This window comes from Oratosquilla oratoria, chromosome 12 (genome assembly GCF_046742065.1).
Source record: "Oratosquilla oratoria isolate Oo_2021 chromosome 12, ASM4674206v1, whole genome shotgun sequence".
Lineage (NCBI taxonomy): Eukaryota > Metazoa > Arthropoda > Malacostraca > Stomatopoda > Squillidae > Oratosquilla > Oratosquilla oratoria.
The window spans coordinates 71,111,445-71,183,533 of NC_134788.1; the positions used below are offsets into that span (position 1 = coordinate 71,111,445).

General features: G+C 41.3%; 2 protein-coding genes across 2 annotated transcripts in view; one reads left to right on the plus strand and one right to left on the minus strand.

Moving 5' to 3' along the window:
* The first annotated feature begins 682 nt into the window (after positions 1-682).
* LOC143032001 (nose resistant to fluoxetine protein 6-like) lies at positions 683-34,331 on the plus strand. The gene is made up of 17 exons (XM_076196444.1): positions 683-965; positions 6,788-7,009; positions 8,674-8,818; positions 10,072-10,273; positions 10,977-11,080; positions 12,003-12,094; positions 12,379-12,487; positions 17,601-17,685; positions 19,259-19,419; positions 22,907-23,087; positions 26,011-26,104; positions 28,053-28,152; positions 28,518-28,650; positions 30,692-30,887; positions 31,310-31,452; positions 32,115-32,226; positions 33,216-34,331. The coding sequence occupies exons 1-17, from the start codon at positions 731-733 to the stop codon at positions 33,227-33,229; spliced, it is 2,328 nt and encodes a 775-aa protein (XP_076052559.1). The 5' UTR covers positions 683-730; the 3' UTR covers positions 33,230-34,331.
* A 14,792-nt stretch (positions 34,332-49,123) lies between these two features.
* The window catches only part of LOC143032002 (uncharacterized), a 40,555-nt gene continuing 17,589 nt past the window's right edge, over positions 49,124-72,089 (minus strand). The window contains exons 3-6 of the mRNA XM_076196445.1: positions 65,612-65,756; positions 54,097-54,301; positions 51,437-51,494; positions 49,124-51,123 (exon numbers count right to left, since the gene is read on the minus strand). Of these exons, the coding sequence (XP_076052560.1) occupies positions 51,477-51,494; positions 54,097-54,301; positions 65,612-65,756 (368 nt within the window). The 3' untranslated portion in view covers positions 49,124-51,123; positions 51,437-51,476. The remainder of the gene's footprint in view (positions 51,124-51,436; positions 51,495-54,096; positions 54,302-65,611; positions 65,757-72,089) is intronic.

Genomic DNA, 72,089 nt, shown 5'->3' on the forward strand with positions numbered 1-72,089 from the left:
GTTATCTAACCTTTTAAAACAACTAATAGTATTAATGCTCACGGTATTATTACTAAGTCTATTCCATTCGTTAACCACTGTATCGGTAAACCAATTCTTGCCTATTTCCTTCTTAATCTATTTACATTTGTCCAATTCATATCTATTACTACGAGTCCTGCTCTATTGTCTTAATATGATGACCTTATCAAGGTTGGGAACTGGCGCCAGCCACGTTCATTGAATAGTCTACTTGCAGGGATAGAAAATAATTTTTATATATTTAACAAAAAATGAGGAAAAGATAAAAAAGGCCACACGTCTAGTTACCATAGGAAAACCTTATTTAGTCCTTTATATAATAATAATTTCAGCCGTTACCCGCCTTGCGAGGTGGTTAGGCACAATAGCCTTTGTCAAAGCTCAGAGACTAAAGACTATGTGCGCTACCTATGTTTTTCGCCACCAGAAGCCGACGCCTTGGTCCACTCGACCACTACACTTGGATCACGCAGTTTCGAGGACTACATGGACGCGTGATCTGAGGAACCGTGAGTATTGGCATCGGCGTGTGGGTGAAGGGTCGGTCCCACGGTGTAAACGCTCCCAATGGGTGATGCTGAGTGTTCTCTCCTTTGAGAGATGCGATAAGGCGATTAATTATCAGCAGATGTACCGTAGCCTTTTCAAGCCGCTATTCCCCCTCCACCTCAGTCTCAGTCTCGTGTCCGTCTTCAGTAGTCTCAGGACTATGATAGGCCCAGGACTCAGCCCACCTCATTGCAGCCCCCGTCGCCTCTCGACGCGGGTCTGGGGCTGGGGACTTTTGGTCCTGGTGGTAGTCTGCAGCCACCCTGTGAGGTCGTCGTCGTCCACTTCAGCTGACAACTGGTCGTCGGGATTTAAAAACGTTACCGTCGAGGACGACGACGGCGGTGGAGGAGAACTCGACCGTCAATTCCAATACGTCGTGTCGTCAGCTTTAGGTAAGAAGTCGCCCTAGAATCTGACCTAAGGATGTCCAAGAGTATCCGTGCCCCGGGAAAACACAGGATTACTGATTTATGGCTCAAAGGAAGAGGTAAGGCAAGGGACTAATTTTCCTGCAGCCACTTGACGCGGTCCGACTCGTTGCAACTGCCCACCGTTATGGATTCTTTATATTTGCAGCCACTCATAACTGTTTGGTCATGGATCTTCAGCTTATGTGATTCTGTTTCCTAATTTCTTTGAGATCACTTCAGCACTTAATATGATAATTTATGAAATTCTGTTTCCTAATTTCTTTAAAATCACCTCCACGATTTATGTAATTCCGTGCGTGGTTCTGCTTCCTAGTTTCTTTGATATCCCTTTAGCATTTGACATCATCACTTGGCATCCGTCATCTACTGCAGGTTCCTACAGTGCTTACGTGCAGAGCTGGGCGCGTTCCTCGGTGCGTTCCGCTTTAGTTTGGCCGCGGTCAGCGCTCCCATACTATTAACCCATTAAACTCCGATGACAAGATGTCTTGTCATTTGGTCAAATAAAACAAAAAATCATAAAACACCAAAATGTTTGATCAAACACCAGAAAAATATGACGTCAGTCCTCCTCGCTTCGCTCGCAAGCGAGCAAAGCGAGGAGGACTGACGTCATATTTTTCTGGTGTTTGATCAAACATTTTGGTGTTTTATGATTTTTTGTTTTATTTGACCAAATGACAAGACATCTTGTCATCGGAGTTTAATCTACGTTTCCACGGATCCCCATCAGATAAGCTTATACCTTATCACCTTATCACTCTTCAAATGTGCCCTATACTTAGACAGTTTGCAGTCGATAACTCAATCATGAGGATTTCATTTACTCATCCAAAATCTGACCTTGTGCGGTGTAATGCAAATGTACCACATATTTACCCATCGGGTTCTATTTCTTCACTCCCCCCCCCCGACTGCTGCAGATCCCTCCACACCCCCTAACTGTATGATTTTCCATCGACATTCTGACGTTGTGGTCGTCCGTGCTCCCCTTGTAAGTTGACCAATTCTATGGTATGTCACAGAAGGTTAGGTTATTCCAGGTCAGATCAGGTTGGGTAAGGTTAGGATAGTTTAGGTTGTGGTTCCGAAGTCGGGGGCAGGACCCATTGGGAAATAATTCAGTTCTTATCTTATCGGACTCAATCCATTTTCTTTCCATAGACGAGCACAACATTTACCCTGGGCTTGGACCACGTTCTGGACCCATGATCGACAGCTATATTCCTCTCTTTCACAGACCGCATAGTCCGATCTATGAGCAATGCTGCGAGGTTGCACATATTACGCGCGCGCGCGCGCACACACACACACACACACACACACACACACACACACGGCGGTACGGGTTCGAATCCTGCCCAGGGCTGAAATAATTTCAGTATCGCTGCGCTTCGAGTCGTTATTCCAACTCTCGTGGGCGGGGAGTTGGAGGGAGGGTGCGTGTAAGGTCACAGCATTACCCATAGATCGATCATACGAGCTTTGAGCTCGCTTCCGGGAGGGAAATAGCTGTCGATCGCGGGTTCAGCACGTGAACCAAAGACACACACACACACACACACACACACACACACACACACACACACACACACACACACACACACACACACACACAACAACAACAACAACAACAACAACAACAACGAACCTCGCTGAACACAGGCGGTCTTGGGTCTGAAAGAGTATCTCGTCTGGTCGAGACCCCTTCGAGACCGGAGACGACCCTTCACCTGAGGAGAATCGACCGTCTTTTGCCAGAAGAACTAAAGGTGGCGGCACACTTTGGCATATCTCGCTAGCGTGCTGCTATTTGCTTTTGCTACTTGGTTTGAGCAGAAACGACTTCGGTTACGATCTTTCGTTTTTTTCGAATTTCCAAATGTCAAATTACTCTTGCTGACGTCATAGAGTGAGAAGCCGAATGTTCTTACGGGAGTCTAGAATATTCCAGCGAAGTGGCGGAAGCAAGTGGCACGCTAGCCTAGTGTGCCATCATTTTAACACAAACACACACGCGACTCGATGGCGCGGTGGTAGCGTTCGTGGCCGCCAACATGGCGGTCCGGGTTCGAATCCCGCCCAGGACTGGAAGAATTTCAATATCTCTGCGCTGCGAGTCGTTACTCCAACTCTCGTGGGCTGGGAAATGTGTGTGTGTGTGTGTGTGTGTGTGTGTGTGTGTGTGTGTGTGTGTGTGTGCGTGCGCGCGCGCATGTAAGGTCACAGCATTACCCATAGATCGGTCATATATGAACTCTTGAGCTCTCTTTCGGGAGGGAAATATCTGTCGATCGCGAGTCCAACGCGTGATCCAAAACTATGATGAATGGTGAATCACACACTCCCTTTGCTCATGAAGGAACAGTGACGGCTTGCAGTATTAGCTGACCTTGAGCTAAGTGTGGTTTTTGGTCCGTAGAGATAAACAATACTAATTCACTTTATCTTGTCTCTGCTTCCGCAACAAACGAGATTGTCTGAGTTTTTATCCTTTACCCACTGTCAACTCATCCTGTCTCTCATAATCTTTCTACCACTGTCCTCCCTGCCGTTTCGTAGAATTTAGTACCAAAACGTTGAAAAATAGCGGCATGTGGCAACTGCGCGAGGAAAATTTTCCTACATATTAGCGGGCTGTTCAAAACATTTAAAAACTCAAGCGGTTTTTTAAAAACCATATAACTAGTTATCAAATAATAAATGGTGCATCAAAATATATTACTTTTATTGGTGATTATGTTACTTGTACAATATTGTACCCCAAAAGATACGATTTTACGGTGTAGAAAAAATTCTACGCTAAAGTTTCAGCTTTCTTTTTGCGATAATAATATAAAAAAGAATCTTTATATTTTACTGAACATGTTAGGGCATGAGGGCCTTATATACATTCAAGAATGTATAATAAAAAACTAGAACCAACATTTTGTCAAAGTTTGACAAGTATGTCTTGCTATGAAAGTCGGCACACACCCGAGAAAAACGTATGCCCCAGTATGGCAACACTCTCCCATTCTACACGGCAGTGTAGAAAACGCGGCAGCCGACTCCAGTTGCCTATCAGTGACAAAAGAGTCAACAGTCATTCTAATGAGCTAATGACCCCTGGAACACGCTAATTACCCTTGGCTGGAACTATTTGAAAAGAAGTGTATGTGACAAGCAGAGGTGTACGGAACAAGGTTGGTGGATTCAGCATTACTCAGCGCCTGCGCTGAGTAATGCTGAACCCACTAACCTTGTTCCGTACACCTCTGCTTGTCACATACACTTCTTTTCAAATAGTTCCAGCCAAGGGTAATTAGCGTGTTCCAGGGGTCATTAGCTCATTAGAATGACTGTTGACTCTTTTATCACTGATCTACTGGAGTCAGCTGCCGCGTTTTCTACACTGCCGTGTAGAATGTCATAATTGTGTATATGTTTTTTTTTCGGTAACGTATGATTATCTTTGGATGTAATGCTATGGTTTCTTTTCTGATAGAAAAATGAGTACTTTGTGGAATTTTAGGACCTATTCAAAATTACAGTATTGAACACAAGGAAAATATTGAGATATGTTTATAGTATAACTAATGCAAAAATAATATTTCAGTCATGAAAAATATAGCTATTTAGTATATTACAGAGCATTTAAGATACATAGAAAGGGATGCATTATTAGTATATTTTATTTCAATAATCAAGCCTATCCATCACGTCAAGGTGTCAACTCTCGTATAGGATATCTTTTTATATTCCATAACCTCATTCAATTCTTCCCTCAGTTTTTGTCATGATATATCAATAACCACAATTACTGTCGAGGGTGCGTCGGGTGTCTGTCAAAGCCGGCAGAAAGAGATTCGCAGTCAAACCCCGGTGATAGTTCCTTGCGGTGGGCCCTTAGTGGGCATGAAGTGGCGGTCCAGGACAGTTCACACATAAAACAGGAGGTGGTGTCTATGTTATGAAACTCTGTCAGGAGTGGCGGTGCCCAGAGGAGATCAGCTCACACATAAAACAGGAGGTGGTGTCTATGTTATGAAACTCTGTTAGGCGTGGCGGTGCCCAGAGGAGATCAGGAAGGGAAGGCGGCACCTTTTAACCCATTAAACACTGATGACAAGATTCTTGTCATTTGGTCAAATAAAACAAAAAATCATAAAACACCAAAATGTTTGATCAAACACCAGAAAAATATGACGTCAGTCCTCCTCGCTTCGCTCGCGAGCGAAGCGAGGAGGACTGACGTCATATTTTTCTGGTGTTTGATCAAACATTTTGGTGTTTTATGATTTTTTGTTTTATTTGACCAAATGACAAGAATCTTGTCATCAGAGTTTAATGGGTTAACCTCACGCGGCGCTAGTGAGGGACCCTTTGGTAGAGATGAGGAAGTAAGGAAGGGGGTTGATGGGTTGGGGCTTCAGTTGAGATGTCGGTGGTTGAAGTGCCTGTATTTAACTAACTGCGTCTGCTTAACTGTAATATACAGGAAATGAGCTAAACTCGTGGGGTCCTCTCTCTCTTTTCCTCCAATTATACCTAGTTTATAACTTCCATAAGGATTTTTGCCTTGGCTATTTCAAGCTCCAAGTTATTCCGGTTGTGTCTAAATACAAGGAAACGAGGTGCCTGGGTGGACATGTGCATTTGCGTCTGGTGTGTCTGTGATTCACCATGGTCTTGGATCACGTGTTGGACTCGTGACAGGCAGGTATTATCCTCCCGAATGAGAGCTCTGAGGAGCTCATATATGCCCCATCTATGGGTAATACTGTGACCTTGCACACACACACACACACACACACACACACACACACACACACACACACACACACACACACACACACACACACACACACACACACACACCCGCACACACACACACACACACACAACTCCTTTCCCACGAGAGGTGGAGTACAGTGCAGCGATGCTGAAATTATTTCAGCCCTGGGCGGGAATCGAACTCGGAACGCTAGATTAGCTGTTGCGAACGGTACCACAGCGCCGTCAAGTCGTATATATATATATAGAGAGATAAATATATATATATATATATATATATATATATATATATATATATATATATATATATATATATATAAATATATATATGTATATATATATGTATATATATATATATGTGTGTGTGTGTGTGTGTGTGTGTGTGTGTGTGTGTGTGTGTGTGTGTGTGTGTGTGTGTATGTGTGTGTGTGTGTGTGTGTTGTAATTGTGAAAAAGGAACTAACCTAACATCAATGTTACTTACCTTGGACTACTTCCAGGCAAGAGTTTTTGTTGAGAAAAGTCACTTTTATATTCATCAACAAACTACGATTTTTGGCCAATCTTTCTGATATGTTTGTTGGGGACAAGATGCCTGTGGCTAATACTTATAGATTCTCCCGTTATGTTAAAAAATAATTAACTTTATTAAAAGACAGGAAAGAGCTGACATAATTGTATTCAGACCAATGAAAATTGTGGACAAAATTGGGGGAGAAATGGTTTAGTCTGGGACAAGAGTGACATGATGTCACGGAAAATAATGAAAATTATCAATATACAAATATCGGCAGAAATGCACTAATTCGTGAAAAATGTTTATATAGAAACAGCGCCTTCCCCGAAGCACAAACAAACAAGCAAATAAAACAAATATAAGTTTGATAAAAAAAGAAAAAAAGAGGCCTCGCACATTCAGCTCCTTGGGGGCGTTCAGGCGAGAGCGTTTGTGATACGACAGAGCTGGCGTCATGACGTCATAACCGTCTTCTTGTAACTTCCTGCAGAACATGTCGGGAGTCCAGTTTTCTGGCGTTGGCTCCAGCCCGCCTCCACCTCCTCCTCCTCCTCCTCAAGAGACCCGAGGAAGAGTGGAACTAGTAGCAGCAATCTTCTCCACATGTACCTGCCATCACTCGAGAGCAACAAGACAAACCCCAAATGCAAAGAAGATCTATCGCGAATGATGAAGGCTTTGCAGTCACCCAAACCCTGGTGGTCGATTAAAAGTAGGTTGTTCCGCTGGCGCAGCTAACGTATGTTAATCTTATCTATTATTAATTGTTGTTTTTTAATATCATTTTCGTTAAGCTTTGATTGTGTCACGTAGCTGCGTTAGAGTTCCTTCGGACACAATCACTCCCTCGTACATTTGCTTTTGTTTCCAGGGGTGCAATGCGGAACAATTTTGTTTTTTCAATTTATCTTTTTTTTTATGGAATTATATATATATATATATATATATATATATATATATATATATATATATATATATATATATATATATATATATATATATGTATAATATTATTTTTTTATTTTGCCCGCTGTATATAGAAATATGACAGGGAAGACAGGCTCTGTCAGGCCTTGCAGAACTCTGGCACCTACAGAATTGGCCCTGCACCCTTGATTGTCTCTAAGTACCTGTTACTCATCACATTTTCCATTCATACGTTTACTTACCTCCTTTCACCTGTAAATTACCTCCGGATCACCGCCTCCATTCACTGCTGCATGTGACCCCGGGTACTCAGATATCACCACTCACATCAACATTCCTTGCACGTTTTATCACTTTGAATTTACCCACATTCACTCGTAGCTCGCTTCTCTTACACATCCTGCCAAATCCATTCACCAACTGTCTAAGCCTTTCCTCAGAATCAGTCACAAGTATAGTGTCATCTGCAAATAATTATACTAATATTCCAGATCCTTTCATTCTCCTCCTCTACTTCCATACTTATGCCTGATCCTACCAGAGAGAGAGAGAGAGAGAGAGAGAGAGAGAGAGAGAGAGAGAGAGAGAGAGAGAGAGAGAGAGAGAGAGAGAGAGAGAGAGAGAGAGAGAGAGAGAGAGAGAGAGAGAAGGATATCAAGGACAAATGAGAAGAATCAACCCAGGTGGACAGCATAATCAAAGTGAAAGCAATTTTTGAGACAATGGAGACACAGGGTTAAGGATGCTATGAGCAAGGCTCCAATCTTATATATCGCACTGACTTTTGTTGCATTCGGCCTTGTTGCAGAATAAAACATCTTCTCTTGGGAGACTGCCATTGTAACCCATTGCAACTGGGTTTTGACCAAGATTCTCGACCTCTTCTTCCCCACGCCTGTTCTCTCTCTCTCTCTCTCTCTCTCTCTCTCTCTCTCTCTCTCTCTCTCTCTCTCTCTCTCCCTCTCTTTTAACCCATTCAACTCCGATGACAAGATGTCTTGTCATTTGGTCAAATAAAACAAAAAATCATAAAACACCAAAATGTTTGATCAAACACCAGAAAAATATGACGTCAATCCTCGCTTCGCTCGCGAGCGAAGCGAGGAGGACTGACGTCATATTTTTCTGGTGTTTGATCAAACATTTTGGTGTTTTATGATTTTTTGTTTTATTTGACCAAATGACAAGACATCTTGTCATCGGAGTTGAATGGGTTTACCGGAGGATTCCTCTTATTTTCCGGAGATTTGCGTGTTTTTTTTCTAGGCTGTATTTTCCCTCTTTTTCTGAACATTGTCTTTATTCTTTTGCGAGTACTATTCTCTCGCTTATTTTCTGGAAAACAGGTTTCCCCCCCTCTTTCTCTGGACTAAAAATCTTCCTCTTTCTTCCAGGCAGTAATCATTTTTCTTTTTCTGGACTAAATTCTTATTCTTTTTTCCCGAGTAGTGGTAGACGCATGGGGGAAGGTTACAGACGGGATTTTTGGGGGGCCCATGTACGTCTTGGGCTCCTACCCTGAGTGCCTGGACGTCAAGAGCTCAGACGAAGGAGACGACATCATCCTGGGGAAGTACTGCCTCGTCTCCTACAGGTAGGTCTTCATGGTTGACAAATAAGGGACCCGAGTTCGAATTCCCCGGACAGAATTTATATATATATACATATATATATATATATATGTTTGTATATATATATATATATATGTATGTATACACACACACACACACACATATATATATATATATATATACACAAACACACACACAGACATATATATATATATATATATATATATATATATATATATATATATGAGTGGTAGGGTGGTGAGATAAACACCGAGAATCGTTGAAATTTTTAATTACTGACGTTTCGCCCTTAACAGAGCTTCTTCAGAGTGTACATACATGGTCAGAAAATCAACAGTTTATACCTCGCATCATTCCGCGTTCCCTCCTTAACCCACCCCATCCCTCCCTCTCGTACCCTTCAACTCCTGTAGGACCATCCAGCCGGACGTTTTGGACAGCTTAAAACCATCCCGATGGTTACAGCAGGGCAGGGCTGGGAGGTATATATTGCTGATTTTCTAACCATGTATGTACACTCTGAAGAAGCTCTGTTAAGAGCGAAACGTCAATAATTAAAACTTCAACGATTCTTGGTGTTTATCTCACCACCCTACCATTCATTTTGTCGTCCATTCTTATATATATAAAATCAGGTTTCTTACAGTGTGAAAGCTTCCAGTGAACTAGCAGTGTTGTTTCTCAGCCTCTCGCTCTGTAACCAACGGCCTTATACATATTTTTTTCCTATAGTTGTCGTAGACATCGACCGTAGATGATACAGGAAAATAGGGAGGATGACAGTGACGTAGGCAAAAGATGTGGATTTCAAGTGTTTAGATCAATCTATTGTCAGATTCGAACCGGGCTAGTGAAATCACCGTCACTGGTGATTCTATTCAGCTATAGTCATGGGCTTTGTATTTTCTAGCTCTAAACATTTCGTACGTCACACGAAAATAACTGTCGGAATGAAAAGCTGTGTCTTCATGTGATTTACAAATACGCTGCTACATTTGGTTCCAATGGTATACACACACACACACACACACACACACACACACACACACACACACACACACACACACACACACACACACACACACACACACACACACACACACACACATACACATACATATAATATACATATTGTTCCTTTGTATTCAATTTTCATTGTTGGGTAGTGTTCCGTGCCATGCAACTCAGCAGTGGAAGTGACGGAACCAATCAGCGGCCATCCTGACCAAAGTTCTATTTTCCTCCCCGGGCACAGAGTTCCGCGAAAGAGCTCATCAGTCGGAGAGGACCCGACCCTAAAGAAGATGTCTTCGTCCGTGGACCAACGCGGACACACGCAAGAACTGTGGTCTCGGACACAACGCGTTCCGGACATCTCGGGTTCCGAGGTGATCCTGCCCATTCCAAGAAACTACGGCACCTGTATGCCGGACAGATGCACCCAGGGTGACCTCCAGGTAGGTGAGGTACATTTGTCGTCTGGGAAGAGAAATCCATAACCAAGGGGAGCTCTCCATATGAAACAAACGGACCTCTACTTGTCAGACAGACTAGGGCCATCCTTATCACTATAATCAGCCCTACTAAGGGGCAGTACGACTTCGAGTGGCGTCACTAGCTTGGTTTTACTTTCCTCTGTCGGATGATGGTATGACTAATTCATAATCTAAGATCGAACTCCATACTCGTATAGATTTGGATTCCTTTATCTTAGATTTTAAGAACTCTTATCCTAGACGTCTATAGTATATGGATTCGTTACAGATAATTCTATTCAACCAAAGGTTGGATTTTAGACTCCAGAGTCGTATGATAATTTAGACTAGCCTAAGTCTGTCCCCTCCCCTCCACCCCAAAAAAAAAAAGAAAAGAAAAAAATTAATAAACAAATCAATGCAATATTCAAAAATAATCGTCAACTTAATTGCAACCTAGTTTTGTTTCACTTAGGCTTTCGTTCTGGTTAACGCTAGGAATTTCTATTAAGCTTAAAGGGTCCTATGGATTGGGTTGCTCGACGCAGCAAACATGCCTGGTGCCATCACCGATCCTTGAGTTCCACCGCTCTGTTCAGCTTCACCTCGAGTTCGGAGCTGCCTAGTGTAGGCCTTATGGTCTCTTGCAGTCTCCTTCGTCCTTATGTTCTTATGTTCATTTCAGGTGGCTGTACTGGATCACCTTAACAGTCCGGGGGCGACGGTGGCCGTTCACTGCACCACGGCTAAATCGGAATTGACGTTTGATGCGAGTGACATCGTCGTGATGTAAGTAAAGAGGTTTTTCTAAGAGTCTGTAGGTTAATTGTAATAAGCAAAATGTTGCAGTAAATGTCATTCCGTTACTTCCCTTACATATACACATACACAAGGGTGATTAGACAACTTTATGGATGGGGGGAATGACAGGTGGTGATGAATACGGAGCTGCCTAGTGTAGGCCTTATGGTCTCTTGCAGTCTCATTCATACTTATGTTCTTATGTACAGCCACGAGTAATAGTCTTGATCCATGCTAGTGATCATAATGTCAATATGATTTTTGTCGAGTACGTGATATATTTTCCTAGATAGTATTTAACTTACAGTTAGGTAATTTTCTTGAATAGATTAAAAAAAAAATGTCAGGCAAAGAATTTGAATTTTTTATCATGAAAAAGTCTGGGTGGGTAAATATTTTGTTCGTGACTGCATATATACAGTGATGTAATTCTTTTAGCTGCTACGACTATCTATATATGTATATAAGAAGGAGTCGCAATATACTTTGTGCCCTAACTGTACGTGGGATGGCCATAAGAGACAAACGAGTCTTATTTTTCTGACCTGCTTAAGTTAAGCATAATCAATAATGCAACAGTGGCACTTACAATAGTAACAACAGTGATATAATTCGCTTACTGGAAGCCCACAGCTCCACAGCATTTGATGATTCTCCCATAACAAACAGGGATACTGCGACGGGTAGCACTGATGATGAACCAGTGCATGGTGAAGTCCCACGGTTAACTCCTAATCGGGACTTTTCTCTCAACATCTCCAATAGGGATGCAACCTCGATGCTGGCACTCAGTCCTTGGGTCTGTTAAGTAGTTTTTGGGGTTTGGCCGGTGGCTTTCCGTCTTGCTTGATTCCTGGAGCTACAAACGATACTCTCCTGGTTCACCTTTTCTTTCTTTTTTCTGTTTCAGCTGTCTGTTGAGTCTCTTGCTTTTTCTTCTTTTGGCCGGGGCCGCAGTCGACCTGTACATTCAGCACACCAAGAAGACAGAACTCGCGAAAGGTGAGGCAAAATTCGGGACGTGACTATGTATAATAGACCTCTAGGCTTGCTGATAGTGTAAAACACTGTAAACATTAGGACTAGAGACAGTGTGTCTTTATAAAGGTCACCTATTCAGGAAAAACCCTCAGAGCGTTTGATCTATCTACTTATGTTTATAGATGTTGGTTATGCACGGGTGTGCTCGACATATATACCGGTATGATTCGACCTATACGCGAGTATAACGAAAGGAAGTGTACGACTCTTCGAAATTGAGACGATCTTCCTCCTTCTATTCTCAGGACCACTCCGCTTCCTTCTGCCCTTTTCCCTTTGGACCAACTGGCTGAAGCTCTTCCACATTTCAGAGGACCATCGACCCGGCACTATCACCTGTCTCCACGGCTTCAGGTAGCGTTCTTCAGGAATGTCATGACCCAGAATCCGCTTGGACAAAAGATTAGGCCGATAGCACATGTGACTGGTCAGAGGGTGACTAAGCCCCGCCCCTTCGTTTTCCTGGTCAATTGATTGGTGGGTCGGGGAAACAGCGCATGGGACTGGTCAGCGAGTGGAGGACTCACACCCCTCAATTTCTCCCCCCCCCCATCCCCTATTTACCAATCAAACAGCACAAGCACTACGCGAGGAAGCTGACATTCAACCACTGAACATTTACTTACACGAGCGTGCCTCCCGTATATGGGAGAAGCTCGTACAAATCAACACTGAAACTTCACGTTCACTCACAGACAACACAATCCCACTACATGCGGAGCACGCTAGATTACCACTGAGCGGTAGGAATAGAATCATGACCGAGGGACGTGTCCCCCCACCAACCTTTTATCTCAGACGTAATCACACCCCTCCCCTCTTTTCAGACGTAATTATACCCCCCCCCCTTCATGAATAATAAAAGCGAGCATAGGCACACATCAAATTAAAAATTATCAATGGATTCGAAACTTAGAGTTAAGTTAAAAAGAAATAGGTTTAAGTTATTAGGTTTAAGTTCTGCCTCAACCAAGACACACCCATACATACACATACTTTCCCTTTCCGTTGTTCGTCTGGGCGACATGGCCTCTACCCCCCCCCCCCCAACCGTCAGTAACTGACGCAGGAAATACCTGCATGCCGGAAGCCCGGCAGCACTCACGTCAAAATTGAGGCAAACCCTTTTGCGTTTCTCGCTGTGTACGTGTTACTGCCAGTCAACAGTTGCCAGATGTCGCTAGCCATTTATAGAATCGTCCTGTTTTCAAAAAAGGATGTGTTTGTTGGATAATCATTTCACTTTGTGTTAAATTAATAATTAACAATTAGACTCTATAGGTAACGTTTATTCTAGTTCTAGTTAGGTATATAATTTCAAATATGATAATGATGCCATAAGATAGCGCTGTGCAGGAATTTGCAAATAGAAGTACGTGTATCTGCAAACATATAGTCACGTGCTGGGAGGTTGGTACGATGCATTGCATGTAGCTAGATAATGTAGGCCCTTGTGGACACTTAGTTGTAAGCCGAGGTATTTAATATATACTATAATAAGGAACAATGTGCCTCTGTGTATACTTCTTTCTGTGTGTGGTTGTGTACGTGATGTCTGACAAATAAGATACGCCGGAAAAACGATCTTCTAGAAAAAGTGAAGATGAAAATAGTGTGATTCAAAACTTAAACATTAAAAAAGACTAGGTAATAAAATCCTTATATGTCATTTGCAGCAACTCCACTTCACTACGGGACTTAAATCTCGTGGGCAGCATTAGCTGCCAGCCGTACGACGTGTCGTAATAATACTCGCATCATAAAATATAGTCACCGCTTATATCTATCGTTCTCTCTTTCACCCGTGAATTTTGAAAACCACAGAGAATGTGATTAAAAGCAGATTAGGGAGAATGTAAAAACACAGGGGCGACTATAATAAATATAATCAAGACTCCGATATGGTAGCGTCGCGAATCCACTTGCTCCTCATGACGCCTACGTGTGCGGCACCGTATGGTAGGGGTTAAATACTTGATTTTAGATGTTTGATGTATGCAACCCACTTACTTTAGCCTTAGATTGGAGCGTAATTTTAATGTAAATTTTTAATAATAGGAATTCTTGTAATTAACAAATTCATAATTGTAATGATTATTTCCTAATTGTGTACAGGAACAAGGCACACAACGGTGCACAGCTGCTGTTGGTAATGGCTGACGTTTACAACAATTACCTTCGTCTACGGTTGTCAGATGTCCTCCTCAAAAAGGACAGTTCTTGCGAACCTTCCACCAGCACCATTCCAATGTGCGCTGTCACTCATGCTGGAGGAACAGTTTATACGGTTAAGTCAGCTTCACAAGAGGGCATTTGTTACAATGTGGACCTCTCAATCGGCATGTGCAGCTGCCTCTGTGGAAACACAGGAAGCGTTTGCAAACATCAATTAGCAGCGTCGCAGTACAGCGCAGTTCGCCTTCCACAACTATACGCCTGCACTGTTGCTGAAAAAGAAGTCTTGTATAAGGTGATATACGGCGACAAACCGATGCCGACATCGAATTTTTTAGATGGCTTATTTGCTGATACACCTGTTAATGCAGTATCTCATGGTAATAAAGAACCAGCTGCATGTGACGATGAGCAAGGAGATGTAGCTGTCGTTATCGAGACCTCCGCAGAGACAACAAATGAAAATCAATCAATTGACACCAGCATTGATGAGTTCACAAGCATGATCAATAGAGAATTAAAGAGAACTAAAACCACCTGCATGCTCAGCTCCTTTGCGGTATTTGAACAGAGGCTGAAAGCCTGCAGAAATCCTGCGCAGGTTACTACTTTCCTTCTGACTGCACGTTGCACTATTTTTAAGGCATCGGAGGCGGCAAAGAGAAAAATTCCTCGTCAGCCAACGACCATTGCTAGGCGTCAGTTTGGCCAACCAAGAGGCAAAGCTGCCTTACTGAAAGGCAAGATAACATAAAGGAAAAGGAATTTAGCCTTAAACATATTAAAAATGTACCAAATGCTAAAATACATTGATGTTTCCATATTACTGTTTCATTTCCTATACCTAACTTATTTCAAATCAATCACAAATAAATACTAACTAATAATTAATGAAAACAATTTAGCATGAGGCATTCAAATAAATGTTCTCTAGGTAATTGCCTTTATTTTAGAATACAGTTACTTTTTATCTATTATTTAGGAAGATTATGAAATACTAGTGTAAACGCCCCTGAAAATCACGGGATTCTGATTTCTCTTAACTTCCAAATAATTCCATCATTTATAGCTTGCTATTACAGTAATTTCATTTGCGTGTTATTCGATTTCGATCTCCTTTAACTATTTATTAATAAATCAAAATGCACATTTTTTCGAAATAAATTTATTATTTCGTTGCTTAGGCGATTACTTTTGATATAACATTTTCAATTGTTATATTTTAAACCAAAAGCGCATCCTAGTCACTGTCAAATGACATATAAGGATTTTATTACCTAGTCTTTTTTAATGTTGAAGTTTTGAATCACACTATTTTCATCTTCACTTTTTCTAGAAGATCATTTTTCCGGCGTATCTTATTTGTCAGACATTACGTACACAACCACACACAGAAAGAAGTATACACAGAGGCACATTGTTCCTTATTATAGTATATATTAAATACCTCGGCTTACAACTAAGTGTCCACAAGGGCCTACATTATCTAGCTACATGCAATGCATCGTACCAACCTCCCAGCACGTGACTATATGTTTGCAGATACACGTACTTCTATTTGCAAATTCCTGCACAGCGCTATCTTATGGCATCATTATCATATTTGAAATTATATACCAAACTAGAACTAGAATAAACGTTACCTATAGAGTCTAATTGTTAATTATTAATTTAACACAAAGTGAAATGATTATCCAACAAACACATCCTTTTTTGAAAACAGGACGATTCTATAAATGGCTAGCGACATCTGGCAACTGTTCACTGGCAGTAAAACCTACACAGCGAGAAACGCACACGGGTTTGCCTCATCTTTGACGTGAGTGCAGCCCGGCAGCCTATCTCTCTCTCTCTTCCTTCCGTTATTTCTATCTGTTCTTCCCCTTTCCCCCCTCCTCTCCCTCCGTGGTGCCAAGATATTATATTGATGTAATGTTAAGTGTAATACGGAGGCATTTCACCTCTCCCGAAATAAGGGAAGGCTTTGCTCTCGCCACCGTCGAAGAGAACAACATAAAGTATGATAAAAGATGTGGACAGGACCACCATGCTCGTTTTCTAATGTTAGATAAATTACAGCACTAACTTTTCACTAAGACGAAAGAGTGCGTTATTATTAAGATTCTCATGCGAGTGCGTCAAATTAAGTCCGTAGAGAGGAGGTTTGATTTATATGAACTAAAATCTCTCCCAGTTAGCGCATGACGTCACTGGTAGCAATCGATTAATCGCAGGGTCTAGTGTGAAGTTTCGACCTCCAAATGACGTAAGCAAATGCGCCATCAATAGACCTCTCATTGGGTCTTGGTTATGTGTAATTGTGCAAAGAAAATGCATTCTGAGAGTAGTCCATATTGACAGGTATAAGATGGAGGTAGAAGGAAAGAACACAGAAGAGAGTAAAATCAGCAGCGACTGCAACAGCACTGCAGGAGAGAGGCCAAACGCAGAGTATGGGATCCAATATATTTGACGTTTCACCCTGCAGGGCTTCTTCAGAAATAACACAGTTTTATGTTTGTTTCTGTGAGAATCAACACCGTGTGAGATCGAAACCTTTATTGGTACGACGTTTCGCTTGTTACAGCTTTTTCAAGTACTTGAAAAAGCTGTAACAAGCGAAACGTCGTACCAATAAAGGTTTCGATCTCACACGGTGTTGATTCTCACAGTCTTGTCGGCTTTTGCCTTTGTGTTTCAACATGTTTGTTTCTCTCCTGCTGGGCGAAACGTTGAATACATTGGATCCCATACTCTGCGTTTGGCCTCTCTCCTACAACACAAAAGAGAGCATGATAATTTTTTTTTATTTCGAACGTTTCGAGCATAAACCTTTCAGAGGTACTGAAGAAGGGTCTATATCCGAAACGTTAGATAGATCAAAACTTTTCAAACTCTCTCCTGTGTTCTTTCCTTTTACCCGCGTCTTAACCCATTAAACTCCGATGACAATATTCTTGTCATTTGGTCAAATAAAACCAAAAATCATAAAGCACCAAAATGTTTGATCAAACACCAGAAAAATATGACGTCAGCAGTCCTCGCTTCGCTCACTCGCTCGCGAGCGAAGCGAGGACTGCTGACGTCATATTTTTCTGGTGTTTGATCAAACATTTTGGTGTTTTATGATTTTTGGTTTTATTTGACCAAATGACAAGGATATTGTCATCGGAGTTTAATGCCTTAATACATATGCATATGTCATAGGAAGGACAAGACTGCTAAGTTTAGGTAACCCGATAGGCGGAAGATGGATACAACTCACCAAGTTCGCCGTTCTCTCCTCCTCCAGGGTGCTCTCAATGTGCTGGGTCGTCTACGGACATCAGACTCTATTCAGCTTCTGGTTCTCCTCCAACCTCATCGAGGAATCTAAAGTGAGTTCACACCAATGCTTTTCATCAGGCTGAGTCAAATCCAGGGATAATGCACTTAGGAACTTTGGCACAATAGACTGCTTGCCTCAGCCTCATTACCGAAGTTGAGGCTGGCATTGTGTTGACTGTGGCTTATAAAAAGATTTTTTTTTTTTCAATGTCTATGAATCAGTACAGAGAAGAATGACCAAAATGGTACATGGACTCAGAAATTTGCCTTACGAAGAGAGGCTTAGGCACTTTAACTTCCACTCTCTGGAAAGACGCAGAGTGCGGGGTGATCTAATAGAGGTATTCAAGTGGACCAAAGGCTTTAACAAGGGTGATGCAAACAAGGTCATCATATTAAAACAACAGGTAGGACTCGCAGTAATGGATTTAAACTGGACAATAGGCAAGAATTGGTTTACTAATAGGGTGGTCAACGAATGGAATAGACTTAATAGTTATGTAGTAGGCGCTGAAACTATCCGTTGTTTTAAGAAACGATTAGACAACTTTATGGATGGGTGGGATGACAGGTGGTGATGGATACGGAGCTGCCTAGTGTAGGCCTTATGGTCTCTTGCAGTCTCCTTCATTCTTATGTTCTTATGATGTCACCAAATGTATCTTCCGATCCTCGTAAACTTTTAGTACACCTTCTCATCAGATAATATATAATTTCGCACCTAAATAGAACTGCTTTATGGTATCTCGCTTTCTCCTTCGTTTTTATGCTCACCCTAAACGATATTGTGAGAACTGTCCTCAACTAATTTAGGATAGGTCCGAGTTCGATTCCCTGTCAGACTGTCACGATGGGATTAGTTGTTCACACACACACACACACACACACACACACACACACACACACACACACACACACACACACACACACACACACACACACACACACACACACACACACACACACACACACTCACACACACACACACACGCACTCAAAGACAGTTCAATTCCTTCCCACTACAGTGCACTGTGACACGTTGAAACAAACTAATGAAGTAAAGAATTAGTGCGACTTTCCAGTTACTACTGTGTTCGCCGTGGATGACCCAGAGATAATTATTCGACTCGATTCCATATAAGGGAAAAATAATGGATCAGAAGGTTATCAAGTACAGTAGAGAATCTATGTAAGGGAATTCTAGCTTCACTTGCATATACTACAGCAGCTGAGGACATGAGCACCGCATTATGTATGTTAATTTATATTTGTGTCTCTTTAACGCCATTCAACTCCGATGGCAAGATTCTTGTCGTCATTTGGTCATAAAACAAAAAATCATAATAAAACAGCAAAATGTTTGATCAGAAAAATATGACGTCAGCAGTCCTCGCTTCGCTCGCAAGCGAGCGAAGCGAGGACTGCTGACGTCATATTTTTCTGATCAAACATTTTGCTGTTTTATTATGATTTTTTGTTTTATTTGACCAAATGACGACAAGAATCTTGCCATCGGAGTTGAATGGCGTTAAAGAGACACAAATATAAATTAACATACATAATGCGGTGCTCATGTCCTCAGCTTTATCCACCTATCACTATTTGAACCACTCACCACCACAGAAGACGAGTACCCTCATGTACCAGATCGTTGCCAACGCCACCATCAGCGTGGATTCCTTTTTCTTCATGAGCGGACTCCTCGTTGTATACGGCGTCATGAGAGAGCTGGATCGGACGGGACGGTTCAACGCTGCCATGTACTATGTGCATAGGGTCATCAGGTATGTCTACATGCATGTTGTGTGTTTATATACATGCACAGTCACACCCACAACACGGGACGGTTCAACGCTGTCATGTACTATGTGCATAGGGTCATCAGGTATGTCTATATGCATGTTGTGTGTTTATATACATGCGCATTCACACCCACAACACGGGACGGTTCAACGCTGCCATGTACTATGTGCATAGGGTCATCAGGTATGTCTACATGCATGGTGTGTGTTTATATACATGCGCACTCACACCCACAACACGGGACGGTTCAACGCTGTCATGTACTATGTGCATAGGGTCATCAGGTATGTCTATATGCATGTTGTGTGTTTATATACATGCACATTCACAACCGTAACACGGGACGGTTCAACGTCAATAGGGTCATCAGGTATGTCTATATGCATGTTGTGTGTTTATATACATACACAGTCACACCCACAACACGGGACGGTTCAACGTTGTCATGTACTATGTGCATAGGGTCATCAGGTATGTCTATATGCATGTTGTGTGTTTATATACATGCACAGTCACACCCACAACACGGGACGGTTCAACGCTGTCATGTACTATGTGCATAGGGTCATCAGGTATGTCTACATGCATGGTGTGTGTTTGTATACATGCACACTCACACCCACAACACGGGACGGTTCAACACTGTCATGTACTATGTCCATAGTCATCAGGTATGTCTATATGCACGGTGTGTGTCTATACACATGCACACTCACACCCACAATCATAATGTCATTCTAGCACATTCGCTACATACACTACATATACACCACGGATTCTCAACTAGGGGAAATTACCCCAAACCCATTACATTTTTTCCCCGGAGGGAAGGGTCAACGGGGATTAAATCTTTTCAGGCTCAGTCAATTGGAATATTTATCTTTCTACGAGGTACCGATTCTGCAATCTGCATAATCTACCGAACATCATATTAATCTAAACTTCTGGTATTATTTACAATAAAGATGAATATCTCGCCATCCGAGTCTGATAAACTAGTAAAGATGTGTGTGTGGGTGGGTGTGGGTGTGGGGGGGGGGGGTAAAGAGTAGACAAAAAAAAAATCTTCTACATGCACACCACATGTATATCTACTCGCTTCTCTCAATCTGTGCGCTGCAAGGAGTCCGCTCAGTGTGTGGCATAAGTCGTGCCAAATCAACCTCAGCACATGCATCTTTCTCTTGCTTCACATCTATCTGCTATTTGACTTTTTTATTCTCTATATACATACATACATACATACATACATACATACATACATACATACATACATACATACGTACATACATACATACATACATACATACATACATACATACATACATACACACATACATATATGTACCAAAGGCTTTTCCCCCTACATGGGTGGTAGCTAAAAAGAAAAAGACATAGAAACCACTCCCACCCATTCCATTTCCTATATATTCCACTCCCCTCCACCCTCCTCCCTCCCTCTTATCTTGGCACCTCCTAGATGACGGGTCATCCCTGCATCTTGTCCACTGCCCTGGGTCAGAAGCAGTGTCGCAAGACACAGCACATCCACAGCAAGGCCGCTTCATAAATTCGGCGACCGCCCCTCTCCGTCCCCTCATGCAGAAAAGGAAAACACGGGGAGAAATCCCTTCGGGCTGCGTTATTTTATTTTTTTTTTTCTCATACATACTTCCTCACCCCCCATCCCCCACCTACTCCCCCTCATGCATCACAGCATCATCTATACACAACCCCTCTCCATTCATTCCTATCATCTATCCTCTCCCGACCATCCTCCACAGACATTCCTCTCTTTTGTAATGCTCCTTTCACCCCATCCATCCATCTCATCCTTGGACGCCACCTCATATTCACTCCTTCCACCTCTGCCTTCCACACTTCTTTTACTAATCTTTCTTCACTCATTCTTTCCATGTGTCCAAGCCATCCTAATACCCTTTCATCAACCCTCTCTCCCAGTTCCCTTTCTACCCCTGTTCTCCTCCTCACCTCCTCATTTCTCACCCTATCTAGCCTAGTAACCCCTATCATACTTCTCAGACATTTCATCTCAAGCACATTCAGACTCCTTCTCTCTTCCTCTCTCATGTTCTATGTTTTTGCCCCGTACAATGCTGTTGGCGCAATCACTCCTTCATATAACCTCCTCTTAGCATCCACTCCCAGATGTCTATTTCTCATCACACTTTTCAATCCACCAAGGCATCTACTCGCTTCTCTCAATCTACATTCTACCTCCAACCCCACTCCTCCCTTTCCTGCCACATTCGCACCCAAGTATCTAAAACTATCCACTTCCTCCAGTCTTTCACCCTTAATGCTCACTTCCATCCTGCTGTCACTCTCTCCCCTTGTACATCTCATCACCTTACTTTTGCCCACATTTATCTTCAGCTTCCTTCTTTCACACACCTTCTCATACTCTGTCACTAACTTTCTCAATCCCTCCTCTGATCCTGCTGCAAGCGCAGTGTCGTCAGCCAACAACAACTGGCTCATCTCCCACTTTTCTCCATTTTCTTTAATCATCTCCAACCCCTGACCCCCTACCCTTGCATTCACCTCTCGCACCACCCCATCCATGTAAAGATTGAACAGCCAGGGTGACATAACACATCCCTGAGGAAGTCCCACCTTTACCTCAAACCATTCACTCTCTCCTGTATATAATAAAGTTATATAGTACAAGGAGTTTTTTTTTTAAGTATTATAACAACAAATATCTTATCCACACCATCCCACAATGAGTATGTTCTTTTTTTTTTAAGGATTATAACAATTGTTTTATCCACACATTCCTATCTGTTTCAAATGTGACACACACCTCGGCTTGGCAACATGAGGGAAGAAAAAGCACTGCCACTGGGATTTATATTCTAATTATTCCATATGTTTATTACATTATATATTTCATAATTTTATATATCTATCATTTTATATATTAAGTAGGGTTTATTCAGTAATTGTTATAATCCTAAAATGTGATACTCGTCGTACCAAACAGCTTCATTTATTATATATATATAAAAAAACATATAGATGTACTAAAGTTGATTTGGCAGAGAGTCTAGTAGTATGCCACAGCCTGAACAGACTCCTATGAGCGCACAGACTATAGTCTTCTGTGCATCCACCCAGATATGTACAGACCTGCGTCTGTATGGCACAAGAGAACGAACCCTTGGTCTCTTCTTAGATTCCCCACCACCGATCGCGGGTGGACCGTCCACCGTAGAGACGCAACAGGAAGAGCCTACACCAGGAGGCGCATAGGACCATCCAAAACCGTCACCTTTGCCCTATGTGTTTGGACTGCCGGGACAGGTAATGGCCACTCCTGGGAATCGGAGAGAAGTCCGGGGTTCGAGCCCACAACTTAGCAAATGCGATACTAGTAAGCTTCCGATGAAGCCACCAGCCGCTCTCTAATGAACTAAACTAATCATTTCAAACCTTCTACTTCAGGCTGACCCCTCCGATTGCGATCACGGCGGCGGTACTGGCGACCCTAGTGCGCTGGATCCCCCGAGGGCCTCTGGCCTTTGGTGCCAGCGCCATATCTGACGGCTGCAGAAAGTACTGGTGGAAGGACGTCTTCTACATCAATAACTTCATGACTGTGGACGAGAACCGGCAACCAGCTTACGTGAGGACCCGATTTATGAAGTGTGCACCCCAGATATGCAGAGAAACACGACACGGGTCAGATTCAGGTGTCGGCAGCAGTGAAAGGGCTGAAGCTTATGGAGACACGATAACGTGTTCACTGTAACTTGTATGCAAATGCCGAAGTCAACCCAAGACAAATAAAAAGAATAATAATAATAATAATAATAATTAATAAATAAATAAGAAATGTGCAGAGAAACACGACACGGGTCAGGTTCAGGTGTTTGCAGTAGTGAAAGGGGGCGGAGCTTAAGGAGACACTATAACTTGCTCACTGTAACTTGTGTGTAACTGACAGTTGCCAATATGTCTATCAAAAGAAAAACCATGTGAAGACAGAGCCTTTATTAGTACGACGTTTCGATTGTTACAGTTTTATTAAGTACACGATAAAGTACTTAATAAAAATAAAAATTCATGTGAACAAATAGCATAAACACGGCGAAGGAAACATGGACTGGAAGTGAAACGTTTATTCCTGACGTTTCGTCTATTGACTTTCTCAAAGGAATGCGATTTGCTAGATAAGACCACCCGCTTGCTTGCGCGGGATTGGTTTTTGTGGGAGGGGAAGGAAGAATGTCTGTAAGAAAATGAAAAGATAGAACAAGAGGGCTTTTGGCGAAGGGGATTGATTGTTAGTGAGTATTTATTCTATTTTCTTCTTTCATCCAAATGAGTTAGAAAATGTTTGGATGTTAGCGAGCGAAAAGGAAAAATAAGTCATTTTCTTTTTCACTTATGATTTTGTGGATTTTTTTAGTTTTGTCATCGGAGTGGTTGTGTGTATTAACCGTGAGGTTACGTGGGAATATCTATTCTTCTTATCCTCATCCAACAGAGTTAGAAAATTTATTAGGCTTAGTCTTAGGGAAAAGAGAAATTGGAAATAATTTATTATTATTATCATTATTATTAAAAATATTATTATTATTATGAATCATGTATTATTATTTTTTATATTATACATATTAGATTATTATTATTATTATTATTATATTATTATTAATTATTATTATTATTTATTATTATTATTATTATTATTATTATTATTATTATCATTATTATTACTATCATTTATTATTATTATTATTATTATTATTATTATTAATTATTATTATTATTATTATTATTATTATTATCATTATTATTATTATTATTATTATTATTATTATTATTATTATTATTATTATTATTATTATTATTATTATCATTATTATTACTATTATTATTATTACTATTATTATTATTACTATTATTATTACTATCATTATCATTATTATTATTATTATCATTATTGCTATCAGCAGTCAAAGCTGGTGAAGGGGTGCATTATTGATAAGTACAGTTATACATGTCTTATCGTGTACACCGCACGTGGGACGGGCGCAGCTGACAGATAGTCTGTACGGTGTGGTCTAGGTGTAATGTGTTGTATCAGGTGTTTGTGTCTGTCGTGCAGTTTTTCTAGGTGTCTTGAGTGAAGTTTGTGTTTGTGTTGGTTGAGTGGACGGATGTTGGAAATTCGGTGTAGAGACTCAGTGGTTCTAAAGTCGCTCCATCGCGAACCCGTGATGAACTTGACAGCGGCATTCTGAACCTTCTGATGGTCGTAGTTATTAGTGGAACATGTCAGCTGGCTTAGTCCCGGGGATTGGCACAGAATCGGTCTGACAAGGGCTAGACTACAATCGACGTTTGGTGGTCTGTGTTGCAGTTTTGAAGCGTCCTAGCCTTCCCAGTACAGCCCTAGCCTTTGCTCCCTGTTTGCGGAAGTGTGGGGTCCAGGTAAGGCCACCATCAAATGTGCTACCCAGCACACAGGCATGGTCTTTCACTGGGACGTTTGTGTTGTTTATTTTAAGAGGAGTGTTTGTGATTGTTCTGTTGGTTCGCTTGCAGCAGAAGTATACAGCTTTGCATTTCGACGCGTTGGTCTTAATGCGCCACTGTTGCTCCTACGCGTGTGCCCCGTCTAGGATGTTTTGCATTACGTGTAACGCTCCCTGCAGCGTTTTTTGTCTGCTAATGTGGTTAGTGTCGTCCGCATACGAAAGAGTTAGAGCTCGGTTGCGTGGATAAGCTGGCTCTGGCAGGTCATTCGTATATAAATTGTACAGAGTGAGGGCAAGGATTGACCCTTGCGGTACTCCAGCCCTCGGCACAAAAGGTTGGGACAGACAGCCCCGCAACTTTATTCTTATTGTCCTGTCGTCCAGGTAGTTGCAGAGCAAAGTCGAAATTGTGGTACAATTTGTACTTACGGCCTTCATGCCAGGCAGTATCGGAACACAACGTTCTACGCTCGCATACCCCCTTGAGCCGCAAAGCATGTATATAAACTCTGCACGTATCCAGTATGCTCATTCCTTTGAGAAAGTCAATAGGCGAAACGTCAGGAATAAACGCTTCACTTCCAGTCCACGTTTCCTTTGCGGTACTTAATAAAGCTGTGATAAGCAAAACGTCGTGCTATTAAAGGCTCAGTCCTCACATGTTGTTTCCATAAGGACTTGGCGAATATTAACAAGAAAACAGAAACCTCAGCTGTCTAGGTGAAACAAGGAACCCCAAAGATGTACCATGGGAAATATTTCATAACTTTGACAAATCCATTAGTCCGTGTTATCAGTCGTATCTGGAAGATGGTGGTCATCAGGTGGAACATTTGCGAAGACATAGGGGGACTAGAATAGGGAAAAGACTAAACACCAAATTAATGGCCTCCATTTTCCACAAACAACTGATAACGCAGACCAACAGATTCGAAATACACCAAAAATATATATCTTTGGGACTCACTGTATGTATATATATATATATATATATATATATATATATATATATATATATATATATATATATATATATACATATAATGTTTCTTTTTATGGGAGCAGTGTATTGGACAGTGTTGGTATACGTCAGTGGACACTCAGCTCTACGTAGTGGCCCCTCTCCTCTTCCTCCCACTCCACTTCTTCCCATCCCAAGGTGAGTTATGCCTTTTACTTACTTATTCCCTCGCAGTGGGTTTCGCGCGAAGCGCGCTCGCACGAGCATTGTGACGTGAGTGCTATGCGAGTTGAAACTTGGTGTCTTATATTTCTTCTTCGTTCTTCATTGGACAAAAAAATGGGAAAGTATTCGGAGCGCGCTCGGAACATTAACAGTGACCCACGAACTATGTCAACGGTCGTGAGGGTCATGCACTCCATATATTTCTAGATTAATTATCTTTTAGTCATGTTATATGTAAAAGAAATAGGCAACAACTAGTTTACCAACATATTGGTTATTGGATGAAATAGACTTAGTAGTCATGTAGTGAGATATGATACTATGAGTTGTTTTTCAAGACTTTAGATAACTATCTGGATGGGGTTGATAGACGGTAATGGAACTACGACCTTATAGTTTCTTGAAGTCTCCTTCATTCTTATGTTCCTAAGCAATTTCATTCAGGCTGTACTTGCAACGACAGTGACAATATCAAGTATAACATAGTAAGAGGTGGAAGGGTAGTATTTGACTAATCTATTCTTACATCTATTTTCTATCATTTTAGGTAAGTCTGCATGCAACCTTAGCGTATTCTCAGTTCCCAAAAACTCATTTGGAACGTTGATTTATTAATCTTATGCAGTAAATACCTCAGGGACTCTACTGACACTTATACGGACCAGAGTCACGGACCATTATTCAATGTTTAGGCTTTAAGTTTGATCAAACACCAGAAAAATATGACGTCCGTCCTCGCTTCGCTGCGAGCGAAGCGAGGACGGACGTCATATTTTTCTGGTGTTTGATCAAACATTTTGGTGTTTTATGATTTTTTGTTTTATTTGACCAAATGACAAGACATCTTGTCATCGGAATTGAATGGGTTAAAATATCAGTTCAAGGAAGAATGCTGATAATTTCTTCTACTGTTCATCTTAAACATTTCCTTTACTACCTGCATGATCACATCTCTGTTGCGATTTTATCCCCAAAGATACAAGCACATGTGAATTACCTCTGAATTACCGTAATGATAACAATAACGATGATGATAATAACATTAATAATAATAATAATGTTATTATAAAAATAATGCCCTGGTTTTCAGAATCTCCAATTTCGTCACCATTTCTGGCTGACGTAGTCCCTTTCCCATTCTTATTATTTGCTGTTCTCGAGTCTCCTCGAGATTATCTCAATACTGAAATGAATCGCTAAACATCCACTAACTACTATTAGTTTTCCGTCTATTGTCACATTTGGGAGAGTCCGCGGTCCTCTAAGGGTCCACAGACCAAAAGACGTCATTGGAATTCCGTCCATTGTCCCGTTTGGGAGACTCCCCGGTACCTGAGTGTCCACAGCCTACAAGAAATTGGACGTGAAAGACACCACTCTCACAGGCTGCATTTGAGCACGTGTGGCAGGCGTATTTGTTATTGTTTATTACAAAAACACACAAAATACCACTAAGATACAAAGGAAATCTTCTTAGATAGTTGAGTATATGTACGGTGACAGATGTAGATACTATGGCAGAGAGGTACTGCAGTTTGGAATTAGAGTAGCGGTTCCCACTGTATTAGCTGACGGAGCTTATATTAGCTTTGAAGGCGGCAGAGACGGCTCACAAGTCCTTCAGGTGTCGTGGGTGGTCCCCTTCTGAGGAAAGAGGTGGCGGGGCAGTCACACAGATAGTGCACGAGGTCTGTATTCGAAAGACGGCAGTAGTTGCACCGGATTTCTTCATCGGTGCTACGAGGGTTAAGTTGCCAGAGGCAACAGTCCTCGAGACGTAGCCTGAAGAGCAGTGTTTCTACTCGCCTGGGAGTGGAACGAGGGAGTACTAGGAATTCGTAGGATGTCACCATATATTCATCTGGCGCAGGAGATGCCATGATCATGAGAAAATTCTTTTGTCTTTCTTCCTCTCCCACAGGCCGGCTGCTGCTTTACTTGGCCACGCTGGCGTCGGTCCTGACTCCTGCTATCCTGACGGTAGTCAATGACTACCTTCCCACGAAGCTCCTCGGAAGTCCGTGAGTAGCCACCAACCCACACGTAAAGCACATACACCCAGTATAGTTTGGTCCATGAAGGCAGATATGGAACCTCCATGGTGTAGCTCTTCTGTATATTGAATTACGTATATACACACGCATTTTTCCGCTCACAGAATTATTCATGGAACAATTTAGACGAAGGGATTGTGGAGTTAAATAACATAGTAGGGGAATCTAAAGTCAGATTTGATATGTACAAACGCGGGGACGGGATCCTACGAGCACAGCTCTTGTGCTGCAGCGTAATCAGTCCAATATTCTATCAATCTGTTCTACTCCTCCCCACCTTTCTTTCCCCTCCCTCCCTCCCTCCCCTTGGTTCTGAGTCTAGTCTTCTACAGGATGAACAAGTATTCGGACTACTCCTTGTTCGTGTACAACATGACCTGGTGCCGTGCTGGGCCTTACCTCGTGGGGATGTGGACCGGATACTTTCTCTTCAAGATCAGCAAAAGGAAGTTTGTCATGCGGCCAGTAAGTACAATCGTTCACAAATAGCGTTGTCCATGCAGTCTCTTCCTTCATCTCATCTGTCAGTATGTCCAGTACCAGCACATACAAAAAAGGACTCAGTCGATCCTTAGTATTACCTTCATTTCCATTTTGAGCATTTTATTCATTCATTCCTGCAGCAGACTTCGTCATGCATGTCCATAACTGCCATCATATACTTCACTACCACTCCTGACCTCCTTATACTACACCACAAATCTCTTGGCGCCCTGTCAATAGCCTTTTTTTCAGGTCGACAATCACATCGTAATTCTCGGCCTTCTAACTGCTTTATCAACATTCTCAAGGAAAGTAACGTGTTTGATTCCCACTAAACCTTACCTCTCTTAGCTTGGCTTTTAATACTCTTCCCCATGCCTTCATTGTATGACTCACATATCTTAGACCTTTACAAATGTCACAGGTTTGGAAAAAAATCCTGTTTTTTTTTCCAAAGTGTACGGTATAATTTCTTCTGGTTTACTATGTCGCTGCCATCTCTCCTAAGTTTCTCCATGCTTCCACTTGTATGCTGTCTGGGCCTACTGCCTTACCACTCGCACTTCTTGATTCAATACCTCCGCATTTTCCAATTTCCTCTACCTCACGTTTTCTCTATTCATCAACTTTTCGACATTCTCCTTCCTTCTTACCACCTTCTCCTCACTTGTCAATAGATCTTGGTCTCCACCTTTCATCTTTTTGATAACCAGAACACCCTTCCCAACTGTCTCTCTACCTGGTCACTCAGGGTTTGTCTCCCCTTCTCTACTATCCAGCCTCTCGTGTAGCTTATTATGTATATTCTGTTTTGCCTCACCCACATAGTTTTTTGTATTTTCATTTCACAATCTTCCTTAATCTCTTCTCTTTCTCCCTTCGACAGTGTTGCGTAGTTAGGTCATGTGTGGATGCTCATGGTTGGGTTTAGCGTCACAAACTACCCCACTCGGGGAGGGCTAGGGCAATGACTTGTTGCAGAGGTTCTTTAAGCAGGAAACTTAATGTAGTTTGATGCTCTTTGTCAGGGGGATTCTAATAAGGCATATACTCGGTATTATTGAGAAATGGGCGAGAGAGAAAAGAAACACCAAGGTAACACTAACACGTGTTTTTATTGGATATCAACACAGAGCACTAACTAATCTGAACACAAATATAAATAGTAATAACACCTGTGTGATATCTAACACGGCCTATTCACTATATATATAAGAACGAAATGGATACACAAACCACTCCTCGCACTGCGGGCGCGAGGATGAATTCTCCTCGAGCGTCAATTCCTTCTCCGACGAGTCCCTTGTGTCCTCCTTGGCGGACGGGCGCACGTCTCCTCGTGATCTCCTTCCCGACGAGTCCCCTATGTCCTTCTCCTTGGCGGACGGGCGCACGTCTCTTCCTTCGTCTCCTTCAGGCGAGTGCCCTCCCTCTGCAGAACTGGGAGGGGAGGGGGGGCGTCCGCCCTTAACGGCGAGCGGCCGTGAAGTCTCCTACGGCTCTAACTGCTCGTGATCTCCTGCGTCCTGGTGCCCTCCCTCCGTGGACTGGGAGGGGATGGGGGGGAGGGGGGTCCGCCCTTAACGGCGAGCGGGCGGACCCCCTCGTCCATCTCCATGCCCTTCCCTCTTGTACATCCGGGAGGGTGAGGGAGAGTGGGTGGTGGCGATCTGCGCATGCGCACAGCAGCAGCAATAACCTCGTATATTTGGTAGGCCTGGAAGGTAAGCATGACCTCACGCAGGTCAGGTGCTGAGCGCGCCGACCAGCTCCAAGCTCCAAGCTCCATCTCGGGTTGAAACACGTGGTCAGCGGTGGACGAAACGTCCGCGCTGACATTCTCCAAGCAACGTCACGTGACCCACGTGACACTCTTGATTACTACGAACTATGTCAAACTGCCTCTACTCCCGAACTTTCCCTAAAGTAGCGACTCTCCAATCTGCTCGGCCAACATGAGTTAGATTTTTTCTTCAATATTTTCACTGTTTATCTCGGTGTCTCTTTTTCTTTCCTCCGCCAGTGGCAAGTTGTAGTAGGCTGGACTGCTTCGACGTTCGTGGGTGCGGGTGTTGTGTTCGGAATGTGGAGTTACAATGTCCTGACAAACCCGATGCAGTTCGACGTCATGACACAGTTCTTCTACGGGGGCTTCCACCGCACAGTCTGGGCTTTGGCCCTCGCGTGGATCATCATCGCCTGCCACACAGGATATGGAGGTAGGAGAGTAAATGATTAACCCATTCAACTCCGATGACAAGATGTCTTGTCATTTGGTCAAATAAAACAAAAAATCATAAAACACCAAAATGTTTGATCAAACACCAGAAAAATATGACGTCAATCCTCGCTTCGCTCGCAGCGAAGCGAGGATTGACGTCATATTTTTCTGGTGTTTGATCAAACATTTTGGTGTTTTATGATTTTTTGTTTTATTTGACCAAATGACAAGACATCTTGTCATCGGAGTTGAATGGGTTAATGCATTTGTCATTTATGTATAGAACAATTTATGGCGTGGTGATGCAATGAACAGAGAGCTTGAGACCCGTGCCCTAAAGAACTCTGACCCTGAGGACCTTGTTTGCACGGGCCAATTTTTTTTTTTTTTTTTTTTCACTGACGTCTTTGGATCCTACAGGATCGGTGAACTCGTTCCTGTCTTACCCTGGATGGCAGCCCTTGAGTCGCCTCACGTACTCCATGTTCCTCACTTCGCTGTCCATCCAGACGCTCATGCTCTATAACACCAAGAAGGTTCTCTACTTCTCTACCACGAACAAGGTAAGGATCTTCCAGGTTTTTCACTTTAGTGGCCATCTATGTAGTTCCTCATGCAAGACGATGCATTTTTTACTCGAGCAAAGTTAGGTAAATAATAACAGTAATAAAAGAGTATCAGCGTACTTATGGTGTCAGACTCCAGGGACACAAAAACAATGAACAGTTGGAAACCAAAGACCAAAAGGCGAACCGGCAGACTTATAAAACGATGAGAGGGTCAGATTAAGTAAATAACTCAAAAGGAAGAGAAAAAATCAGGAAAATAAAAGACATACATCAAAACAGAATGGAATGGAAAGCATTAGTCAAGGGGGTTACAGCTGACCTGCCTACAGGCGTCCAGGTGAGAAAAGTAGCAATGCTTGATACAACGCTATATTCTTGTGGTGTATAAACCATGCGCTTTGCTTCAATCAGAGTCGTCGTAGGTATCCTTTGTAAGTTCTCCGACTAATATTTGGGAACACCTATCCTATATCAACCGGAGGCCTTAAAGAACTCAGGAAACAAGTTCCTTAAAATATCAAAGACAACCGTGTTCTGGCATCATACGTTTACGGAATTTCATCGATTCTACTTATCAGAGATAGATAGATAGAGATAGAGAGAGAGAGGGCAGGGGGGGGGTTAAGTCCTCGTCTTAATGGTGACTTCTGTTTTAGATCCTGGAGATGACGGGGTCGCTGATGGTGACTGCCATCGCCTCCATCGGCCTGACCCTCTCCACCGAAAGCCCCGTCCTTGGTCTCGAGAAACTCCTCCTCCATCGACCAGGTGAATGAAATCGTTGAAGGCATTATCACACCTCCTGACTTCATTGCAGCACATGTCATATAAGCAGTTTCTTTTCCAAAGCAAACTGACTTATATGAAGACCCTGCTCCTGGTCTACCTCCTCACGCTCTAACTCTTTTAACTGACCATCTGTCGACCTGCTTAGGGTGTTGCCATTTGAAGGAGTAGTCTCACTTTTCTCAAACAATCCGATGAATCAGAGTACCGTCAGTTCACATTTAGTTAGAATGGTATCATCGTGTTGCAGAGATTGAAACAAATTTCTAAATAACTTGTAATCGTACTTACTGTTATTTTTGCCTATGAGCATAACCTTGCATTTACAGTATTTGTGTTAAATCTCATTAGCCACTTTTCAGACCATTGCTGTAATTGATCTAAATATTCTTGAATATCTAATTGATTTAAGTGATCATTTGCCATTCCGCACATTTTTGTATCATCTATTGGAGACAATAGATTTTAGTCCGTGGTCTATATCATTTATATATACTATGAATAGAAGTGGTCCAAGAACGGAACCCTGAGGAACTCCACTCGTAACATTTTTCCATCTAGAAGTTTTTCCGTTTAAAACAAATCTCTGTTTCCGATCATTCAACCAATTTCTAGTCCAACTTAATAATAGGCTACCACTTACTCCGTATGAAGTTAATTTAGTAAGTAGTCTTTCGTGGGGGACGGTATCAAAAGCTTTTGCAAAGTCTAGATATATCAAATTTATATTGTTTCTTTTGTGTGTGTGCGTGTGTGTGTGCGTGCGCGCGCGTGTGTGTGTGTGTGCACATATATATATATGTATATATATATATATATATATATATATATATATATATATAGACACTAATGGGCAAGGACCTCAAATGACACAATGCAAACGAAAATTGCAATTTTGTTTAATCATGAATTATTGTCTACTTATTCATTTCTACATTTATGTTTATACTAAGTTATTTTTTCTCTTATAGGTCGGGGAGGCTAGACTCTATCGACAGTCTCCGAGACGTTCAGTTCGATCATCCGTTTTTCGACAGCCAGCAAATCCTTTAAGAACTTCATTTAAACTGGCATTGGGCTAACCTGTAAAGAGATCAAATCATATTCCTTTTCACCACGTGTGTATGCGTATGTGTGATATAGTTTACCACACCCCTGGAGCCATTCGAGGAGGTCAATCAATAAATATTTATTGACACCGCTGAAGTGATCTCATTCACACTAACCGTGTCAGGTTAGGCATCCTTGAAAAATCTCGGCTGGTATCAAATATCCTGGGAAACTCAATAAGCTTTTTTTCTTTTAACAATCTAGTTATTCCTTCTTTCGTGTATGCACTACGCACGGTTTCTACAATTCCAAGTGCGTTCACCTTTTAGGCATTATGCATAGAGCGTCCTATGGTTTCTCTACAATTGCGGTGATGTCCTCTTTAATTGCACCCAGCTGTTTTGTCCTCTACAATTGCAGCATTGCTTTATGTTGCTCTCTAATATTGCAGCTAGCTGTGTCGTCCTATGTAACTGGGACTAGTAGTGTTCCTCTAGAATTGCAACTAGCTTTGTTGTCCTCCTCACCTGGGGGGTAGCTGTGTTTGTCTTCTACAACTGCAGCATTGGTTTGTGTTATCCTTTCATACTGAGGCTAGCTATGTTGTCCTCTATAATTGCAGCAGCTAGCTGTGTTGGCCCCAGGTTATGCTATGGTCCTCCCATGCAATGGCGTGGTCCCTGCCTCCCCGTCTTGTCCATAACACTTCAGGTATTCCTCCTTTTTCTATGTCAAGTCGTGGAGCTGATGTGTCCACAAAACACTTGATTCTTGTTCTTTGTGTTTGCTCTTTTCCATGGTACCGTAGTATTTTGTATTGACGGTTGTGGGTTTTGGTGTTGCATACACACACCCCTGCACTCGATCTCTCCTTTTGTCTGCTTTTATTTCTGCTTTTGTCTTTTGTATTACGTCTCCTCGGAACAGTTTCTTGCACACTAAGGTGGTCTCAGCAGGGCTCCCCCCTCGGTATCATCTCATCTCCTTTTTTCCATTCTCTCCTGTGCAACCATGGAGGTAATGGTGCTTCCCCTCTCTCTCCAATATATGTGTATATATATATATATATATATATATATATATATATATATATATATATATATATATATATATATATATATGTTGAGACATTCTGACAGGTTGATGTAAGCGGAATAGGAAACACAGGAGTCTTGGTCTTGAGTTTATTCCTGACTAGTTTCGCAGGTATGCTTTTTCAAAGGAATATGTGTACAAACGGGCTGTGGGCATTATATACATGGGGTGGACCTCACCACCTCCCCGAGTTACCATAGTTGGTGACGAATGTGGACATCACATTGTGGCTAGCGTAACAATGAAGATTTTTTTTTTTTTTTTTTTTTTTACAATAATAACAAAGAAATTATTAATAGAAAATGTAACAATAGTAATGAAGAAAAATATTTAAATAATAATAGTAACAATAATAATAACAAAAATGATAATAACAATACTTTCATTTTATTGTTATTATTTTCATTATTATTATTATTACTTCTACTGTATTGTTATTATAATTTTTGTTATTATTATTGTTACTATTATTATTTAAATATTTTTCTTCATTGTTATCATTACTATTGTTACATTTTCTATTAATAATTTCTTTGTTATTATCGTAAAAAAAAAAATTATTCATTGTTACGCTAGCCACAATGTGATGTTCACATTCGTCACCAACTATGGTAACTCGGGGAGGTGGTGAGGTCCACCCCATGTATATAATGCCCACAGCCCGTTTGTACACATATTCCTTTGAAAAAGCATACCTGCGAAACTAGTCAGGAATAAACTCAAGACTAAGACTCCTGTGTTTCCTATTCCGCTTACATCATATATATATATATATATATATATATATATATATATATATATATATATATATACATATATATATATATATATATATATATATATATATATATATATATATATATATATATATATCACAGTGAGGACCTACAGTCGGAGTAGTCTAAAAATTGGGAGGACGTTTGACTTTTATATTTCGGCTACCAGCTGTAGCCCTCTTCAGATGCATTTCCTGATGGTAGGGTTGGGTCCTGATATCTCGTGGCCCCCTGCCTCGTTGAACCACGTTAGCTATGCCTGACCCTCCTACTTAGTCCTCTTACCACATCTACTGGTTCTCACTCTACCTTGTGCTCCTGAGGTGCTCGTTCTGTTGGGAGACAGATTTAGATACGTTTATGCCTTGCTACACGGTACTTAGGGTTAACCCATTAAACTCCGATGACAAGATGTCTTGTCATTTGGTCAAATAAAACAAAAAATCATAAAACACCAAAATGTTTGATCAAACACCAGAAAAATATGACGTCAGTCCTCCTCGCTTCGCTCGCGAGCGAAGCAAGGAGGACGGACGTCATATTTTTGGTGTTTTATGATTTTTTGTTTTATTTGACCAAATGAAAAGACATCTTGTCATCGGAGTTTAATGGGTTAAGATAGACCCTACTGGAGGCTTTCTTGGATTTATTCACGGTAGAACGAGAGGGATCTTCAGAATGGAAGCTGCCCTTATAATCAGTGTAGTCCCTTATAGAACCACACTCAGCGTCCCGGGGATCGTTTTATTTTATTTTATTTATTTATCTATTTATTATATATATATATATATATATATATATATATATATATATATATATATATATACATATATATATATATATATTATATATATATTTTTTTTTTTGTACAGTTAGCTTTTATGGATCTGGAAAAGGCTTATGATAGGGTAGAAAGAAAGGCACTGTGGGAGGTTATGCAGATTTATGGGGTAGGAGGAAAGCTTCTCGGAGCTGTCAAGAGTTTTTATGAGAGTAGTAGTGTTTGTGTCAGGATTAGAAATGGAGAGAGTGAGTGGTTTGAAGTAAAGGTGGGACTTCGTCAAGGATGCGTTATGTCGCCCTGGCTGTTCAACATATACATGGATGGGGTGGTGCGAGAGGTGAATGCTAGGGTAGTGGGTCAGGGATTGGAGATGGTTAAAGAAAATGGAGAAAAGTGGGAGGTGAGTCAGCTGTTGTTTGCGGACGACACTGCGCTTGTGGCAGGGTCGGAGGAGGGATTGAGGAAGCTGGTGGCAGAGTTTGGGAGAGTATGTGATAGAAGAAAGCTAAAGAAAAATGTGGGTAAAAGTAAGGTGATGAGATGTACAAGGGGTGAAAGTGGCAGTAGACTGGAAGTGAACATTAAAGGAGAGCGACTGGAGGAAGTGGATAGTTTTAGATACTTGGGTGCAAGTGTAGCAGGAAAAGGTGGAGTGAAGGTGGAGGTAGAATGTAGATTGAGAGAAGCGAGTAAATGCCTTGGTGGATTAAAGAGTGTAATGAGGAATAGATATTTAGGAATGGATGCGAAGAGGAGACTGTATGAAGGAGTGATTGTGCCGACAGCACTGTATGGGGCAGAAACATGGAACATAAGAGAAGAAGAGAGAAGGAGTTTGAATGTGTTTGAGATGAGGTGTCTGAGAAGTATGGTGGGGGTTACTAGGCTGGATAGAGTGAGAAATTAGGAGGTGAGGAGGAGAACAGGAGGTGAAAAAGGAGCTGGGAGATAGGGTTGATGAAAGAATATTAGGATGGTTTGGACACATGGAAAGAATGAGTGAAGAAAGACTAGTAAAAGAGGTATGGAAGGCAGATGTGGAGGGAGTGAACATGAGGGTACGTCCTAGGATGAGGTGGATGGATGGGGTGAAGGGGGCTTTGGGGAAGAGGGGAATGTCTGTTGAGGGAGGAAGGGAGAGGACGGAAGACAGAGGCGAGTGGAGAATGGTTGTATATGGATGATGTTGCGATTGCATGAGGTGGAATGGAAAGAGGGATGGGGGGTGAGGTAGTATGTGTGAGTAAATTTTGACGCAGCTCTAAGGGATTTCTCCCCGTCCTCTCCTTATATGCAAGGGGGGACGGAGAGGGGGGGTCGCCGATTAAATGAAGCGGCCTTGCTGTGGATGTGCTGTGTCTTGCGACACTGCTTCTGACCCAGGGCGGTGGGCAAGGTGCAGGGATGACCCGTCATCCAGGAGGTGCTCAGATGAGAGGGAAGGTGGGAGGGGTGTGGAGTGTATTTAGGGATGCAATGGGTGGGAGTGTTTTTATGCCTTTCCCTTTTTGGCTACCTCCCTTGAAAGGGGGAAAAAGCCTTGGTATATGTATGTATGTATGTATGTACAGTTAGCTACAAAGCCCTCTGTGAGGGGCACCGTCATAGCCTCCCGATAGGGGGGGGGGCGGGTAACGTACCATATCATCACCCATATCATCACTTACATTGTCAACATTTTCATGCAGGGTTTAAAAGTACTGTTACAATTCCTATTCTCCCAATGGTTTACATAGACTTGGCGTTCTATAATTGACCTAGTCGTAATTTGTAAATGTGTCTTGATGTGGTGTACGATCAGCTTATTATATTTAGGCCTTACGAGCGTGTGAATTGTTTGGATGTACATATCTTGGTCAGGCATTTGAATCTGGTAACTTTCCTGTGGGGATATGGTGTTTATGCTGGTGTCAGCAGCCAAAGGGGGCTCGGTCACCTTGGGAGTGCTGGCTGGCTGGCTGGCTGGCTGGCTGGCTGCTGCTCTAAGTCGCGTAAAGATACTTGGCCACGTGTAATGTGAATGTGCCTGGCACAGTCTATCATGGTTCTATATGAGTGTTATTTGTTATACATTTGATGTGAGGGTTACATAGGACTTGCCCTCGATGGGTTCCTAATCCTATTTCTATCAGTGGAAGTGAGAGCAGTGCCCGTCCATCGCTAAAATGCCACCCTTACTGATTCGGTTGAGCAGTCCACCTAAGAATCATCCGCATGACAATGAATGCCCTTAGGATTCGCTAGCTACCTTCAGCAGGGACTCTTGCCGAAATATGGTATAGGAGAGTGTCAGAGAGAAGTAGGATGGCATGGTTCTGAGTCAGTCGCTGGTGATAGTCGTGACTCCCAAGAGGAACACCTAGGGACATCGGCTAGCAGTGCAGTTAGCGTCGCGAGATTTTGCTCTCTCCGCTTCTGATCTTCTTGATCACAAAATTTATATCTGCAGTAGGAGGAACTCGTCAAGCTACGAGCGTCAGGTTTTTTCCAAAGCGTTAATTACTAAAAGACTGGCTGCTTTGGAAAGGCATATAAATCCTTCTCTATCGTTGTTGTTTACTTGGATGTTTATATGTACAGCTTCCACCGTCTTTCTCATTTTCTTTTGTAATCCCTTATGCAAAACCTCGACTTTGTTCCAATCAGGTAGGTTGCTCTGCCCCCCCCCCCAACCACTGTTTTCTTATATCTTATAAGGGGCCCCCGCAAGGTATTAGGGATGAGGTCCTTTCTTCTGGTTCCTCACCCCTATTATCAAGGAGACCCTGCAGGATACTGGCCCCTTTCCTGATTCCTTATACCTGAAGGTCACCTGCAGGGTACTGTGGCAGCACGCCGCCACTGATGCAGTGTCCCCTTGGTGCACATAACATTGTTGTAAATAAACAAGCACCCGGACCTGGCTTCGCCAGGTGTGCTTGGCCTACGGCGTAGCTCGCTTCGCTTCGCTTGGCAATATTTCGTAAAGATTCTCTTAGCAATATTTCGTAAAGATTCTCTTGGTAATATTTCGTCAAGATTCTCTTGTTTACATTTGGTAAAGATTCTCTTGGCAATATTTCGTAAATATTTTCTCATTAATATTTCGTAAGATTCTTTTGTCAGAATTCCGTAATTCCGTTTTTATGTATATAGATTCTCTTGGCAATATTTCGTAAAGATTCTCTTAACGTTATTTCGTAAAGATTCTCTAAGTAATATTTCGTAAAGATTCTCTGAGTCTGAATCAGATGTGTCCCCGGGAGTTAGTGTTTCCGGTGATGACTCATTTCCGGAGTAGGAGGTTGGAAGGTTTAGAGAGAAATATTTTTTATGTATATAGATTTGTTAATCTTGGTCAAAACAATTATGTATGTCAATTATAATTAAAATCATATGTTGTAAATATTATGTCACACACGAGGATGACCATTATATTATCAAATGTATTTATATATAATATCATTTGCATACTCTTCACAAAGACTTGATATATTCACTGTATGTGTTTATGTTGACAACGGGCTTCCTCCTACCCTCTCCATTATGTTATCTATCCCGCCATCTAATAAAAAAAAAAAAAAAAAAGCTAGTGGGACTGGCCCACACCTTTCATTATTCTACCTTCCTTCCATTTCATTCTTTCTTTCCACTAAACCCCGAAATCCCCCCCTCCCTCCCTCTCCCCCATCTTACCTATCTTCCCCTCTAACTATCGTGTGTAATTTCATAACAGGCAGGAAAGCATGCGTACGCATAGGACACATAGGACAAGAATTCTCCATCACCTGTGGAGTCCCGCAAGGAAGCTCCATTAGCTTTACAACACTTTACAACATTTACATACAAGATATTCCGGAGCCACGCCCGGGATGTCAACAATTATACGCGGATGACATCACACAAATAATTACACAACCAGGAAAATCAAGACGCAAGCATGCTTGCGGAAAAGACAGAGCGCGAGATCAAAAGCATTAATTAATGCTTACGAGCGCTGCTGGAAAATTCGCACGAACACACAGAAATTCACACCAACACACATACCAGGACAAGGGAAGTCACCTGTCACGACAGATGGCATCCAACACAAATACTCCCCAACACCTGGCAAAGTGCTGCTCGGCTGGAACTTCTCCTCCTGTGGACGAGCAGCCCATGTCGAGAGGGCAGCAGCTTTAGCTAAACGAAGGATCAACGCTTCGAAGAGCTGCCAATGAAACAGAAGCGGACCCTGTACTTGGCCTATATTAAGAGGGGTGTTTTAACACATCCTGCGATACCACTCCACACACTTCGAAAGACACCACTACAGAAATTACAGAGTGTACAAAACAGAGCACTACAATTCATCACAAACACGAAATGTACAGACAGAAAAACAGCCGAAAAATTACACACAGAAACTAACACTCCAGCAATTAACATGCAACTAAAACATGGGAAAGATTATTCACACTCGACACACCACTCCTACAAGAACTCACGTCACTACCGGAACACACGAAACAACATCAAAACTGGCCTCTAAGCTTTGAAAAAACATTAAAAGATCAAACTTCACAATATAATCGAGTAAAAACTCACATCGACATCACCAAACACTTGCAGACAGACTTGGAGAAGTTTATACACCACACCCACTCTCTAACACCCTCCAACCACCCGACAGGCAAGCTATGACGCGGACGAAACTTTATACACCACACCCACTCTCAAACACCCTCCACCATCCGACAGGCAAGCTATAAGTTTATCCACCATACCCTCCAGTCACTCGGCATGCTAGCACTCACGGATAAACAACTCTCACACGAACAAAACGCAATACGAAACATATATACACACATAACATGGAAGTCCTCCAATTAGGCACACACAAACTCACTAGTAAGAAACACAAAGTTCTCCCAAATTAGCAGCATCAATCCAATCCAATACAATTCCAACAAATCACTTAGCGTGATGGAGAGGAGTATATATGGGGGTACCTACCTCCCTCTATACGCCTATCCTTCATGACGGGTGTGACTCCAAAAGTCCGGTTATAATTATCAGAAGACCATACAACTCCTCCTACTCGGTGTTAACCCATTCAACTCCGATGACAAGATGTCTTGTCATTTGGTCAAATAAAACAAAAAATCATAAAACACCAAAATGTTTGATCAAACACCAGAAAAATATGACGTCAATCCTCGCTTCGCTCGCAGCGAAGCGAGGATTGACGTCATATTTTTCTGGTGTTTGATCAAACATTTTGGTGTTTTATGATTTTTTGTTTTATTTGACCAAATGACAAGACATCTTGTCATCGGAGTTGAATGGGCTAGTGAAGCAACGCGCTCTACTGTACAGTATGGTGTATCATGATCATGACGATAACTTATCATAGGCAGACACCAGACGCATCCAAAGGACTTGAGAGTAAATTTCGCGTCGATTGATCATAACAGATAAGATAGAAGGATTTGATAAAATTGTAAAAGAAAGGAAGCAATATACACTAAAATACATAAAATGTTACTGTTACCCCTAAATATGCATTTTTTATCGCTTTGCAATCTAATGTATGTTAATTCTATTACTATTATACACAAAATTTATTATATATACTTTTATTAATATTTTCTAATTTTCAATGGAATTATCATCATGTAAATTATGATATGTTATCTAGCATTGCACAAAGTATCTATATATACAAATATAAAAAATACAAAATGAATCAGTATTAATGGTGACATTAGGAACAGCAGAAATCTCCAAAATACTCCTCTTGTACATCAGAAGTAAATAGGAACTCAACTGTCTGACTCCAAAACGGCGACTGCTATAAATTATTCGACAGATAATTTAAAGTAACTAGCGTTACTATTTCGGCAAGCAATCTTACACGTTCCCCTATTGTTTTCATAGCCACCCCCTGCCTAGCTTTTATTAATCTTCTATTGAAAAGAGTACATGTGTATACACACACATATGATGATTATAGCAGTAAACAAAATGAATAATAGAAATTAGGTAACAACATTTAGACATGACAAAAAAGTCAGTTGATATTTTGCATTATCGAAATGACATTTGTATTGCCTTCCTCCATGATATATATATATATATATATATATATATATATATATATATAAAGTCCACGAGACTATAAAATTTACCGAGCAAGTGGCTCTGCCCCACACCTATCTTAATGCTCACTTCCAGTCTACTGCCACTTTCATCCCTTGTACATCTCATCACCTTACTTTTACCCACATTTATCTTTAGCTTTCTTCTATCACATGCTCTCCCAAACTCTGCCACCAACTTCCTCAACCCCTCCTCCGATCCTGCCACAAGCGCAGTGTCGTCCGCAAACAACAGCTGGCTCACCTCCCACTTTTCTCCATTTTCTTTAACCAGCTCCGATCCCTTGCCCACTACCCTTGCATTTACCTCTCGCACCACCCCATCCATGTATAAGTTGAACAGCCAGGGCGACATAACGCATCCTTGACGCAGTCCCACCTTTACCTCGAACCACTCTCCATTTCCAATCCTGACACAAGCTCTACTACTCTCATAAAAACTCTTGACAGTTCCTAGAAGCTTTCCTCCTATCCCATATATCTCCATAACCTCCCACAGTGCTTTCCTGTCTACCCTATCAAAAGCCTTTTCCAGATCCATAAAGTCCCAAAAAACATCCTTCCCCTTTCCTATAGCTTTCTCACATATCTGCCTTACCACAAAGATCTGATCTACACAACCTCTACCTGTCCTAAATCCACACTGTTCCTCACCAATTACTCCTTTTATTCCTACACAAGGACCGAAAAATATTCCCGCACTTTGATGCCGACGTTATGACGTGACGTCGCATCACGCAGAATTTATCTTATTCGATGGAAAATGTAAAAGTAAAAACTTACAATTTTTTTAATCAGATGCAAGCGCTTGTTTCCAAGTGTAGCACTGGTGTGAATAGTGTCTGTCAAACACGTTTGTCCAACGATTTGTCAAACGTATTTGAAGTGATGTTTGACCGTGTGAATGGTTGTCAAACATATATGAAGTTATGATTGACCGTGTGAATGGCTGTCAAACATGTTTGTCAAACGTGTTTGAAGTTATGTTTGACCGTGGGAATATTTGACAAACTGTTTGTCAAACGTCTTTGAAGTTATATTTGACCATGGGAATGATTGACAAACCGTGAATATCTCCCTTCGACAAACATTTCACGTCGACACGTTAATATGTCAAACATAACTTCAAAAAAGTTTGACAAACGGTTTGTCAAACATTCCCACAGTCTGAAAACCAATCTTGTAGATGCATTACAAAGACTAAGGATATTAAGCACCTTTGAGTTATTTTCGATCCTTAGCGTGTAAGAGGGGGTTACACTTTGTCAACCACCTCTAACAATGAATACAAGAGAATCCCCGTAGTATTCGTGTTGTAATATCCTTCAAGAATTTCAACTCTGTTTCTATTTCTATATTCTATTGTAAGGTAAATGAAACACAAGCACAACAGTTTTGTTCTTATTTGTTGGCTATTCAGTACAACTGGCACATCATCTTGGACGATGGCGGGAGCACACCCATGGCTAGATATTTCAAAGACAGTGACGACTCCAACCGACATGGAAAAGGAATGGATTCTATTTTTTAGATTTTCCTCTTTTCAGAGGGGATTGGGGAGGTAATTTCTCCTGGAACGGTGCATCTGTAATTTGCACGGATTTCTACTGTTCCTGATAAAGTCAAAGCTGTTGTTAAATTCCCTCGTCCCACGTTCATGTTTCGTCATCAAACCAATCATAAAGAGTAATTGCTCAAGAAAGTACATCATGAAATATATTGCAGATAAGTCCGGCATGCAACATGTTACAAGTAGATACAACATGTTGCAGGTTAGAAAGTACAACATTTTGTAATTTAGAAAGTGCAACACGCAACATATTGCTTGTAAGGAAGTGCGCCAAGCAACATATTGCAAGATAAAAAGTGCGCCATACAGCATGCTGCAGGTTAGTAAGTGCAACATGTTATAGGTAGGTGCAACATGATGTAGGTTAGAAAGAACTTTTTGCAAGTTAGAAAGTGCAACATACATCATATTGCAGGTTACAAAAGGCACCAAGCAACATTATGCAAGTTAAAAAGTTCGCCATACAGCATGTTACAGGTTAGAAAGTGCAACATGCATTATGTTGCAGGTAAGTGTAACATGCAACATGTTGCAAGTAGATGCAATATGCAAAATGTTGCAGGTTAGAAAGTACAAAATTTTGTACGTTAGAAATTGCAATATGCAACATATTGCTTGTTAGAAAGTGAGCCAAACAATATGTTGCAAATTTAAAAATGCGCCATGCAGCATGTTGCTGGTTAGAGTGCAACATGTTGCAGGTAGATGCAATATGCAACATGTTGCTGGTTAGACAGTACAAAATTTTGTAGGTTAGAAAATGCAACACGCAGCATATTGTAGGTTAGTGCGCCAAGCAACATGTTACAAGTTAAAAAATGCGCCATGCAGCATGTTGGAAGTTAGAAATAGCAACATGCAACATGTTGCAGGTATGCGCAACATGTTTCAGGTAAATGCAACATGTTGCAGGTTAGAAAGTACATTCTGTTGGTTAAAGTGTAACATGGAACATATTGCAAGTAATTGCTCCAAGAAACATGTTGCAAGTTAAAACGTGCATCTTGCAACATGTTGCAGATAAGTCCAAGATGCAACATGTTGCAGGTAGATGCAAAATGCAACATATTGCAGGTTACAACATGTGTCAAGAAACACGTCACAAGTTAAAAAGGGCGCCATGCAGCATGTTACAGGTTAGATAGTGCAACTTGCAGCATGTTGGAGGTAAATGCAACATGCTGCAGGTAAGTGAAACATGCAACATGTTGCACGTAAATGCAATATCAATAATATGTTGCGGGTAAGTGCAACATGCAACATGTTGCAGGTAGGTGAAACATGCAACATGCTGCAGGTTAGAAAGTACAAAATTTTGTAGGTTAGAAAGTGACATGCAACATATTCCAGGTTAGTAAGTGTGGTATGCAACATGTGGCAAATTAAAAAATTCGCCATGCAGGATGTTGCAGGTTAGAAAATGCAACATGCAACGTTTTGCAGGTGAGCCCTGCAACATGTTGCAGGTTAGAAAGTGCAACATGTTCCAGGTAGAAGAAACATGCATCATGTTGCAGGTTAGAAAGTACAACATTTTGTAGGTTAGAAAGTGAAACATGCAACATATTGCAGGTTAGTAAGTGCGCCAAGCGATATATTGAAAGTAAAAAAGTGCGACGTGCAGCATGTTGCATGTTAGAATGTACATCATGCAACATGTTGCAGATAAGTGCAACATCCACTATGTTGCTGGTAGATGCAATATGCAGCATGTTGCAGGTTAGAAAGTACAAAATTTTGTAGTTTACAAAGTGCAACACGCAACATATTATAACATAGTGCGCCAAGCAACACGTTGCAGCATGTTGCAGGTTAGAAAGTGCAACATGCAATAAGTTGCAGGTATGTGCAACATACATGTTGCAGGTAAGTGCACCATGAAACATATTGCAGATATGTGCAACATGTTGCAGGTAAATGCATTTTATAACAATGCAGGTAAGTGCAACATGTAGCTAGGTGAAACATGCAACATGTTTCAGGTAGGTGAATTTATGCAACATGTTGCAGATAGGTGAAACATGTAACATCTTGCACATTAGAAAGTATATTTTGTAGGTTAGAAAGTGCAACATGCAACACATTACAGGTTAGTAAGTGCGCCAACATGCTGCAAGTTAAAAAGTGCGCCATGCAGCATGTTGCAGGTTAGAAAGTGCAAGATGGTACATGCAACATGTTGCAGGTTAGAAAGTACAACATTTTGTAAGTCAGAAAGTGAAACATGCAACATATTGCAGGTTAGTAAGTGCGCCAAGCAACAAGTTGCAAGTAAAAAAGTGCGCCATGCAGCATATACAGGTTAGAAAGTAAATCATGCAACATTTTGCAGATAAGTGCAACATGTTGCAGGTAGATGCAATATACATGTTTCAGGTTAGAAAGTACAAAATTTTGTAGTTTTGAAAGTGCAACACGCAACATATTCCTTGTAAGAAAGTACGCCAAGCAACATTTTGCAAATTAAAAAGTGCGCAATGCAGCATGTTGGAAGTTAGGAAGTGCAACATGTTGCAGGTAGGTGCACCATGCAACATGTTGCAGTTAATTGTGACATGCAACATGTTCCAGGTAGATGCAATATGTTGCAGGTTAGAAAGTACAAAATTTTGTACGTTAGAAATTGCAACATGCAACATATTGTTTTTTAGAATGTGCGCCGAGCAACAAATTGCAAGTTAAGAAGTACGCTATGCAGCACGTCGTAGGTCATAAAGTGCCACATGCAACATACTGCAGGTACATGCAATATTCAAGATGCTGCAGGTTAGAAAGTACAAAATAATATTTTGTAGATTAGAAAGTGCAACACGCAACATATTGCAGGTTAGAAAGTGTGCCAAGCAACATGTTGCAAGTTTCAAAAAATGCGCCATGCAGCATGTTGCAGGTTACAAAGTGAAACATGTTGCAGGTTAGAAAGTACATTTTGTAGGTCAGAGAAGGCAACATCCAATATGTTGCAGGTTAGAAAGTGCGCCAGGAATGTTGCAAGTTAAGTGCACCGTGCAACATGTTGTAAGTGCAACATGTTGCAGGTTAGAAAATTACAATTTCTAGGTTAGAAAGTGTATCATGCAACATATTGCAGGTTAGTAAGTGCGCCAAGCAACATGTTGCAGGTTAGAAAGTGCAACATGCAACATGAAAGAGCAACATGGAACATATTCCAGGTAAGTGCAACATGTTGCAGGTTAAAGTAAAAAAAATAGGTTAGAAAGCGCAACATATTGCAGGTTAGAAAGGACATTTTGTAGGTTAGAAAGTGCAACATGTAACATATTGCAGGTTCGAAAATGCGCTAAGCAATATGTTGCAAGCTAAAAAGTGCTCCATGCATGTTGCAGGTTAGAATGTGCAATATGCAACATATTGCAGGTTAGTGCGCAAAGGAACATGTTGCAAGTTAAAAAGTGCGCCATGTAGCATGTTGCAGGTTAAAAAGTGTAACGCAACATGTTGCAGGTTATAAAGTACAACAATTTGTAGGTTAGAAAGTGTAACACGCAAGATATTGCAGGTTAGAAAGTGCACCAAGCCACATGTAGGAAGTTAAAAAGTACGCCATGCAGCATGTTGCAGATTAGAAAGTGCAATATGTTGCAGGTAAGTGCAACATGCAACATAGTTCAGGTTAGAAAGTACATGTAGCATATTGCAGGTTAGTGCGCAAAGGAACATGTTGCAAGTTAAAAAGTGCGCCATGCAGCATGTTGCAGGTTAAAAAGAGTAACATGCAACATGTTGCAGGTTATAAAGTACAACAATTTGTAGGTTAGAAAGTGTAACATGCAAGATATTGCAGGTTAGAAAGTGCACCAAGCCACATGTTGGAAGTTAAAAAGTACGCCATGCAGCATGTTCCAGATTATGAGATTAGAAAGTGCAATATGTTGCAGGTAAGTGCAACATGCAACATATTACAGGAAAGTGCAACATACAATATATTGCAGGTTAGAAAGTACATTACATGCAACATATTGCGGGTTAGAAAGTGCGCCAAGTATGTTGCAAGCTAAAAAATGCACCTTGCAGCTTGTTGCAGGTTAGAAAGTGCAGTATACATGTTGCAGGTAAAGGCATCATGCATGTTGCAGGTTAGAGAGTACAACATTTCGTAAGTTAGAAAGTGCAACATGTTGCAGGTTACAAAGTGCACCAAGCAAGATGTTGCAAGTTAATAAGTGCAACATAAATGTTAAAAAAGTCCTAGTACACAAATGGAGAGGGTGGACCAAATGTCTGCAATGAAGGAAAGGGGAACAAAAGGAGGAAAAGGTCTCAAGAACAAACAGCTAAATTGCAATCATACACATAAAATAACAACAATATACTAATAAAAAGATAAAAAGAAAGAAAAAACTATTTCATTTGGTGCCACAATTTCATGTTTATTGTATTCTATATAATATTGTAAAGAGGATTGCTTTGTATATGTGACTGAAAGTGTGAACCCCAGGTTTACCATGCTGACCATTTATATCTGAGTTCACGATCTTGTATCCATTATAACCCCTGAAGACAATTCCTGGACGGGAATAAAAATGTCAAGCAAATAAACCCTTGAATTGAGCCTGGTGTTTACACTTTTCCGATATATATATATACATATATATATATATATGATTTCTTAATATTGTACTAAATTCTAATAAGTTCTCACCAGGCACAGATCCAGGAATGTTATTTGGGGGGGGGGGAGCCAATAACCGATACTTGAAAAACGCCGATATTTTAACCCCAAGAATAATGCTGTTGGCTTGGAGATTGGTCCAGAAACCTAAGTCTGCTTTGCTCGTAATTGTATGTAAAATCATATATAATTCACAAATATACCTGTAATTCAAATCATAAATTCGCACTAAAAAGTGTTTATCCAAGGAGAATCAAACTCGAGATGAGTGAAAAAATTGTATTATCATTAATGAAAATAACATGACATTAGATCGCGCTCTGCAAAACATAAATGTGTGCTCACTCCTCAATTACCGTCAAATAATACAACACACCATTGATAATAATGGTGTTTTGGTACCATAATACAACAGTAATACACCAATGACACCAATATACAACAACACAACGCAACAACACATCAAGTGTACTATACTCGGGGCATTTGGGGGGGGGGGGGGGCTTGTATCCATGCCTGGTTCTCACTAAAATCATGAAAACTTAAAATTTAATAAAACTGATCTATCATTTTCAACTCTGTCATCCTAGTTCATGTTTTTAGATTTTTCAGAATAACATACAGAGCAACATTTCAATGTTCTTGTATATAAAGACAATTCTGAATCATATACCCATTTGTATTCTAAACAACTTGTAGTATATTTTACATTGCTTATGCTGTATTATGCATGATGCTTCCCAGTTATCAAAGAGCTTTACCTTGAGGATACATAAAAATTTAACCATCTGCAATAAAAATATAAGTAGCATTGTACTTTGTCAATTATTGGACTGTGGAATTTTTCCCTTGGGGAAAAAAAGAGTTTAGCACCTGGAATACTGAAAAAAACTTTTTTTTTTTACAGCTGAAATATTGCCTGAAGTATTCTTTCCTGAATCCCATATCTTCCCATTATTTCAATATTCAAAGATTACCATAAGTCCCAAATTCTCTGTTGTGACAAGATTCAGAGATACAAAATACAATAGATTACAAAACAAAATTTGCAGTTATTCAATTATGATTATGGCTTGATTTAAATTATATTATTGGTTGAAATAAAAAACAATACTCAAATAAAACTGCTCAATGGAAGGAAAAAATTAAATAAATAAATAAATAAAATAATCTTGAGTGACATAGCCATAGTGTGTCCTATGATCAAATCACTGAGCTGTGGCTGGAGTTATAGGCATAGGAGTTAACATACACATATGACTTGATTTTTTTTTTTATGGAACAAATTAGGAGGCAAATTCAGCTATAATGAGTAGTTTGCAAAGACTATTTGGTATTATATCTGTTAAGATCCACCTATTGCCTCTTCATTATTGTCTTTTTTAGACAAACTCTCAAACTTTCAAGTTTCATCCCCCTCCCCTCAAATGGAAACAGCTATAAGGCTTCCCCACCCCAAAAAAAAAAAAAAAAAAAAAAAAAAAAAAATCCCAGCATGCCCCCAATATCACACAAGTGGAGGGATATATGAAAATGAATGATTTCTGGGAAATATCAAATTTGCATGAATCACGCTCTAAAATATTGATTAGTGAAACATTTTATTGGTGGGTATGTGGTGGACCTCAGTGGAAAATTTACCAGTATCATTTATAGAGAGGAAAATTCTTGTACATGAATAAGACATGGAGAAAACAGAATTACATTAAGCATTTTGTATTGCAATTATTTTTTCTATTAAACATTTTCATCAGGCTTCAATGTATTACAAAATTGACAAACAAATACTGCCTTTTGTATTACAAGAAGATTGTTACAGTGAGTATTAGTACTTCACCATTAAGCAACAAAAATTTACAATAACAACTTCTATATCCTTTTAACCAGATTTTAGACTTGAAATCTTTAATCAGACTCAAGTTCAACTGTTGTGTTTTTCTTTTATTAGTTATCACTCAACTGCAGATTCTTTTCACATCCAGTGTTATGACAGTTCCAACACAGATTGGGCATGGCCACAGATTCAAACAGCACCAGATGCAACCACCACACCACGAAGGACATAAAACACCTCGTACAAAAATGCCCCACACTACTAATTCCCAGACAACAACACAATATCTCTTCTCTTAGTAACTCTGGTCTGATCTGGAGGCTGTTGCCAGTATCCTTCAGGCCATAGGTCTTCTACATGAGACACCTGGGGGTACAGACTGACTGCAGATTCTTCAGTTTCAGGAGGGAGACTGCCTGGAGCTCCTTAATCACTTTCCTTGTTTCTCTATTGTAAGGGCTCTCAACCTCAGGATTGCAAGAAATTTTACAGAGGCACTCAGTTGGCTAAAATTCAATACTGCTTGGCAGTAAAGTAACTACAGTTTTATTCCTGCATGTATATCACTATAGATTGCTTGTGATGCTTCTGCTTAACATAGTCATTATAATTTGAACCATTTTATAATATCTATTGCAGTACTACTGTATATCAATTTAGTCTTAATAAGTGTCTTCATATATTACCATTCTATATTTGGTATCAGATTAATGGGGGTAGAGGTAGATGGTCTCATAACTCTGGGGGTGTTTAATGGGAAAAATATCAAGAACCATTGCTTCTGATCCATATTCTCCAATTATCACACCTACTGAGGTACCAGGCAGGAATTCCCTGCCAGGTGATGTATAGCAGGTCCCTATGTATCAACATTAAGAATGGAAAGTTTCCATGTCTTCTGTAATCCTCTTCTTACCTTCTTATTTACAACCAATTCCAGTCAAAATACCCACAGGTCATAATATTTATATTTTGGTCAGATCATCCACACATCTTGGTAGAGTTGTCAATTTCAGGACTGTTGGTGGGATCACATTAAATGTAATAACAGTTCCTGGCAAGATTACTTGTTATGTGACAATACTAACAAACAAAAATTCCATAGAATAATGTTTTTTTTGAAAGAGAAAAGTAAAAAAATTATAGGACTAACTTAGGTAAATTGCATCTCATGAAACTGCATTTGTAGAATTGTAGTACATTCATGAAGTTTTTTATTGTTCCTATAGATATGACAATCATAACAGCAATGATACTGCTTGATAGTATGTTTTTATCACAATCAACATAAAAGAAGCAAAATTAAATATAAAAAAGAATTTGATACATACCTCTCTTCCTGTAAGTGCAAACCCCTCAGGGGTATAGCAATCAGCTCATGAAGATCAACTGAAAATTGAAAACAATGGGAAGTGATCACACACAGACACAGTGTTCCTTTATTATTAGAGACTACCAGTAATCTCCAAGCAAGTAATAGAGATAATGAACTTATAATATCATATCAATGATAATAATAATAATTACAATATATTAATGATAATAATACTTATGATGATAACGATATCTATATACCAAGACTTCTTCCCCCTCTGTAAGGAAGATAGCCAAGTCAAAGCTATGCATTCACTCCCACGGTCCCACCTTCTCTACTCCCACCCACCAACCTTGTTTCCCTTTCAACTTAGCTAGTTGTGGATGAAGGGTCATCCTTGTTTCCTGCCCATTGTCCATGTCTGAAGTACTGCAGCATGACACAGTACATTCATAGCAAAGCCACATCATTTACATTGTGACTTCCCCTTCCCTGTCCCCTAACACAAAATAGAGAAGATAGGAAGTTGATTCAGGCTACATCAAAATGTCATCCATGCACAACCATTCTCCACTCACCCCTATCCCCTGCCTTCTCCCTTCCTTGCTCAAAAGATATTACCCTTTTGCTCAAAGCCACTTTCACCCCATCCATCTACTTCTGCTTTCTACACCTCTTAAGTTAATCTTTTTCACTCGTTCTTTCCATGTGTCCAGATTAGTTCAATAATCTTTTATCAGCCCTATTTTCCAGCTCCATTGCCACCCTCATTCTACTCCTCCTTTCTTAATCTATCCAACCTTGTAACTCCTCTCATAATTCTCAGACACTTCATCTCAAATACATTTAATATTCTCCTTTCTGCCTCTTTTAAATTCCAAGACTGCCCTATACAGTGTCATAGGCACCCCTTCATATAATCTTTTTGCATCCCATCCCAGATGTCTATTTCTCATGAAACTTTTTAATCCCCCAAGACATTTACTCACTTCCCACAATCCACCCCCACTCCTCCATTTCCTGCCATATGCAACCTCAAATACTTAAAACTGTCCACTTCCTTCAGCCTCTCTCCTTTAAAACCTGCTTCCACCTCACTGCCAATTTCTCCCTAGTATACATCTCATCACCTTACGTCTACCAACATTAACCTTCAACTTTCTCCTATTGCATACCTTCCCAAACTCCGTCATTAACTGCCTTAACCACTTCAGTGTGAGAGAAATTCTCATGCACAGCATCGGCTGCCACATGTGTAATGCATCACACTATTTGCATTATAAAATATAAAGTCACTGCTATATTATTTGTTCTCTTTTACTCTGAGTAATAGTGAATACAGAAAACATGATCAAACCAGTTCACAGAATCTGGGGATAACTCATGTACAACTACAAAAAATATATATATATATAATCAAGATGCCAACACCACCATCCTCATGTACCCACTCATACCTCTTGGCACCTACATAGGTGTCATCATACTGAAGAGGCCAATACTTCCTCTGACCCAGCCACATATGCATTGTCTTCTGCAAACAACAACTGGCTCGCCTCCCATTTCTCTCCATTATCTCTATCTCCAGTCTCCTGCCCATTACTCTCACATTTACCTCCCATAACACCTGGTCCATGTACACATTGAATAACCATGTCAACATGACACAGCCCTGATGCAGCCCCACCTTTACCTCAAACCACTTGTTCTCTCCATTTCCAATCCTAACACAGACTCTATTACTCTTGTAAAAACTTGACGACTGCCCTTAACACTTTTCTCCCAATCCCATATATCTGCAATACCACCCCCAGTGTCTTCCTGTCTACCCTGTCTTAAGCTGTCTCCAAATCCATAAAGGCCCAAAAAATATCCTTACCTTTTGCCAGCCTTCTCACAAATCTCCCTTACTACAAAATTTTATCCATACATTCTATATCTTTCCTAAAACCACACTACTCCTTACCATTTACTCCCTCTGCATCTCTCCTAATCCTTTCAATAACTCTCTCATAAGCCTCTTCAACTACACTCAGCAAACTGACCCCTCTAAAACTACCGCAATCACATTTGATCCATTTTCCTTTCTAAAGTAGAACTATACTGGTGGTTCTCCAGTCCTCCAGCATTCTCCCCTCCCTTAAACAGACACTACCTCACTAGCCAGTCCACTGTAACTGTACCTCCCATAAACACTGCATGACACCCATTCAACCCAGGTACCTTACCATCTGTCATCATTTCAAAGCTCCTTGTATCTCATCTTTATTATCATTATTATAACATAAAACATGATAATATCAATACTACTACTAATAGGAATGATAATGATAATAACAATGATAATTATAATAATAACTACAATGATAAAGATGATAATAATATTAATAATAATAATAATAAATAATATTAATAATAATAATAATAAATAATAACAATAATAATAACAACAAAAAGAATAAGATATAGATAAAAGGAAAATCCTGATCACTTTTAATTTCAATTATATCATTTCATTCTACTACCCTCCTTGAATAATTGCTTCAATGCCTCCATACATTTATCAGTTGTTCTACAAGGATAGAAATGCTGGTTATTGGGAGTATTTGGATATGGGGTGAGGGAACAAAAGAGAGAGACAAACAATATGTCTGCAAGCAACAAAAAAATATTTACATTGAACTTGTCTCCCAGGTGATCTTGGGTGTGCTCAATCAGCTTCTTCTTTGTTATGCCAGACCGTTTCTCCTCCTCTGTTGAGAACAGCACACGAAGACAACCTTCCACCTTCACCTCCACCTCTCCCAGGGCCTCAACCAGACTCATGAGTCCCAGAGCAGTCAGGGAGGGACTTAATCTGAAGTTTAATACCTGGTACTTCCTGTAAATAGAGACATCTAGATAGTTTATTGTACAAATGATTCATCTAGAGATTTATAACAGTTGTATTATAAATAAATTTATATTATTCGCCCTACAAATAGATTCATATTAGTTTGTCAGGGAAGATTTTTTTTTTCATATCAGAAATCTAGTTTTGGATACAGCCCCTTTATACAAAGAGAGTGTTGCAACATGACTATATAATAAATATCAGTCATGTGATCCAGGGAGCCATTTTGTGGACAAAATAAATTTTGCTCACAATTACTGTTCTTGCTACTGATTCTTCAAACCTATTGTGTTTGTCTACTGAATATGCTGGGTTGTGCTTTCAGATGCACAAAAAGACATGACAAGGCTTTCAAGATGCATAGACTCCTTTCTGATCCCAACAGACCTAAAGTTTAGGAAAATAAAGTGGGATGGAAACCCACTTTATCTTTAAGGGTGATTATTACATCAATCCCATGTGTTGTATTTAGTGATGTGATATGCAATATGTAGTGTTGTGTCTTGCAAGATTTAAAAGCCATGGCTTAATGTCTGTATTATATCAACAAAATTGCAGTACAGTATTTGGGTTTTTAAACTGTAAAGGTAATACAAATGTAATGTCTGCATTTTCCCCAATTTTTTGTCTTTTAATTTACATGTTTTATATATAAATATATATATATATATATAAATATATATATATATATATATATATATATATATATATATATATATATATACTGTATATATATTGTAATTTAGTTATACCAAATGGTAGATCTACTTTAAGAGAGGCTCAAATTAGAAGACTTTTCTCCAGAACTGAAACAGTATTTCAAGGAGGCAAAGGGCAGCTATTTTCTTTATCTTAAATCATTGTCATATTCTATATTTCTTCCACCACAAAACACACCCTAGACAAGACACCCCCTGTCAAAACACCCAAAGGCAAAATATTCCCCAAACAAAACACCCCTTAATATATCTGTGATGTGATGGTGGTGGTTATGATTGTGGTGATGTGATGTGTTTTGTCTGGATATGCACCATCATCATCACATCTCTACCACAATTAGCATCATCATTACCACTAGCATATCACCACCACCACCATCATATCACCACTGTCATCATATCACCACCACATCACTCCATCATCATAATTATCATCTCCACCACCATCACCACCATCATTATCAGCAACATCATTATTACCACCAGCACATCACAATCACCTCTCTTAAATTCCAAGTCACCCCATCCAATACTGTCAGCAAAATCACCCCTTCATAGAATTTCTCTTTGCATCCATTCCCAATTGCCTATTTCTCATAACATTTTTTCATCCCCCAAGGCATTTACTTGCTTCTCTCAATCTACAATTTACCTCCACCTCCATTCCTCCCTTTCCTGCCCCATGCAACCCCAAATACTTACAGCTATCCACTTCCTCCAGCCTCTTTCCTTATAGACTTCCAACTCAATGCCATCTTCTACCCTTGTACATCGTATCTTATTACTTTTACCCACATTTACCTTCAACTTTCTCTTCTCACATATCTTCCCAAACTCTGTCACTAACTCTCTTAATCCTTCCTCTGACCCTGCTACAAGTGCAGTGTTATCACGAAACACCTGGCTCACCTCCCACTTTCCTTCATTTATAGAGAGGAAACACAGTGTCATAGGCACTTTACCTCCTGCACCACCCCGTCCATGTACACATTTGAACAGCCATGGTGATATGACACATCCCTGATGCAGTCCCACCTTTACCTCAAACCACTATTCACTCTCTCCATTTCCCATTCTAACACAGGTTCTACAACTCACATAAAAACTCTTGACTACCCTTAACAGCTTTCCTCTAATCTCATATATCTGCATAACCTCCCACAGTGCCTTCCCGTCTACCCTGCCATAAGCTTTTTCCTGTATCCATATACCAATACTAACCATTACAATATGTTACATGCCTGACATGTGATCCACATGCATACATGAAGGTGCTGACAAACACTTGCCTCTTGCAGTATGTCCAATCTTGCTGACCTCCACATTCCCAAATTGGAAACACCTAACTCGGACGTGCAACACACATCATGCCACAGCACAACAGAAAGTTACTCAAACAAGTACATAGTGTCGCCAGACAAATCCTTAACCATTTCCTTATACCTACCAAACTACATAATTATAACTGCAAACCATACACCATGTTCAGACATACTAATATTAACCAGACACTTTAATACCTACAACTAACCCACAAATATTAATGTAGAAAGTACGTATAGACAACCCCACACAAGAACACTTTTACAGCTGTTTTTATATATTTAAACCCCAATGACTGCATTGTCACCAATCAGAACTCTTCTTAGAGGACCTGGGGACTCTCCCTGAAGGAGATTACATCCCCATGCTGTAACTATCTCTTCAGCACAAATCAAGAAACCCCAAAAAGGATTTACATTCCCTGCCACAGGTATAGTCATTCACTGGTTACATGACTGGTGGCAGTGGCCCCTGCGTCACCCTAAGTTGTAGCCATTAACTGGTTGCATGACTGGCGGCAGCAGTGGTGGCAGTCTTCTACCCCTCCCTACGCCTCCAAAGAGAGACTGCTCATCCATGAATACCCTACAAGGTTACATGACTGGGTCCCTGCATCACCCTGAAGTGTAGCCATTAACCAGTTACATGATTGGTGGCAGCAGTGGGATGATGTGTGTTGTATGAGTCAGGTGTTTACAATTTGGGAATGTGGAGGTCAGCAAGATATGTGGTATTACAAGAGGCCACTGTCTGTCATCACCTTCTTACATGCATGTGGATCACATGTCAGGAGGAATGTGATATAATTCAATTGTTAGTAATGATATATGGATACATTCCAAATCCATAAAAAGACCCAAAAACGTTCTTACCTTTCCCCAAAGATTTATCACATATCTGCCTTACCGCAAAAATCTGATCCACACAACCCCTACCTTTCCTAAACCCACACTGTTCCTTACCAATTACTCTGTTCCTCTCCTAATCCTTTCAATCAAAACCCTCCCATAAGCCTTCCCAACTACATTTAACAAACTGATCCCTCTGAAACTACTACACTCACATTTGTCCCCTTTTCCCGTGTAATAAGGAACTATACAGACACTCCTCCAGTCTTCTGGCATTCTACCCTCCCTTAGACACATATTAAACCTCACCAGCCAGTCCACTATTACTGTATCTTCCTTCTTCAGACACTCCACATGACACCGATCTAATCCAGGAGCTTTACCTGTTCTCGTCATTTTCAGAGCTACTTGCTGCTCATCTTTTCTTATTTCTCTATATCCCCTCCCATCACTATAATTTTCTTGGCACCTTCCACTCCTACAACCAATCCCTCCCTATCCTCCTCCACATTTAAAAGCTCTCTAACATACTCCGCCCTTACAGCCTCCTCTTCCATCAAGATCTGTCCATCCACACCTTTTACCTTTTCTTCTCTACTTGAGTCCATTCCACTTCCTCTCTTGATTTCCTCCCAAAAAATATTTTTATTGCTTTCAACTTTCCTCATACTCCTCCCCCATCTGCTCTCTTTTTGGCCTCATTTATCTTTTGTTTTGCATCACTTCTTTTTTCTTAATACTTTCATATTTTTCTCTCATCCTTCTTTGTAACCAGTCCCTAAATGCTCGCTTCTTCTCTCCTACTACCTTCTTCACTTCATCATCCCACCACTCACTACCCTTCCTTCTATTCCCTCCCATCCTTCTTTGTAACCAGTCCCTGAATGCTCGCTTCTTCTGTTCTACTACCTTCTTCACTTCATCATCCCACCACTCACTACCCTTCCTTCTATTCCCTCCCATCCTTCTTTGTAACCAGTCCCTGAATGCTCGCTTCTTCTGTTCTACTACCTTCTTCACTTCATCATCCCACCACTCACTACCCTTCCTTCTATTCCCTTCCATCCTTCTTGTTCCACATACAAACTTTGCACACTTATCACCTCCTCCTTGAAACACCCCCATTCCTCTTCCACACCAGCTTCCACTATATCCTACACCACCTACACTTTTCTCAACTCCTCCTTTTCCTTATTTAAGCATTTTGCTCTAACCATCTCCCTACATTCTGTCCTTTTCCTCTTTCTCCATCTATCCTTCACTCTCAACTTGCCTTCCACCAAAAAATTATCTGATATTCCCCCATTCTCTCCTCAAAGAACATGTAAATCCAAAACTCTTACTAATCTTCTAGGTACCATTATAGTCCATTAAAGCCCTATCTACCACCCTTCCATTCACCACCCTCTCCCATGTGTATTTGTACTTGACTTTTTTCTCTAAACACTGTGGTAGCTATCATCAACTCTCTAGACACATCTCCACCATCAACTCTCCACTACGATTATTTCCTGGCACTCTACACTTCCCAACCATTCCGTCTATTGCTTCATCTCCTATTCTAGTATTGAGATCTCCCAATACCACTACATTAACATTTCTCCCTAATCCCTCTATGCATTCATTCAATCTATCCAAAAAGCCTCCCTCTCCTCTACAATCTTCTCACTACCAGGCCCATATGCACTTACAAAGACCCACGTCTCCCTTTCTAGTTTCACCTTCACTTACTATTATGGCCACCCCTTCTCTCCCTCATCCTCTCTTCACTCCCGACACTCTTCCTACTACACTCCCAAACTCAAACTCTTCCCATGCTTTCAACTTAGTTTCACTCAGTGCCAACAGATCCATCTTCCTTCTCACAAACATACTGCCAATCTCTTCCCTTTTACTTTCATCTGTACCACACCCATGCACATTAAAAGACCCAATCCTTAGGATTCTGGTTGGGCAACTCCTCCCAGGCCCTTTCTGGGCTACAGAGAGTAGGATGCCTAGCTCTATTCTCTGTATCTTTTTAGTCCCTTTTTATGACTCAAGTGGGAACACTCGGTGACATTATTCTTTCTCCCCTACCGTAGGGTTAAGCGAAAATGGAAACATATATTCAGAGAAGTGGTACAGGACAGTATTAAGAGATGGGGACTAGCATAACAGAGGGACAGTCACAGTATAATAAAGTGTCATCATTTCTCTATGAATAGATATTTCCTCTATCACAGACAAAATGATGTGTGGCTCTGGTCTGTAGGAGGAGTGCCCCATATAGACATTAAAGTATCAGCTGCATGCTACTGAGCAGATTTTAACCTCACAATAATATGCAGACAATACACCAGACAAGTTACAGTTGGTGGATGTAAGGATGACCCGTCATCCGTGAGGAGCTGAGATGGGAGGGGTGGTAAGGGTGGTGGAGGGGAGTGAAATGGGTGGGAGTAGGTAGGTTCAGTTCACTTAGTTACCTCCCATATAAGGGGGAAAAGTGCTTGGTATATAGATAATTAAAAAAAAATACTTGTACTAAATGCTCAAGAGGAAATTGTTAATACATGTATATTGATTTGTTATAATTGAATGATGTTACGATGTGCAATATGAATGGCTTTCAAAACTGCTTAGGTTAGTGGTATTCTCAATACAGTGCACTCTTGGTGAAACGGGAAATGTATGCATTGGTTCATTTGTTGAAAAAAGTATGAAAAAATATGGGCATGTGGTTGTATATATACCACACAGGTATGCTAATATACTTTCAGGAGTTGGATGGTAGTAGGGCCTGACTCTGGTGGTCAGGAAGGTCCTCCCTTCCAGGAAAGGAGCCGCAATTAGATCGAGTCTGGTCATAGCATCAGGCCAGTCACTGCTTATAAACTGCCTGCCCCAAGCTAGCAGCACAGTTCTCCTTACCCAACTGTATTGCACCCAGGGTCCAGGTCAACTCAGCGGTCGATCCCTGACTTCAAGGACCATGTACAACCGCCTTTAGGCGCTCATATTTACATTAGAATAAAACCAACAAACGAATCTGTGCATCATTCTCTCCCTACATCACCTAGCCCAAGTAACATACCTGAATGTTACAGGTACATACAACTGTTGCACAATCAAATTGATCAAACAATATAAATAAATTTCTCTGTGGTCTCATAAATGGTTGTAGTAACCACCCAGATGTAACTTCTTTATTTTCCTTTTAGGATTATTTTCCCATGTAAAACAAATTAATATCAATGCCATGGAAACACGGGTACTGTAGGATATGTTGGGCCCCGCAGGCAGCAAACTCGAGGTAACGCGCTGTAGGCGGGAGGCCTTGGGCACCAATAAAAACAGTATCTACACTCGTCTATTGCATATGACGCAGTAAGTACCCTACGGATCTGCGCATTCACCATGGCTGGTCGTCGCCCCCGTCTACCAACTCAGACCCCACGGTCCAGCCGTCGGTCCCCACAAGCGGCTATAGCCTTGGAACAGGCCCATCAGCTACTATTGGCACAGACGGAAGCCATCACAGCCTTGCAGCGACAGGTGGCGGGGAGACACGGCCATCGGTCTGCAGCCCCTGAGAAATGTGACCTGGGCACGTCCTCGGCAACATTCCGCACCTGGAGGCGCTCTATGGAGTACTGGTTAGGTCTCAACGGCTTTACAACGGTCGAAGCAGTCCTGCACATTCGCCCTCTCTGCACCCCGACCCTGCAACGCTCCTTGGACTCCAGGTACACCACACAGCAGTGGGAGGCCCTCTCCATCAGTGACGCTCTGGACGCCGTAGGTCGCATGGCCTTGCAGGCGACCAATTAGGCAGCAGATTGGTGCAAGTTATTCACGGCCGCACAGGAACCCAGTGAGTCCATCTGTGACTACTTTACGCATTCAACACAGTGTGCTGCGGACTGTGAATTCAAGTGCCTGGAATAAGAGTGCAGCCTGTCTGAGTACATGCTCTTCCGGAAGCTGGTGTGTGTAGTGCTCAAAGAGGATGTGTTTCGTCAGTGTGAGTCCTTTAGTGATGTGGATTCGTTACGCAAATTCTGTGTCACTTTCGAGGCGGCACAGAAAGATGCCCGCCACAGTGCCGTGGGCGGAAATTTCGGAAGGGAAATCCTCGCTGCGGCAGTCGGGGTGATTTCGCTGACAGACGCGCAAACAGAAGTCTCCCCTCTGGCCGCCGGGGCTCACCACCAACCGGCCAAATAGCCACCAACCGGACAAATAGCCCCCAGCCCACCCGCCACAGCCAAACCTGAAACGCTGTGGCAACTGCGGTCTGAAGCACAAACTCAGGAGAGGGCTGTGCCCCACGGAGACGCCGGCGTGCCACAGCTGTGGCAAAGTCGGACACATGCAAAAGATGTGTAGAAGTAAAATCAGACTCACAGCAGCGGCAACGGCTGCGGGGCTGGAGACATCTGGCATCGTCATCGCAGCGGCAGGCGCGGTCCAGGGTCAGCCACAGATCTGGGTGATCGTCAGCTGCTCTCGAGGAGGTGCAAAGTCGATTAGAATCCAGGCCGTACCTGACACGGGAGCACAGGTGTGTGTAGCTGGTCCGGGGCTACTGTCCGCTCTGGGTGTCAAGACGGCATCGCTAACACACCGAGGAAGCCTGCGAGATGTGGCGAACGTCAACTTCCAACCCCTGGGCTCCTTAACCTGTCACCTACAGTATGACGACAAGTCTACAACACAGGTGTTTGTTATGAAGACAGCCACACAGTGCTACATATCATTGCAGGCCTGCATGGAGCTGGGGCTGGTGCATGACAATTTTCCTCATTACACGGTCACCACGTTGACAATGCTGCCCCACAATCAGCTGACACCGCGCCACCTCGCCCGCTCTCACCCCCCCCCCTCCCGAGGAAAATGTGCTTCGATTGGAGGAATGGCTCCTCCGTCACTTCTCAGGATCCACATTCAACACAACCAGGAGTCCCCTCCCAGTGATGGCCGGCGAGCCACACACCATCCACCTGCTACCAGACACCAAGCCCTACGCATGTCACACACTGGCCACCGTACCTAAGCACTGGGAGGCGGAGGTCAAGAAACAGCTGGACGACGATGTCAGGATGGGGATCCTAGAACCAATGGCGGTGAGGGAGGCTACGGAATGGTGTGCAAGAATGGTGGTTGTTGCTAAGAAGTCCCGCCAGCCCAGGCGCACCGTCGACTACCAGAAGCTCAACGCCGCCTGCAGAAGAGAGACCCACTACACCCCGACACCATTTGACATACATGGTGTCTGGGATCCCACGCTACACCTACAAGACCATCGCAGACGCACACTGAAGCCAGCAAGAAACTCACTACATTCATCACCACGCCTTGGGACCAGTACAGGTACCGCAGGACTCCAATGGGTCACTGTGCCGCTCCCGACGCTTACACCGGACGGTTCGACGATGCCATCGGCGGGATCCAACGGAAGCTGAAATGCGTCGACGACACGCTGTTGTTCGACGCCAGTGTGGAAGAAGCTTTCTGGCACGTCTTCGACTTCCTCGAGACATGTTCTGCGAAAAGAGTGACCCTGAAGCCCGATAAATTAAAGTTTGGGAGAAGAGAGGTGGACTTCGTGGGATTTCATGTCGGATGGGACGGTTATAAGCCCACGGAAAAAAGGCTGGCTGCTGTTAGAAACTTCAACATGCCTGCAGAGTCGTCTCTGACTGACATTCGCTCCTGGCACGGATTTGTCAACCAGCAGGCGCCCTTCATTGCCACTGCACCAGTCATGGAGCCGTTCCGTGAGCTGCTACGGAAATTACAAGGCAGGAAGGTGTACTGGGACGGTAATCTGCAAGAGAAGTTCCAGCAAGCAAAGGATGTCGTCTGTAGCCTCGCTAAAGAGGGTCTAACCTTTTACAAGGACAAACCCACGGCAGTGATTACCGATTGTGGGCATTGGCTTCGTGGGGCTGCAGCAACATTGCCTCTGCCCAACGAGCGGGCATAGTGCGGGTGATGACTGCCACATAGTGTGGGTGGCGTCTCGCACTATGTGTCAGTCGTCACCTTACGCCTGCTGAGGCAGGCTACGCGCCAGTGGAGGACGAGGCACTAGCAGTCGTATGGTACCTCCGCAAAGCTCGTCTGTTCCCGCTAATTATCACTGACCACCGCCAGCTAGTCAAGTTACTGGGCGACAGAGCACTGAGGGACATTGTGAACCCGAGGTTGTTCTCCCTGAAGGAAAAAACCCTCCCCTACAGATTCCAAATCAAGTACCTCCCTGGGAAGGGCAACTGTGCGGCGGATTTCCTCTCTCGCTACCCTGCACTCTGTGCGCCACCAGAAACTAGGGATGAAGAGGGTGCCAGCGACATGGAGGCCGCTGTGGCGGCAGCGACGGTCGCCGCGCTTGATAGCGGTGACTCCATCGTGCTCGACAATGTAGCAATAGTGCAGGCAGCTGCAGACGATCCAGACTATCAGCTACTCCTTGCCAAGGTGACAGCAGGCGATTGGCACCCGCACCGAGCACACGAGTTAACCTGCCTCCGTCAGTACTATGGAGTCAAGGACAGGCTGGCAGTGTCACAAGGAATGGTGACGTACACATACGACCAAGGGTCGATTCGATTGGTGATCCCAGAAGCCCGACGACGACACCCAGCAACCAATCTCCACGCTGGTCACCAAGGCTTAGACAGGATGTTACGACAGGCGAGGCAGTCATTCTATTGGCCTGGCATGGAAGGGGCGACCTGCAGCAGCATAGTGATGCCTGCGCCACCTGTCATACTCACTCGCCGTCGCAAGCCGCCGAACCCTTCACTGTGACGCCCACGTCTGAGTATCCATTTCAACACACTGTGGCAGACTTGTTCCAACTTGAAGGGCAAATATACATATCATACGCTGACAGGCTTACCGGGTGGTTGGAATTAGCACATTTCCCCAACGGGGCCACGTCCAACAAATTAGCATCAGTGTTCCGGTAGTACTTCCAGAGGTGGGAGGCGCCCGAGTCTGTGTCTACAGACGGAGGGACGAACCCCACCAGTGAAGAGATGTGTATTTTCTTCAGGAAGTGGGAAGTAGAGAGGTGGATCGCGTCCGCACACTTCCCACAGTCGAACGGCAGAGCGGAAACGGCTGTGAAGTCTGCCAAGAGACTGCTCCGAGACAACACGGGCCCAGGGGGGCGGCCTCGATAGCCCTGTTATAGTACCACAACACATCTCTGCGCGGGGTGGACACGGGCAGGCAGCTACGAGACGGTGTACCACTGCATCGACAACATTACAAGGTGGACGTGCACTGACAACAAACGCTATGTGCAAAAGAGCGTGAGGAGGCAAGGCAACAGGAGACCTGGATTGCCAAACAAGGAACACCCAAGACTCTTCCCACACTAGCGATCGGCACCCAAGTGTGGATACAGAACCAGGCTAATAAGCTGTGGGACAGGGGAGGTGTGATTACTGAGGCTCTACCGTTCCGCCAATACTCGATCAAATTAGATGGCAGTGGACGCATCACCCTACGCAACCGCCGACACCTGCGTCCCGCTGTCAATAATACATCATAAGAACCGCCCTCACCGCCACTCTTAATACAGACAGGCCTGGCCTGCCGTCCTCGGAGTCTCAAAGCAGCTTGGATGGCTAGGAGAATAGGTAACAGACGACTGCAACTAGAGTGTGTGTGTTTGTTGTGTGTGTGTGTGTGTGTGTGTGTGTGTGTGTGTGTGTGTGTGTGTGTGTGTATTTACCTAGTATTTACCTAGTTGTATTTTACGGGAGGGGGAGCTATGCTCGTGGGGTCCCGTCTTCATATCTCATTTTATCTAAACTATTTTTAAATAATGTGTGTGTGTGTGTGTGTGTGTTTGCACAGAAGTACCCTGTGTATTTATTTTGTTTTCCCCCTCCTCTCACGGCGTTGGCATTTCTCAATTATGTATGTCAAGGTGCTCTCATGGGCATGTGCATAATCACTGTGATTTTTGTTTAATATACTGCATGAACGTAGTATATTAATATCTTGAGGAGGGGGATGTAGGATATGTTGGGCCCCGCAGGCAGCAAACCCGAGGTAACGCGCTGTAGGCGGTTGGCCTTGGGCATCAATAAAGACAGTACTTACACTCGTGTAACACTCGCTTATCGCATAGGCATCCAAACAGACAGACAGGTACATGAATACCCTCTCCCTCCCCCCCCAAAAAAAAAAATACACTGCCCACCAATGATGTATAGAGCAGCACAGTGTTCAGTTATGTGAGCACTATTCTGCACAGATCGCAGAATGGCCAAAAAAAGGTGGCATGTCCGGGGTTGTCGCAACTTTCTATATATAGGGACTCTAGTTTTGGCTAAGTTAATGATGCACCAACTTCAATCAGTTAACTTCAAAAGATGTTAAATATTTAGGATATTAATACTCACTTTTCCACATGCAAGGTCGACAGCAACTTCACCACCCAATCACAATTTTCATCAGTGACGTCATAAAAGACCAGTCTAAGATCAATGTTCTTTTGTAAGGGAGAATCAAGATGTATGTCGCCTACTGTCGTTGACACTTCAAAACCTAGGTAATAAATAGAACAGAAAATTATCTCAGTTCAAGGATTACAAGAACACACACACATGCAGCAACGGGCATGATCACATGACTGGAAAAGAGCTCTGCTCTGCAGTGCTTTGTCGCTAAGCTACTTGAAAACCACAAGTTGTATTTACGAAAGGGAAGGGGGTTGTGTATATCGAGTAACCAAAATGACAAAATTGGTACAATAATAGTGTTAAATACATAAAATTAAGGGTGATAAAGATGAAATAAAAGTGAACCAACAAAGAGATGTCTGGAAGTGACCAGGGTGAAATCTCCGCTGGGGGTAATACCAAAACCATCTTGCATGAAACTCCAAAAGCTACTCAAAGGTTGGAAAATTACGCATTTTCAGGTTTTGCAAGAGAAGGTGGGATATTAGCTAGAGGTTTGGAACTGGATAGAGAACCTAGGTATAGAAATGTCCTAATAAATCAGGATATAGCTGATTTGACAGAGGAACTAATGGATATGAAAATTTAATACAGGACAATGTACAGAGAAATAATTCACCTTAAAATAGCTAAAAACGAGATGAACAAGGAGCTTGATGATCTGAATAAGAAATTAAACATGGTCAGAAGTGAGAACGAAAGAATGAAAATTATGATAAATCAAAAACGAGGTTTTGAAGAAAGAAGTGAAAGAACAGATACAAGTCAGAGAAACGGTTAAGGAGACAGATCTCCAAGAAATAAAAACTCAATGGAAAGTAGAACAAGAAAATCAAAAGATAACTTTTAAGGAAATAGTACAGCAACAAGAGGAAGAAAATGCCAATGATAATAATAATAATAATATAATAATTAAAGAAAAAGAAAATTGGGTCAGAGACACAGTGGATCAAAAAGTGCATTGTAGTTTATGGCATTAAAGTTTATGGTATTCTGAAAGAGATACAAGAGAAGGGACAGGATATGAAAGAGATTGAGGAGGTACATAGGATGAGAGAGTACTCTAAAGAAAAATATTATAGGCCACTAAAAATCAAACTAAGTTCTCAATTGACAGCAGAAGTACTATCAAAAACAGCAAACCTGGCAAATAGTGAAAATTACAAAAGTGCATGGATAAAAAAAGAAATGAGCTATGAGGAAAAAGAGAAAGAAAAGACAGAAGTGAAGCAAATGAAAAATTGAAAGAACGGGGACTGAAAAGATTTTATTTTATTTATTTATTTTTTATTTTATTTGTTTTTATTTATTTATTTTAGAGAGAGGGCTGGACCTGAAGCTAAGAAAATGGTTTATGAAAAAAGGAAACATAATAATAAAAAAAGGAAGAGCAAGGAAAAGACTAAAAATAACATATACCAATATGGGGGACATGATTTCAGGACTAAACTAATTAAACGACTATCTGGCAGTAGAGAAACCAGACATAATGGGAATCATGGAGACGAAATTAAAAAGTCCAGTACCATCAAACACTGCGGGACAAGGTGTATACAACCATTGGATGAAAAATAGAAAGGAGAAACAGGGTGAAGTCATGTTTTTTTACTAAGAAAGGCTTAAATGTGACTAAGACAACAAAAGGAAAAAATTATGTGGAATCGATTATGATACAAGTTGAAAACAGATCCCATGGACATCATGCGATAAAGCATATTATGGAGAAACGAAGAGGGGGCTTAACACAAGGATCAGGGAACATAAGGCCGACCTCCATCACCATAAGCTCACCAACGCAATGGTGGTGCTTATAGACGAATCTGGGCACCTCCCACAATAGAACCAGGCCGAGGTATTACACAAAGGTATGGATAAGAAGACCAGGAAATCCATAGAAGCTGCATACATCACTACCCATCCCAACATCAATAGTAAGGCTGGCAGCTTCACTTGGGCTAAATCCTCAGCAGGCATAGCGCTTCATGATTGGCTGTCTCAGCGGGCCAATCAGAACACAGCGTTCTACGCTCGTATACCCCCTTTAGCCACCAAGCGTGTATATAAACTCTGCATGATCCAGTATGCTCATTCCTTTGAGAAAGTCAATAGATGAAACATCAGGAATAAACGCTTCACTCCCAGTCCATATTTCCTTTGCCACGTTTATGCAACTTGTTCACATGAATTTTCATTGGTAAAGAAAATATTAGTTACACTGGTAAGACCAAAATTGGAATACACTGCGACACTATGGACACCTAATTCTAATAATATATATATATATATATATATATATATATAATATATATATATATATATATATATATATATATATATATAAAGAATTCAAAGGGCAATGACAAAGAGGGAACCAACACACTCTAATTTGACATACGAACAAAGATTGGATAAACTAAATCTACCAACCCTGGAACAAAGAAGAGAAAGAGGTGATTTGCTAACCATCTACAGAATTATGAAAGGGATGGAAATTCTTGATAGAGACAACTTACTAAAGTGGGACAGAAGAAAAACAAGAGGACACAAAAAGAAACTTAAGAAGGACAGTTACAGAAGAGATCTGAAAAAGAATAGCTTCCCACACAGAGTGATAGATATCTGGAACAAACTGAATGAGGAAATGGTGAGTGCTAAAACTATACGAGATTTTAAGAACAAACTGGATTCGGAAAGATACAAAAGCGGGTCACTACGAGCATAGCTCTCTTCCCATAAAATACAACTAGGTAAATACACACACACACACACACAATGGATCAAAAAAGAAATGAGTGAGGAAGAAAAAGAGAAAGAAAAGGAACTTAGGAATGAGGCAAATGAAAGGAATGAGAATAGAACTGAAAAAGAAAAGGAGGAGTTTTTTTGGAGAGTGATAGACATGAGGCTGAGGAAAAAGTACATAGAGAAAATGGAAACAAAGAAGACAAAAGGGGAGGAGGAGAAAGGAAACTAAAAATAGCTTACACAAATATAGACGGAATAATCTCAGGAATAAACGAATTAAATGATTATCTAGTATTAGAAAAACCAGACATAATGGGAATTGTAGAAACCAAATTAAAGTTCATACTAACACCCCACACTGTGGGACAAGGAGAATACAACTGTTGGACAAAGAATAGAAAGAACAAACAGGGGGGAGGAGTTCTAATTTTGGCCAAGAAAGATTTAACTGTAGCAAAAATAACTGAAGGAAAAAATAATGTAGAATCAATTATAGTACAAGTCGAAGGTAAAAAAATGAAGAAAAGAAAATTTGCACTGGTATATGTACCTCCTAAGACACAAGCCTGGTCAGACAGGGATCACGCTGAGTTACTAGATGATACAAAGGAAGAACTAATTGAAACACTGAAGGATGGAGGAAATACAGTAATTATGGGTGACTTTAATTTAAAAGAAATATGCTGGGATGATATGACAGTGAAAGGGGGAGAGAAACACTGGGGCAATGTACTCCTTGACCATTGAATACACAATGACCCAGTGGATTAGAGAAAATACTACATATAGAGGAAATGAAGAACCCTCAATATTGGACTTAATACTTACAACAGAACCTGAGATAATCGATAATATTATTTACAAAACTCCGATAGGAAAAAGTGACCATGTACTAATATTTGTAGAAATGGAATTGAAAGAACAACCAGACCAAAGCAAAAATGTTAAACATAGAATAGGAAGACCCATGTATAACAAAACAAACTTTGAGAAACTTAAAACATTCTTTCGCAATGCAAACTGGGAAAAATTCCAAAATGAAGATACAGGGATAGAAGAAAAATGGAACATACTAAAAGAAATTTATAATGAAGGAGTGGACAAATTCGTACCACTGTCTCGCTCCTTGTTTACGACTAAATATGAATATATAGATGGGTAGGTGGTAGCTGGCCAAGATAGTTTAGATCACAAGGAACACGAACAAACTTTATACATATAGTTTTTACTTCACATTTGGTGGTGAATGAGACTAGTGTTTCTCAAATATGTGACTTTTATTATTGATATATTATTACTTCAAAGTCAAAATAATGACTGTGCTGTGTACGGGTGTGCGGATGTGGGAGGCTGGACTTAATTAATAGACACCGACCTTGTATGAATCCTGGTTGCAGTTCCAACTGTAACCTCTGATCGTTGAACGAATCACTTGTACATAGCTTTAGGCTAGATTGATATATAATAGTTTAGAGCTCTGACAACTTTAACTGAATACTTTTGAGTGTCCGAGCAGACTGAACTTGACTTAGATGTTGGCTAGGAAGAAAGCTCTTAATGATATAAGCTCCTCCTACAACTAATTTTGATTTGCTAAAAATCTCTCTGTATGGGAGAAATGGCCAATGGGGACACGTGAGAAACATATGCCTCTTCTAAGTTCCCGCCTTACGTAAACAAGGCTCGCTCAGTTTATACGGGGGTCAGAGGTCACGAATCCATTACAGAAAGGACGACCTCACGAGACAGAAAGTGTTATGGGCTGATAAGGTACCCAGCGCGCGACGCGATGACGAAAACTAGTATCACTAGTATCACTAGGTACCCAGCGCGCGACGCGATGACGAAAACTAGTATCGCTAGTATCACTGTCTAGTGGTGATGATGCCGTCGTCAAACCAATCACCACACCACAACAAAAAATGGAAAAGGCATACATAAAGAACTGGTACAACAAAAGATGTAGTGAAGCAAAGGAAAAAAGGGACAAAGCTTGGAAAAAATGGAAAAGAGATAAGAAACAAAGCAAATGGCAAACATACATCAAACTAAGAAACGAATATGTAAAAATACGCAGAGATGAAAAGAGAAATTATGAAAAAAAGATAATAGACAAATGTAAAGAAGAACCCAAACTATTTTACAAATATGTAAATGGAAAACTGAAAAACAAACAAGAAATAGAAAAACTGCGCCAAGATAAAAAGGAATTTCCAGAAGAACTGGAAATGGCTGAAATAATGAACAACCACTTCAGATCAGTATTCACAATAGAAAACTCGCCTAACAGTGAAGTTAGAGAGAGAGAATTATCCCCAGCAATGAAAGAAATAAACGTAACACAAAAAGAAATCAGTGATCAAATTAAAACCCTGGATGTCAGAAAATCACATGGCCCAGACGGAATAGCAAACTGGACACTGAAAGAATGCATGGAAGAATTAACTGATAAAATATATGATATAATTAAATCATCAATTAAAGAGGGAAAAGCACCACTGGACTGGAAAAAAGCAAACATTGTACCAATTTATAAGGGAGGTGATAAGGAAGATCCAACTAACTACAGACCGGTCTCACTAACAAGCACAATAGCAAAAATTTGTGAAAGAGTGATCAAAAACAGATGGGTTAAGTACCTGGAAGAAAAATCTATACTGAACCCAAATCAATTTGGATTTAGACAAGGGATCCTGCACAACAAATCTGATTTGCTTTTACTCAAGATTAGTAGACATAATAGAAGAAAGAGATGGATGGGCAGACTGTGCTTTTCTGGACCTGCAAAAGGCATTCGATAAGGTACCTCATAGGAAACTAATAAATAAGATAGAGTCAAAAGGTGGCATCAGAGGAAAATTATTGGAATGGATGAAAGACTTTGATTGGGAGGAAAATGAGTTGTAATTAGAGAAAAATTCTCCAACTGGGAAGAAGTAAAAAGCGGGGTCCCGCAAGGATCAGTACTGGCACCGATCATGTTCGCTGTATACATTAATGACATGAATGAAGGCGTGGAGTGCTATATAATTTTTTTTGCAGATGATGCAAAATTACTTAAGGTAAAAACGGAAGAGGACCGCAACTCATTGCAACAAGATCTGGACACAATATGGAATTGGACTAAAAAATGGGAAGTAAAATTCAATATTAAGAAATGCAGCATAATGGAATTTGGAAAGAGTAAAAATAGAATATCAAAAGATTACAGAATTGGGGAAGAAAAAATAAATAAAACAAACTTTGAAAAAGATCTTGGAGTGATGATTGGAAAGGACATGAAACCAGATAAGCATATAAACAAGATGTTTGGAGAAACCTACAACTTATTGAGAGCAATCAAAGTGGCATTTACCTATATGGACGAAGAAATGATAAGGAAAATACTTACTACACTAATAAGACCAAAACTTGAGTACGCAGCATCACTTTGGACACCCAGTACAAAAAAGAATATTAAGAAACTAGAAAGATTACAAAGAGCGACAACAAAACTAGTACCGACACTCGCCGAACTAACATATGAGCAAAGACTATCCAAATTGAACCTACCAACTCTGGAACAAAGAAGAGAAAGAGGAGATTTGCTAACTATATACAGAATAATGAAAGGAATGGAAGTTTTAGACAGGAACGACCTATTAATGTGGGACAACGGTAAAACAAGAGGACA

Excerpts from the sequence above, each read along its gene's own strand:
- LOC143032001 (XM_076196444.1), top strand. The coding sequence starts at position 731 with ATGATAGGCCCAGGACTCAGCCCACCTCATTGCAGCCCCCGTCGCCTC. Across the intron at positions 8,819-10,071 it reads TACTGCCTCGTCTCCTACAG|AGTTCCGCGAAAGAGCTCAT; the intron begins GTAGGTCTTCAT and ends CCCCGGGCACAG. Across the intron at positions 26,105-28,052 it reads CCACTTCTTCCCATCCCAAG|GCCGGCTGCTGCTTTACTTG; the intron begins GTGAGTTATGCC and ends CCTCTCCCACAG.